General features: G+C 32.5%; 2 protein-coding genes across 3 annotated transcripts; both read left to right on the forward strand.

Moving 5' to 3' along the window:
* The first annotated feature begins 12,037 nt into the window (after positions 1–12,037).
* Positions 12,038–25,667, forward strand: LOC148275494 (uncharacterized). Of its 2 annotated transcripts, none has more exons than XM_088235622.1 (3): positions 12,038–12,467; positions 14,703–14,895; positions 24,056–25,667. In XM_088235622.1, exons 1-3 carry the CDS (start codon positions 12,285–12,287, stop codon positions 24,346–24,348), a joined length of 669 nt encoding a protein of 222 aa, XP_088091748.1. In that variant the 5' UTR covers positions 12,038–12,284; the 3' UTR covers positions 24,349–25,667. The 2 variants fall into 2 exon arrangements, with proteins under 2 accessions (XP_088091748.1, XP_088091747.1); XM_088235621.1 differs by lacking the exon at positions 24,056–25,667 and adding an exon at positions 17,211–19,863.
* A 1,572-nt stretch (positions 25,668–27,239) lies between these two features.
* LOC148275495 (endoplasmic reticulum metallopeptidase 1-like) lies at positions 27,240–43,806 on the forward strand. Its single transcript, XM_088235623.1, has 15 exons — positions 27,240–27,465; positions 28,614–29,157; positions 29,848–30,004; positions 31,085–31,187; positions 32,222–32,342; positions 32,856–32,975; positions 33,065–33,247; positions 34,044–34,270; positions 35,927–36,110; positions 37,288–37,418; positions 39,218–39,310; positions 40,228–40,453; positions 41,085–41,303; positions 42,510–42,691; positions 43,331–43,806. Exons 1-15 carry the CDS (start codon positions 27,448–27,450, stop codon positions 43,496–43,498), a joined length of 2,676 nt encoding a protein of 891 aa, XP_088091749.1. The 5' UTR covers positions 27,240–27,447; the 3' UTR covers positions 43,499–43,806.
* Positions 43,807–72,089: the final 28,283 nt, after the last annotated feature.

The following is a 72,089-nucleotide window of genomic DNA, read 5'->3' on the forward strand; positions in this document are numbered from 1 at the left end:
ATCCAGTATAGTACCTAGGTATTATGATATTATGGTAACATAGGTAGATATTTTCCGGGGTAGCAAGTAGGGTAATATTCTCGGATGAAGTAAAATATTATCAAATAATGTATCTGTACCTTAAAGGTCCACGGGAGTCACAGAGAACGAAATGTTCAGCAGCTCAATCACAAATAAATATCGACGTGCTAATAAGCGACGTGATAACAATTTCTCACCATGGTTGTTATCATATTCGCAATGACAATGAAATATCCGTGAACACTTAATATTCAATGTCAAAATATTTACGTTTCGCGACGTATAACCCTACTACGCAACCACATATTTGAATTTCACCGGTGTAAATATGGAAAATATTCAAAAACTGCTATATTTATTTATTATTTTATTATTTATTATAGAAAATAATAGACATAGAAAAGTCAGTAAGTGGTTGTTGAGTCAAAATGAGATAATTTCAATCTATATAGAACTGTTTTTTTAAAAAGTAATAGTACATATTAAAATAGCAATAAAATAGCTTATTGCAATAAATTCTGCATTTCGGGAAAAGGTGGACTCCTCTGGCGTCTAAGGTACATATATTATTCTGTGTACATTTATATAATTAGGTATGTAATCCAAAGGCAAGTCATTGTCTAATTATTATTTTATTTCGTTATTTTAGACATCTAACGTAAGTTTGTAAATATGGTACTTTTTGGTCAAAATAACGTCTATAACAGAAGAAAATTTCCATTGTTTTAAATTAAGAGGCAGATGTTTTGATGCTGAAAAATTTAACTGTTTTATATAGCTTCTTAGGTAAATCAAATAACATTATATGTAATATAATATTTATAGTTCATTAGCAAATTGTAATCATTTATTTTATTTAATTAAACGAGTAATCTCTTATAAGTGAATAATTAAAAAATACATAATTTAAAGATCGTTTCTGTTTAATTAGTAATATTTCTATAAATTTGACTTCCCAATAAATAAAATGACTTTCAAAAAAACATAAATAAAACAAAACCTTACAATAACGACAAATTTTGAAAATTTTAAAGAATAAACGCCGGGGGAGTTATAACGAAGTTAAAATATTTGTAAATATAAAAAGCAATGTTCACATGTGTGTCCTCGATGTACTAAATAACTGCTAGACCGATTTACTCGTGGTTTTTTGCGAGCATTGTTCTGGGTATTTTTATAGCTCTTTTTTAAGAGATTTTTCTTTAACCTGTTCAATAAAAAAAAGTTAAACATTACAACTACACAAACAGAAAATAATAACAACATGAGCACAAACAATAGACAGCAAAAATATACACCGCAAGACAAAAAAAATTACGAGTTTACCTGCTACCGCGCCCCTTGACTTTACTGAACCCTTTTTCTAAGAAATCCTTTATCGATACCTCTTTCTTTTGTTTAATAAATTAAGGACACTATGTGTCACCTTTCTACAATATTTACATTTTAAAATGTCTCAACAGTCTTGTTTTACCCGCGTTTGAGTGAACATAACACAACAATCATGGAAAGTGCAAAGCAAATGTCGATTGCGATAAAATCCAAAATAATCACATTGTCGCAAGAAAACATATCTAATTGTGAAATATCTCGTCGAGTTGGGTATTCAGAAGGTGCAGTGAGGTTTTTATTTAAAAAAATCCAAGAAACTGGATCCATAGAACGGAAAAAAGGAAGCGGACGGGGGCGCGTGACATCTGCCCGAGATGATCGCTTAATAAAAAAAATTGTTATGCGCGATCGATTTTTAACGGCACCTGAAATACACGCAGAGGTACAGTCTACCAGCACATCAACATTTTCAGTAAAAACAGTGTCCAGGCGGCTGTTGGAGCATGGTTTCCAAACACGGAGTCCCGCAAAGAAACCATTACTCACGGACAAAATGAAGAAGGCTAGACTGGATTGGGCGAAAGAGCACCAGAATTGGACCTTGGAGGATTGGCAAAATGTTGTTTTCTCTGATGAATCAAAATTCAACCTTTTTGGTCCAGACGGCAGAAAGATAGTTCGACGAAAACGTGGGGAAAGATATCATCCGTCGTGCGTCACTCGAACCGTTAAACATTCACCCTACGTGATGATTTGGGGGTGCATGACAGCATACGGTTTAGGACCTCTAAATTTTGTACAGGGTACGATGAATGCCATTCAGTACAAAAAAGTGTTAAAAAAACATATTATTCCAACAATCGAGGAAATGTCCTCGATTGTTGGAATAATATGCGTAATGACGCAGTATACCGCGGACCCAATTTTTCAGGACGATTCTGCGCCGTGCCATAGAGCCCGCACTGTGAGTACAAATATATATATTTTTAAATGCATTTTGTGACCACATGATAAATATTTTTTTGTTTTTTTATAGATCAATGAATTCAAGGAGAAAATTGGCTTAAAATCGTTGACGTGGCCCGGGAATAGCCCTGATTTGAACCCGATAGAAAATTTATGGGCGATTATGAAAAAAAAAGTCGGGAAAAAAAAATCAAAAAACATTGAGGAATTAAAAAAAAACTTAATTCAAGTTTGGGAAGAAGAAATAACATCAGAAATTTTAGATTTGCTTTACGCTTCTCTAAATAATAGAATTTTACATGTTATAAAAAATAAAGGTGAATTCACTAAGTACTAAATATTTTTAAATGTTATAAATATGTTTAAATGTAAAATACTTTAATTTAAAATAAAGCGATAAGAACCTACTTCTTAAATATGAATTAAAAAATAACATGTCTTTTATTATTCCATCACAAACACTCGACCATAAATGAACCGTTATGGGTCTCTAAGGTTCGGGTAATCTGATACCTGATATATAATGGCAATTTCTAAGTACAATTCATGAGTAAGATTTTTTATTTTAACCTTGAAATAACGAGTAGTCATCACATATGTCAAACAATATAAAAAAAACTAATTAAATATCAAGAATAATTCATTATATGTCAATTTGAGTTTTTTTTGAGAACTCGTAAATTTATTTGTCTTGCGGTGTACGTACAAGAATAACATAAAATGATATTATTTTATATTTTTTTTCAAGTATTTTTTCTTAATAAATTCAAGTAATTTTTTTTTGCACCAAAACAGGCCAGGAGGCCCAATTACAGTGGTGGTTTACATCACAGAACACCCAGGCTTGAGAAAAATCACATTTAAATTTTGTGTTCTCACCGGGAATCGAACCCGGAACCTTTTGTGTGTGAGTCAAGCATCTTGACCACTACACCACGGAGGCCGCCAATTAATAAACATCTAACTAAACTAACAGAATTCCAACTTAAATAATTTATCGAAATACAACAATTATTATTGAAATAGGCATTAACAGATAAAACCCACTAAAAGCCTGATAGCGCCTCCCATTTAACAGAAAAGAGAAACTTAAAATACATATAGGCAGAAAAAACCCAATGACTCAAAGAGATACGTAAAATACATATAGGCAGATATAACTTAATAAAAAAAAATAACAACAAACTTTATTGTAAAAAAATCAAGAAATAATTTAAACATATTTTATTGATATATGTATTCATTTTTTTCCATTATAAACAAATATTATTAGGTAATAAAACAATGTGACCTCACTGGGGTTACCCATGCCGATTTATATGTGAGAATAAACAAAGAAGACTTAATATACAGAGATAATTAACAAAATATTCAGACAGTTTTAAACACTACGTATATAAGTTTATATTTCATTTATATACCCCTACATATATTACTTATATTATAAAACATACAATAAAAGAACAAAAACGTAACATAAACCATACATTTGTGGAGCAGTTTATTCAATATTCGTTTGGGCAAATGAGACAATCCATTTTACGTCTACCCAGCTCCACTATCCATTTTGTATAGCCTTTTTAAACATTTTCTCATTTCTAATTCTTTTAATAGACAGTGGAAGTAGTTAAATATTTTAATTGCATAATACTCAAAATCCCTTTGCCCGAAAGTCGTAAAAGTTTGTATTTGTTTAAATTGTCTTTGTGTTTTTTTTTTTTTTTTTTTTTTAAATTTATTTGGAAGTTCAACAAGAATACATACAATACATACATTTTTCAAGTGAGCATAACTAACGTTCTTTACATATATTCTCAATTACAGAACTTCAACATCTTTCATAAATTATATAAAATAAGAGTGTAAATTCAATTTAAGTAATGGTAAAGATTAAGTTTAGTGAAATGTAAAAATAAAGAAAGTTTTTTTTTTTTTTTTTAAAGAAAAGAAAAGAGAAATTAAAAACATATAAGATATAATAAAAAAAGACTAAAATTAATTTACATACACAAAACTAAGGATTAGGCATTTGATCTAAGATACATAGTAATGTTTTTTTTATAACTATTTGCTCTATCATGATAAATGTCAATGTTAACTTTTTTTTCCATTTTGTTATAGAGTCTTAACATACTTGCAAGAGGGTTAAAATGTGCCATATTGTTTGTAAAAATTGGAAGGTAAAATGTATTAGGTGATCTAAGGCGCCTACGGGGAACGTACAATGACACACTTTGAACACAAAACATTGAATCAACATTATTGTGAATTATATTATACAAGTACATCATATCTATAATTTGTCTCCTAGTTTCTAACTTTTCAATTTTAAAATACTCCAAGCGCTCTTCATAACATTGAAGTATTCTGCCCATGTTACACTTAAACGACAAAGAACGAAGAAATTTTTTCTGTACAGTTTCAATTATATTTTTATAAATCACATAATGAGGTGACCAAACAATACTTCCAAATTCCAACTTACTACGTACAAGAGAATTATACAAACAAATTATTGATGCTGCATTTCTAAATGGCTTGGATATTCTGTGTATGAAGCCCAGCATTTGTAAAGATTTCTCTTTAACAATATTGAAATGATTGGAAAAAGTTAAACGTGAGTCAAATGTGATTCCAAGATCTCGGATTGTGCTTACTGAGTTGAGGTCAATATTATTAATGCTATAAGTAAAACAGTTTTGAGTTCTTTTTCTTGTAAACGTTATTTGATAGCATTTTTTAACATTAAGGTGCATATCATTCAGTTTACACCATTCACTTAAGGAATCAAGATCTTTTTGAAGCATTGCGTGATCATCTGTTGATTCAATTTTACGAAATATTTTCAAGTCATCAGCATAGAAAAGATAATTACACTCTAAGAGGGAGCCAAGATCGTTTATAAAAATTAAAAATAATAATGGTCCAAGATTAGAGCCCTGCGGCACACCAGATGTTACAGTTAAAGGTGATGATTCAAATTTATTTATGCATACAATTTGGGTTCTGTTTTTCAAATAAGATATCATCATGTTGAGGATCTGATGATTATATTATTTGTATGTTGAGGTTATGTTTTTCATGTGAGTTCGAATAGTTTTTGAATCTGTAAAGCTCGGGTTTCCTAGGGCAGCGGTGCCCGTATTTTAACGGCCGTAGTGAACATTGATGCGGTTGACAGCCGTCGTGACGGTGACTAGAGAGTGGTTTCCTATAAAAATGGTGTTGATAACACCGTTAAAAAATAAAACCACTCTCTAGTCACCACTACGACGGCTGTCCACCGCATCACCGTTCACTACGGCCGTTAAGATACGGCCACCGCTGTCCTAGGAAACCCTAGCTTAAGCGAGTATTGTTTTAGCTTATAATTGATCTGGGCTGGTATTCCAAACGAAATTATAGCGCGGTATAGCGCGTTTTTACGTACTAAATACGCATTATAGCGCGCTGTAAACGCGTTTGGAATACCAGCCCTGGTGTCATGAGTTGTGATTTGTGGAATATTTCTTCAGGAGATGTCTGTATCGGGACTCTTAGTACTATTTCAATTGAAATTTTAATTAAAGTGCAACAAATACACTTGGTATTTAAAACTGTATCACTCGCACCACCCCATCCGATTATACCATACTCCAAAATCGATTGACAATTTCAATGGAACAAATATTATATCATAATAAGGAACAGTTTGAACACAAAAAATTATAAACGCCAATCAGCAATATCAATAAGCAATGTGTACAAGAAATAATTTGAGATACATGAATTGGAAAGGTTATAAAAAACATAAGTAAAATATCAAATAATTTGTTCCTCCCAGTCAAATAAAGACATGGAACAAAAAAAATTGATCTCCAATGCCTCTACATTCGCAGGCATTGAAGTCAAAATTTTTAATTTGTAACAAAAGGGAGTCAAGGGGTATTGTTTTGTATCTTTAACCCCTAGAGAGTGATTACTTTGATTTTTTTTTATTTACTTCATATAATGGTCACACTGACGATTGAACGTCAAACAAATACGAACACGTGTAACTAAATATGAAATATTTTCATTTAGACCATCGTTGCGACCTTAAGCATTACCCAAAACACTTAATTAATCTGAATTGACCAAACCGTATTCGTTTTTTTCTGTTTTTAAGGCAGTTTTATACACCATTTGACGTAAAAGAATAAAACATTATATGAATGCACTGTACCCACGTTGCGTTGTTTGCATATAGTATAATTATGCATTTTTTTTATACAAACACCATAGAATAAGGAATAGTCCAGAAATCGCATACGCGCATCAATGATAGGGCGACTAAACTACTCTTAAAATAGTAGTTTTACATTTTGACCCATTGGTTTCTTTGTAGACGTCGTTCTCCCGATTTGAATTCAACTATGCGTGTTGTATCGTTTTAAAGTGTAGAAATACTGCTGAGATCTTTAAGAAACAGAATAGGATCACATTTCAAATGTAATTAGTAAATGCATGAGTAAGTAGCAAATGCATTACTTAAAAATTGAATTATTTTTCCATCTGTCAGATTGTCAAAGATAACAAAACGGACATTTTGTTAGTGTTGCCAGGATAGTATTTCTTTACCCTACTTTGCTCATCTAACAGGCGCGAACCGTGTATAGAAGCGATTATGCACAGCTTACCATTATATTTGACTAACCATAATAATGTTTCATTGTAACTTTATTTACAGAAAAACAAATAAATAATTACCATTTGTTTTAAATCATTTCCACCGTTTGTATTTTTATCCTAATATAAATATAAATTTTAATAAAGCGCGCCAGCGCCAGCAGTGAGCCAAGAAACTAGCCGATTATTCCAGCTTATTTTTTCATACAAATAAGAATACTGTATTTTGAATGTATTACCAGTGCGGGTTTTTCCTCCTAGATTAAACTCGCAGATTACACAATTTAAAAAAAACTTGATTTGAAAAACAGTATTTCAAACATTGTTTCTTAAGGACTATTTTTCTTTGAGATGGTACTTTTGACATAAGACCATAATTACTTTCATGTGTCATATTGTAGGACATATAGCGCTCCACGCGGCCGTTTTTAGCACTATTATTAACTAGAACAATGCGGCCAGTTGACATTTCAATTGAATACCTAATATCGACTGAATTCATAGTGGTATTTTTAATTTATTTTTAATGAATTGTGTATTAAAAAATGGATAATATATATTTATAATATAATATATCACGAAGTTACATCGTTTGAGTTGATTTCATGGATGATAGTTGTTGTATCACACAGAACCACAGAATAATATCAATTTATAGTATATATTACTTACATTATATTATGTACCTTCTATGTAGGTACAAATATATGATATGTTTTTATAGCTTACCTGAAAATAAAATCACCATTCGCCACTGTCATCTAATGAGAAAACTAATGAAAATTGGACATCGGATTAAACAACGCCGTGGTGAAAATTTGACCGAAATTATCTTTAAAACATAAAACATCATTTAACATTATTTAAACATATCCGTTTTATGTAAAATAAAATTTATTTTATATTTTAAGTTCAAAGTTCATTAATTAAATTGACCATTTACTTATCTACAATGTGTGTCAATCAATATTTCCGCGTGCAGAATAAAATTTGAGAGAAATTAATAGATTGCTTTTTTTAAAATTACATTTGTGTTATGATTATATGTTTCCCATCTGGCAACATTACGCGGCGACTTCACGAATGCGCGCGGTGAAAGTGGGGGGATTTTTGGACACATTCCGATGTATTGAAATATGATTCTACGCTCCTTCTGGACTATTCTTAATTCTATGATAGAAACATGTCAATTCAACTTACAAACCTATTCATACCACGGACAAAAACTTGAAGCCTAAAATTAGCTTTTATTTTTAAAATTTAGGACCCAAAACGAGATGTCATAATAACAAATAAAAAAGGACGCTGCGCAGGCATATTTCTTTAAACATGTTTATGACTATTTTTTTTAATTGATAACGTCTGTCACTTTTATTATATCTTTAGTTATGCGAATTTGAATTTAGATATATTTTATCGATTTCTATCACAGTTTTCCGGATTAACTGGGAAATTAACCGGATTTACCGTGATGTCGTCATTCGTTATCTATTCTAGTAAATTCTTAGCTGTGACAGAGGAAATCGAGGTTTGTGGATTTTAGTGTTGCCCTAAACGGATTTTTCCGTTTTTCATTTTTTCTTACTTGAAATAAATTGAATAACACGAATAATTTGTTTCTACAGTGATTTTTTAACACTGCACTATTCCATTGTCCCTGGACTAAACCCAAAGCGTAAGACACACTACCTTACTTTTCTGTACCACATGATCGAGGTACGCTGCGTTTACTTTACCAATACAGTGGCCTAGCACTTTCCCACAGCAGTATACCGTAAGACATTACGCTGTAAAAGTAACTGAAATAGAACAACCTAGCTGTTTCTACATCAGTCATCATCATCATTCCCCTTTACGCATCTAATGGTGCATCGGGCACTGCTCTGGTACACCAATCGCGGTGTTTGATTATTTTTGTTACATGAAAGTAATATGATCAGTATTACGTCCAGGGGTTATGTAATATTATAGTGCAAAAACACCTTAGCTGATAACTATAGTCCTTAAAATGTAACATGATTAGAATGACAGTTGTCAGAAAAAGTGACGACATAACTTTGTAGTAACGTCAAAGGAGTTATTTATATTGACACACGAAAAATCATTTATTCCAATGCTTGAAACATAAATCAACATTAATATATAAAATCAGCTTTAAAACTAAAATAAACCTAATTATTAACGACGCTCTTACAAGGTTACATCATTTTGCAAAAACGTTAGAGATGGGACAAATTGATCGAATGAAAAAAATATTCGTTTGATGTTATTCATGAAAAAAGTATAAATTTTCATTTTTGGTGAACAATTAATAATGTTAAACACACAAGTTTTTTTTCCTAAAAAAAAATATGATCTCAAAATGGAGTAAATCTTTAATTTTTCAGACAAGCATCCCTTCCGACAACCTCTACCCCTCCCCGACAAGAAAAATGCGATACAAACGTTTTTTACCAACGAAGCGATACGCACCAGACGTGGACAAGGGAAGCGGCTGGGTCGGAGAGGGGTAGGGGTTTGTGGAGGGACTGCTTATCCGAGAAATTAAGGATTTACTACATTTGAAGATTACAATTTTTTTCTTTTTTAAAAGACTTTTTGGAAAAAAATTATTAGGATTTTTTTTTAAAGCTTACTATGAGGAATTTTCTTCTAAAGTTTCACGGTCTGGCCCTGAAAAACCGTGTACACGTAATTTTTCCTGTAACTCTTCTAAAAAAATAAATAATTCAACAATGTGGTCTAAATTTAACAGAGAGGGAAAACCATTTTGAGAAGGGAATATGGGTCTTGGCATCTTCAGGGCTTATGACCTGTGATTGTCTGGTTTAAGTCCCCACTTTACACACGGTGAAACATTCACCATTCTGCCGCAAAAAACATTCGCATTTCCCCAACTCTTCAACCTGTTGACTTTTATGAAGAAAAATTTCATAAATTAAAAAATGTATTTGATTTTTATTTGAAAAAAAAACTTAAATCTTAATGGATGTGTGTGAGATTCATATATAGCTCAATTATTTCGCATATTAAGCAACGCCTGAAAACAATTTTCTATTTTAATACTTCTTTTTGTACCAGATAGTTTGATCTACAATGTTTTGAGTACTTCGAAATGTTTGTAAATAAGCTGGATGTTATTAAAATCTAAATTTATTACAACAAAGAGGGTATAGGACGGATGCGCGTGAGTTGAATTGAGGTTAAATGAGAAAGATGGATAACAATTGAAGTTATTTATTAAGCAGTTACACACGAGTTTCATTCTATTATTTAGTACAGAAGGAATTTACAATAGCGAACACTTGGCGAGGAGCTAGTGCACGGGCGACACGAAATGCCAAGATGAAATGTGTATATTCTTCCGATGCACGGCGTTTAATAACTTGTTGGAGCTGACGTTGTATCGGATCACGCGTTGCGGGCCTAAGCGGTGTTCGACTCTGCCAACCTCACGGCTGTTGGTGTTACCCTCCGCAAGGGAAAGCATTTTTGAGCGGAGAATATAGAAATCTAAGGCTTATGACCTGTCGTTCCTTCTCTGTTGCATCAAATTTTATCTTCCTAGAACAGTGAGTTTTTCACAACTCTTTAAAGATGGCCACAAAAAGTATTTTTGTAAATCATAAAAAAATATAAAAATACGACCTCTGTTGGATACTGTTAGTCCCATTCTTCTCTTAATATTTGCAAGTTACCTACGCATTACGCATTACTTGCGCATTACGTGTCATAGATTAAAGATATATTTTGTGTATCGGCGAATAGATACGACGGGTACTGGTTGTTTAACTAAAGCTGGCGGGTTCGCAAAACTCACACAAACGCATTTAAAATCTACAGGGTGTTGATTTTAACCAAATGTGCTATTTTTATTATTTGTCAATAAGTGTGTATACATATTTTCTCCAATATAATTTGTATTGTGCATTTTAATTACACTGTATAAATTATTATTGTTCCGGACGCGCAGGCTGAAGAACAAGACCGCCGAGAATTATAATATTATGTGTTTAATAAAGACATTAATTAGTATATGGCCTCGATATATGTAATAAAGTCAAGTGCTGAATCTCAAGTTGTTTCAAAAGAGAATTTAATTTATAAAATGTTGGATATTAATTTTGTATTATATGTTTATTTATATGCATTCTTTGTTGCGCGCCACGTGGCAAAGTGTTGACTAAACCCGCGCGCGGGCAGACGACGCTATTTACGTGACCGGCCGTCGGACAGAGTGAGAGTGGGGGAGACCGAGCGAATGGTCGCCCGTACCCCCACTCCCCGGCGGCGGCTCGCGTACACGGCGGTGGCCGCGCGTTCGGGCTTCGGACAGTGCACTGCGGGTGCTTTTTATTTATTTATTTATTTATTTATTCACACTCTTTATCAAAATACAATTCCATATTCACTTTTTTTAATGGGTACATTTCAAATAAACGATCAGTTCGCTCAAGACACTTAACTCGTGTGTTTCATTCTACGCCTCCGCGCCCTCCGCTTCCCGCTGGACTTCGTGCTTCGCTGCTGGCTTCCGCCTTGACTGCGCTCGCCTTTTTGCACCAACAGGACCCGTTGGAAAGCTCTTTCCCGGGCTACTGAGGTTGACTTAGCGGTCAGTGCGCCGGGCTCCCAGGACTCGTCCCAGTCCTCGACATTTAATATAATATCTAGATTTTTTGAATTAATATTCTGAACATTAAAAATGTTTTTGTGTAAGTTTTGCGAAAGCGCCAGTACTAGATAATCGACCTCATAATTTGAGTAGGTAAATGAAAACACATATTTATAAACCAGTGTTTTTAATCCATAACTTAATACATACTATTATATTTTTACTTTTAAGAATCGCATCGAAATTCAGACGAACGGAGAAGCATCCAGTGTATATTTTATTGCCATATCATTAGCAACTAACAAAGAAATATCTGTCTATGTCACGCTCATAAGCGCGTGTGAGCGCGAGAAAGACAGATTATTTTCATAGTGCGTATGCCGTGCGATGTCATACCATGAGCTTATTCACAGATACTACACAATGCGTTTGTGTAAGTATTGTGAACGCGCCAGCTTTAAAAAATCCACCAGTACGGCATGGGCGAATGAAATGTTTTATCTTTCAAATCACACTTAGCTGCTTTGTCAACAGGAAAATGGGCGATGTTCTGCGATTAGGAACGCTGGTATTGCAAAAAATACGTATTCCAGTTACGTTTGAATTTTTGAACGGGAAAGAAGCGTAAATCGGCGACTAAATTTTGTTTCTGTTGCATCGGACTTTTTTTTAGTTTCTGCTTCCTACTAAATTTCTCCCCAAAATGGAGGATAGACATGCTGTGATTAACGAAAATGATTGGGGCGTATTAGCTCTTAGAAAAGCTGCGAACTCAATTGCCCACATGATCGTTGGCTTAGTAGTATTTTTTATAGTTCGGTTTGCAGCCGCATCATTTTTACAAATCGGTGATTTTCAGCTTCACATAATGTTCTCCGTCTGTGGTGTAAGTAAGCAAATGTGATTATTTATTTCTGTGCTGGTATTTTGAATCTTCTCTATCCCCTAGAGAGTGGTTAATTTGGGGATTTTTGTTTTTTTACATGCATTTGAACTTTGCTTCATTTATGGCCACACTGATGATTAAACGTCAAACCAATAGCTCAATCATAAATAACTATCGACGTGCTAATAAGCGACGTAATAACAATTCCTCACCATGGTTGTTTATCGTATTCGAGATCACAATGGAACATCCGTGAACACCCAGTATTAAATTTCAAAATATTTCCGTTTCGCGACGTATAATCCTGCTGCACAATCACACATTTGAATTTCATCGGTATAAATAAGGGAAATATTCCAAAACTGCTATTTTTATTTATTTATTTATTATTAATCATGCTATTCATTGTATTCAGCCGGCGGTTGGCAAGCCAAATGTCAAGAAAAGCAATCGCCATAGTAATTGTAATTTAATTTTTACTTTTTTGTATTAGATACTCCTTACTATTTTGCAAATGCAATTATATTGTATTCTTTTTCATAGTAAACGCCGATTTTTCGCCAATGAACTGTATTTATCTTCGAGGAAAACAAAAAACAAACCGACACGAGCGTTGACTAAGGAGATTACACACGCGTTGACTTTTATGATCGCGATAAGCTTAAGCATGTTCATTATTGTTCATTGTGATCGCTCAAATGCTTGGCATGTTTTTAAGCACGTCCATAGTTATTTGTGATTGAGCTACAGTACGAACACGTAAAACTAAATATGAACATTTTAATTTAGACCATTATTGCTACCTTAAGCATTACCCAAAACACTGATCATTTGAATTTATCAAACCGAATTCTTTTTTTTTGCGTTTTTTAAACAGTTTTATATACCACTTGACGTTTAATCATCAGTGTGGCCTTTTTATAAAGTAAAGTGTCGTCGCATTCAAAACATTAAAATCCCCAAATTAACCGCTCTCTAGGGGGTAGAGAAGATTCAGAATACCACCCCTGGTATTTTATATTAAATAAAAATTAAACACAAGTTTCAAGTCTACTGTCGTAGGGAAAAGCAACATTAAAAACAGAATAAATCTAAATAATAAATAGGTAAGTACTCTAAATTTGTTGCAACAGAGAAGGAAAACATTTTGAGCCGAATGTGGAAGTCTAGGCATTTACAAAGCTTATTACCTACATATATACATATACGACAATCTTTTGTATGGTAATCAAAAACACTCTATGGATATAAACATAAATTATAAACAGCAAACATGCGTAATATGTTCCCAAATATACATAACATGATTTCAGAAGATTTCAATTGTATATATATACGTACCAACTTGTAAAAACAATTATACCACGAATTCATTCATTAGACGTACCCGTAGGAATTATAATGAAGTCAGTATCGATGTAGACATTTTTAACTGCGCGTTGCATTTGTACAGAAAATTTCTTCATGGAGTTTATTATTTGAGATAGTTGCTGAATGTACATCTTGAGTGGTTTGTGCTATGTATATGTGCCGCATGTAATGTATATGTTTGTGTATGTTTATAAGTGCGTTCATGTGTGTGTGCGTGGATGGCTCGGGGTGTGCATTCGGTATTTTTATTTATTACCAATGATAACCTTCATGGAGAACGCAAATGTTAACAACTATTCTTTTTCTCATTGGAGTTTCTTATTTATTTATTTTTTTTGTCACATTTAGTGTTTAAATCTTTTGCATAATTTATGAAAACTTTGTTGGTCTTTTTGTGTTAGAAAATCGTTGTTTTTAATTATTTTCATGTGTGACTATATGTTTTCTGAATAAAATAAAATAAAGAGTGTTAGTTTTCGGTCCATATTGAATTTTATTTTATTAGTACCTACCTGTAGTGTATGAATTTTTTTTTTTTTATTTAAGAAAAATAATCGGCACATTATTTTTAAAATGCATTTAATGTCACCTCTTGGTAAAGTGGTTAGTGCATTTGGCTACCGTGCATGAGTTTATTATGAAACTTTTTTATGTATGATTGTATGTTTTCTGAATACATTTTTAAAAAATATTTTTTTTATTATTTGATATATAATATACTATAATAGTAATAATTTTATTACAATTAATATGACTTTTTTTCCCTAAGCTATTCCATATTCGGTACATCTTTATTACTTTCCTACAAACATTTGGGCATGTCTGCTAAAAATATTGTTAATCGTGTTACCTTTTTTTTTTTAGTACCAACTACTCATGGTGGAGGCGATTCTATCCTTTAATAGGGATGGTCCATTGGGTGTAAGAATTAGCCGAAATAATACGAGGTTAATACATCTCGTTTTAGCTACATTAGGGGTCATTTCATCCCTTACGGGAGCCATCTTGGGTCTCAGGGCTCATGGGGCCAAGTTTGATACTGCGCATGGAATTTGTGGTAAGAAAAATCATTACAAATCTGTCAAATAGGTGAAAGTCCTGAAAAAGGAAATCGAATGAAGAGGACTTGAAGTCTCGGGTTCAATTCCCGGGGATGTCGATAAGGAGTATTTTATTTAAACCTTTAAGTGCCATTTTTTTCTACCTATACAGGGTGTTCTTTTTAATCCCTGTCACATCCGAAAACCACGATGATCGATATGGGCAAGAAGACATATTAGCATATTTAAAAAAAAATTTAGAACAAACAAAAATGTAAAAATAAAATATTTAAAAAAAACAAATGGTTGCTTACTTCTGCAAGGGAGAAGTGAGGGTAGCGCGGCGCAGTAATCGGACTCCCCTCTTCCCCATTCTCGTTTCACCCCTGCAGAAGTAATCAACCATTTGCTTTTTTAAATATTTTATTTTTTAAATTTTATTGGTTCTAAAAAAAAAAATTAATTTGCCAATATGTCTTCTTGCTCATACTGATTATCGTGGTTTCGGATGTGACATGGTTTAAAGAACACCCTGTTTATTATTTAAAATGCCTTGTTTTTATTGTCATTCACCCTTATCTCGAAAAATGCATCTCTTCCAAAATCACCAAATTTTAAAAATTCTTTGGGTGTTTTCTTAAAAAAACTTGTACATGAATAATAAAATAAAAAGAAAATTATGGAAATATATATTGTAAATATTGTGCATTTTGTTTATTGCATTGCGTATCCGGTGGTAAGTATGTGAATTAGGTCAAGGTTATATCGTCATTTTCTCAGTCCGGTACTTGTTTCATTATTCATTAAATTATTAAAAAATCATTAAAAAATTGCATTACGCGGTGTGAGCGCACCGCAATGTCACTCCCACTTACACATTCTTCACAACTATTTACGTATTCCGACATTTTGGGTTAAATTGTAATTTTCTGTATCTTTTTATATATTATTTAGTAATAATATAAAATTTGAACCTTATGTAATACGTAGAAAGTAAAAAAATAACGAAGCGTTCAAGCGACCTTCCTCGCCGCGCGCTAAACAGCAACTGATTTCGCGTCGGCACTATAACGGTTAAATATAGCAATATAATGGGCCTGCCTCACACTCGACGAGTGGCATGGGAAGTAGCGAGGAAAGGAGGCAGAGACGTAGTGTGGCAACATTACTCGTCATGCCGCACGTCATGCTCCTCATCGTGCCCACTGCTCCCTATTTTGTCGGTTTTTGAGCGCGAGTCAAAGGACCGGCAATATTAGTGCGATTCGGTAGCCACATAATCGCGGGGTCGCAGTACGCATCGAGCGCTCATACAAGATGCACGCGTCATTTTCGAATGATGTATATTTCTTTGTGTGCCATTTTTTTAATTTTTGTTTATTTTTTTACAATATACATGAGAGGTAAAACAAAGTATTAAAAAAAATTAAGGATAATTACATAGCAATAAAATACATATTAACAGTAAAAATAGTAAACAAAAATCCCACAAAGGCATGGCATGTTCGTGAGTATACAAGAAATGATTATGAATTTTTGCTACCGTAATAAATAGACAGGTACAGTATTTTTGTGTTATATAAGAAAGAGAAAAGAAAATATTCTGTAAAATATTTTAAGGTACTTGATTATTTTATAGTAATTAAAAGAGGAAATAAAAAACATTAAAATATTCAATTATTCCATATTAATATACATTGATATAATTAGGTGTACTAAAAATGTATAGCGCGCACGCTGCCACAGTTTCATCGTCCATTATCTAGCAAAGACAAATGACAAGTGCGATTAATTGCGCGAGTAGAGCAGTGTGTGGGCGGAGAGGGCAGCATCGGGCGAGAGGGCGAGAGGGCGGCAGCGCGAGGAGCATGAGCAGCGCAAGGAGCATAGTGTGGCGGGGCTATAACGCTGAAGCGAAGAAATGTTGTAAGGGCCTCAAGCTTAAGAGCAAACGCGGTCTGACTTTTCTTCATATAAAAGGAATTCTCGTATTTTCTCCCTGGATGATGGCACTAGAGCAGTGATTTTTTTACGTAGTATAGATAATTATTATTGGCGTGTTTCTGCTGTTTTCCTTTTTCGACGAATTGTTTCTTATGGGAGCTAGGATCAACCAAAAACCCAAAAAAGCGCCCAGTTTTATCTGCCGTCTTTTGACGTACGGTATGCAAATATGTTAAATAATTTTGAATAACTTAAAAGGTACCAACAAAGAAAACATTATTCCGGTACATTCTTCCAGGGTTCCGGTTCTATTTCGCACACAGAACTGTATTCTTCTTTCGCTGGACACGGAAATTTTCACTATAAGTGGTGTTTTATCTATTTTCAGGCCTCGTTGCTCTGATTTGCTCTCTCATCACCAGCGTAGGCGGCATACTGACATTCTTCAGCTCCCAGCTACGCGACAAAATAAACCCATCCGTAATCAAAACCCTCCACATCGCCTGCGGGTCCGTCGCCGTCACAATGGGCCTAGTTACCCTGTGTTTGGGTATAAACAAGCCCTTCCTTGTTGTGATACTGTTTGGACAAGAAACTGCAACATGCCTCATTATATTTATAGTATTGGCTCTCCTGTACACTTTAATAATGCCTATGATTAGTCTTAAGCGGCAGGTTAATAATATGAGAGCAACTATCCTTTAGAATATAAACATAAATATAAGATAAATTATATAACTACCAGCTGGTAACCAATTAATCGCCCCGCCCTTTCAGGCCTCACAATGTATATATTATTGTTCGGAGCGATCGAAATGTAATAAAGAAAAATCTGACTATCGAAATAATGCTGCTTAAACCAGACAAAATATTCAGATATATCAAATATCGACATAAAAGGTTAGATTAATGAGCAACCCCTAGAATAATAATTCTCTAGAGAAGCCCTTAAGCTCTTTTGCAGAACAAAGGCGTTTCAAATTTTTGGTTTGATTTTTCTTTGGTTTAACAACAAACGTGTAACGGAAGGTTTCGATTAGCGCTTGCAATCTCAACTCAAGTACCTACGGCATGTTGTATTGCTGTAATACTATAATCTGTAGCTAACGTTATGCTCAATGATTGTAGAATTGTTTTTCTCAGTATGGGCGGTAGAACGTTATTACTCTGAGGATTACTATTAGGTTATTACTATTAGGTGTACCCACGGTGTACCCATAAGTAATCAATTATTTTTAGTGTAGAATGTTTTCTTCAGTCTAGCTCAGAGCGTGAACATGTAAAGATGTGTTGTATACGCAATATTGGAATCCGTGGTCTTGTGACTCGTGACAAGTATTTTTTTTTTAATTTTCTTTTTTTTTTAAAAAAAGGAGTAATATTGTAACATGATAATGCCCGGCCGCATGCAACAAGATGAATCCAAGAAAAAATAAGGCAGCTAAACTGGGAGGTTTTACCGCATCCCCCATATCCTAGACATAGCACCATCCGATTTTTAATTATTCCGGTCCATGGAACATTACCTGAAGAATAAAAAAAAATTAAATCTCCATGATGTTCGAACTCACCTAGAAGCATATTTTTCTTCAAAGGATATTTAGTTTTATAAAAATGAAATTAAAAGTCTACCAACAAGATGGCAAAAGGTCCCAGATAACAATGGAGAGTATATATTCGATTAAAAATAAAATTAAATGTATTTAAATTATTTTTTTGTTGCCACTTAAATAATTTATTACTTATGGGTACACCTAATATTAGGAGGAAACTAATCGTAATAAAGAAGAATCCGTCATTCAAAATAAAGTTACTTCTTCTTTCTCTTCCTCAGCCTATTTCTTCCACCCCTGGGGCGGTAGAGAGCAATTAATTTGCAGATTTTATTTTTTTTATTTGCTTCGTATAATGGCCACACTGATTATTAAACGTCAAACAAATACGAACACGTGCAACTAAATATTTTTCTTCTCTTCTTCTTCTTTAACTTCTCTAATCACGCTGAAAGTATGCAGTACTATGGAATAAACTCACTTAAATATCGAAAAATAATGCAAGACCAGTTACTTTTATTCAAATTAATAAATAATAAAACTGATTCTCCTAGCCTACTTGAAAGACTTCCATTCCGTGTGCCATCTAGACCGACAAGACAAAATCTTCTGTTTTACACGGAAAACGCGTCAACAAACTATTTTCAATAATCTACAATACCTAGAATATGCGACCTATTTAACAATATATTTAACGAGACTGATATTTTTTGTGACAATGCATGTAAATTTAAGTAAAAAATTATAGAAATTTTGAGAGAAACCGATTTTTAACTTTATTATTATATACATCTTTTTTCGTTTCGTTTCTTCTACATTTATAATATTGAACATAATTTAAATTATTGTATTAAGTGTAAACAATTTTTTTGGTGTGTGCATGAGTGTCTTACACTAATATACAAAGAAATTGGCAATATTTGTGTACATGCTGTTTGTTTACCTAAAAAAATAAATAAATAAATATGAAAATATTCATTTAGACCACATTATAGCATTACCCAAAACACTTAATTAGGTTGAATTGACCAAATCGTATAAATTTTTTTCGGCTTTTGAAGTAGTTTTATAAACCATTTGTCGTGTAATCAATGTAAAGTGTGGCCATTATATAAAGCTAATTTGTGGGTATTTATTATATATTTTAAATCTGGAAATAGGCACACATAAACATATTCTTATGTGTGCTCTAGTAATAATACTGAATATACGTGTATCTCATTTGTGAATAATTTAATATGTATTATGTCTGAATTTTAAGTTTGAAAAACTATCAAAGTGGATAAAAATGATTTATTTAAGTAAATGATATTTATGACAAAAATAACTTTAAAAAATACATAATTTACTGCCTTAGAACGGGGAAGCTATCCCTAGTTAGGCAGTTAAGATTCATCAGAAGTAACAAGATATGTATTAATACTTTCACTACTGAATTAACCTATTGTATAAATAATTTAATGTAAACTGCTGTAATAACTATGTAAATCTGTAACAATTAAATAATTTAAAAAAAGAAAATCTTAAAATGAATCACTCTCTAGGGGGTAGAGAAGATCCAGAATACCACCCCTGAACAAAGGCTTCCTCCATGTCGCCTTGTCCGGAACATACTCAGCATTGCCAACCCTACCGATTTCGGGCGAAATCTACCGATCTATCCAATTTGATAGAAATTCCACCGATTTTTAAACATTTCCGTTTTTCCAAAGATTTTTTTTCACCATTTATTTGATTTCAGTATAGATAATCCATTTATAAATAAATAAACCCAAAACACGCTTTTTCGTTTTTGTTGAAAAAGCTACTTTTTCTGTCATCTGTTTATTATTATGAATGCTACTTATCCTTCGGTCGAATATAATACATACGTTGGTCGGTCAGTATTGGCAAATAGTGATTACCGGTTATTTTTAAAGTTGATTAATTAAAATTATGCTATTTCTCTTCATAATTTCATAGTTTCTTTTTTATTAAATGGAATGTCAGCAGATCACTTACTAACAATGAAACGTTTTTGTCACCTGTAACTATTTTCCGCTTAATAACCCCTTTCAGCGATAAGTAGTTATTATTTCATCATTAAACTCAAAATACAATAAACGTAAATTATTTTGTTATCTCACTATAAATCGAATCCGGAACTCTCCGTGTAACAGGCAAGCGTCATCCATTAGTCCGTGGGTCGCCGTTTGCTTTGATTTAAAAAAATCCACTTGCGTGTTTACCAAATTTTTTAATGAAAAAAGGTAGGGAAATTTTAATACATCTCCCCCTTCCCCCCACCATCTCCGCCCCCAGGGCAATTAAACTATCGAATTTATTTTTCTGTGTACCGATTTTCGCGTGATGGAGGTTGGCAACGCAATACTACGCAATACTAAACCCAGGTCACACCTAGGTCACACCCAGGCCACACCCAGGTCATACCCAGGTCACACCCAGATCACACCCACGTCACACCCACGTAACACCCAGGTCACGCCGACATGCTGGTCTAGGTCACCTCTGTTGTGCCCGCCCTGCATTTGTTGTTCGAGGTGTCCAAGTCACCAGGCTTTTTGTCATGAATCTTGATGTCACAACTATCAATGCCAAAAATGACGCGTTTTTCTAATGACTTTTTTTTTTATATTTTCTTTTTTTAAGTTATAGTTAATATGAAAACATTCCTCCACAATATCCATATTGATTTGAAAATACAGTTAATTATTGTAAATCCGTTTCATATAATATTTTTTATCGGTATTCGTAGTACCGAAGTGATATTTCCCTATTGGAATAACTAACGACCGATTTCATTACTTAATTTTAAAATCAAATATATTTGAAATAAGGATTAAGAATTCAAAATCATATTTGATATATGGTTATTTAAGGTATCTTAATTCTTGAAGATTTCGGAATAATAAATTAGTATTATTTATCGAATGTAATACTACAGAATGCAGAACGAACCGTGAGCATTTTGCTGTGTTTAAAATAAATTTATGGAAATCTGAATTCATTTGCATTTAATAAAATACCTTGTTGAGGTCTCATCCTCGATAACAATATGAATTATTTTAATGTTTATCGCGTTGGATTATTTACTAATGTGATAAAGTGATAAGCAGATAAAAAAATATTTCACCAGATTTTACCAGTCAAAATAATGTATGTGTATGAGGATATAATAAGAAAACTTCTAAATCTCCACCAAAAACGGAAAAAGAGTTATGGATGCCAAAATAAACTGGACATAAAAATCTACCTACCTTCAAAACTGTCTCTCTAAATCTTACAAAAACCGATTTCAATTACACTTGACACTCTTGAAAACGCAAACTTAGCATTCTCCATTGAGTTGGTGAAGCGTAATAATTATAATTCTCCCAATCAGCCAATCACACACTAGTATTTCTTCGGAAGTGGGTTGTGATTTTTTGAGAGCGAAGTTTTAGTTGAAATATAATAAAATTAAGGTGTTACTAGTACAAAAAAGTTGCAGTCAATAAATAAAAATATCCATCCTACCACATTTATAAATTAAATGGCTAAAAATGTGCTTAGAAACTTGAAAAATAATAAAATAATTATTGCTATAATAAAGAGGTAAGAAACGGCAGTATTTTTTTTTTGTCAATGATATAATTAATACAGTTTGTCTTTTTTTTTCAAATAGAAATCAAAGCAAATCCCAAGTGTGGACATAATATGAATGCATATGAAGAACTTGTAGAACATTTGAATGTTCCACAAGTTCTTCGTGTTGAAAACAAAATATTGAAATTAGGCAACTCGGAAATCTACAAAATTAAAAAACCAATGTTTCCTTTAGTCCGCCCCTGTCTAGTTTTAAAGATCGTATCCATCTCACGTCACATCTCCCTATCTTTACAAAAACTACATGACAAAAGGACTTGGCTTATAAGCTCCATGTGTTTTGATTGAATATTTAGTAAACACTGTTAAAACAAAATAGGATAAGATTCATTGGTTACTTATACCTTGATAAAGAAGCTTGTTTAGCTTTGTAATTGGTCAGTATAAAAATAAGTGATTAAAAACAAAGTTGTTTTATAATTATTTTATTACTTTAACTTTACTTAAGAAAGTATATTTTTATTGTTTGTTTTATTTAAACAGTCCGTTTATACGATATTTTTTTTACTATTTTTAATTCTACTCCTTACTTTTTTATACCTTTTTATTTTTTTATTAATTGATTGCATTGTTAAATACATATTTTAAAAACCTGTCCTGATAAATGGTGTCTAACATTTTATTTTTAAATAAACTTATTCTTCCATAAATAACCTTTTTTGCTATCCATCCTTATATAAACAAACCCTTACGTATTTTCAGAAGATTATTGAACAAAATATTTTTTTATTACACTAGGAATTACCTATTACCCACTCAATAGTAGGTATTTAAAAGTAGGTATGCCGATGCATGCAGCTTTGTTAGTTATGATTATATTATTATTATTATAAGTAGTTGGATAATTTAAATAGCACTATTTTTGTGAAAATCACCTTAAGGGCGCTAAATACGAGTATGTCTTTGAGTTCCCGATACGAAATAAAAATGGCGTTTGTTTAAAGTATAAAGCAAATTTAGATATATCCATCTAGTACTAAGCAAAATTAGAAATGCTCTTTCTCTTGATTATGCAAAATTTTATTTCTACTCATTTTTGAAGCATAACTAGCAATATCCGTTTATAAGCCGTTCATTAAAAGAAAAATTCAATTATTTTATATCTTTTTCCTATTGCACTTCTTTTTAAGTCTTTTTTATTATAAATCCATGTTTTCCAAAACATTTTCTCTTGCGTTTTAAAATAATGAATATTGCGCGTAGCATATTAAGTTAAAATATCAAGTTAATTCACAATAGGTATTTGAACATTAATTTTTACTAAATGGAAGTTCGAGTATAGTTATGTAAAAAAAAACATTCTTTTAGCGGCCCTTTTTGGGCCTACAACATAGGTAAACCATTATTAGTCTATTACTTTAAATATAGTTTCTATGCAGGTGCGCTTTATTTTATGTCAGTATGTGAATATTGAATAACTTTTTAAAAATAATAAATTTCTTTATATGAGGTATTTTTATTTAATTAGGCCCTTTGCAATTTATTTGAACTAGTTTTTTAATAGGTACAACGTCAATCAAGTGGCCGCCTTTATTGGCCAAAGCAAAATGTGATCTTTTTGCTGCGTTTTCCGTGACTTTTTGAAGTATCTCGGGCGGTATAACGATGATTTCGGCACAAATGTTTATGTTTACCTTGAACTCTCAATTGTCCGAGGCTTGCTGGCGTACACGTTGTTTTCCAAGTCCTCACAAAAAGAAGAAGGGGTCAAATCTGGAGATCTGGGTGGCCAGTCAACGTCGCCTTTTTTTGACATCACACGTCCAGGAAATTTCCGATGCAGAAACTGCATTGTTCCAGAAGCCACTACCAGAAATTTAACCCAAGAAACTAGGACCTCAAGAATAGTAGCGTCAACTACTACACAACGAGGGGGACTTATCTCCACTCCTTATTCAGGACTTTTACCTGAGAGCAGCCATCGAGTCGAAAACACTCTTCCAGGGTTCTGGGTCTATTTCACAAACATAGCTGTATTAATCATCCGCCTGGACACAAAACAACACTGATAAGTAATATTTTTATCTATTTTCAGGTCTCATCGCTCTGATTTGGTCACTCATCGCCAGCTTAGGCGGCATACTGACATTCTTCAGCTCCCAGCTACGCGACAAAATAAACCCATACGTTACCAAAACTTTTCACATCATCTGTGGATCCTTCGCCGTCGCAACGGGCCTGCTCACCCTGTGTTTGGGTATAAACAAGCCCTACCTTGTTGTGATCCTGTTTGGACAAGAAACAGCCACGTGCCTGATTATATTTATTGCACTGGTTCTCCTGTACACTTTGATTATGCCTATGATTAGTCTGAAGCGACGGTTATAACATGAGAGCAACTGTTCATTAGAAAATATTTACCAATCAAAATATAATTATATACTAGCGGGTAACATTCGAAATACTAGAAAATTCAGCCCTACGGGCCCACAGTTTATTTTTAGTAAAAATGAATCTGTCATTCAAAATATTGCTACTTCTTCCTCCACAACCTGTTTTCGTCCACTCCTGGACAAAGGCCTCCTCGATTCGCCTCCATGTCGCCCTGTCCTGTAGAGACTGCATTCAGGTCACACCGTTAAAATAAACATACAATTATTATTTCTGTTAAAACATTTTTGAATTTTTTTGACGCTGTCTCCACAAAATTTTAAAAGTTCTGTTGTACATAACACTGTAATTTTCGCAAAAAATAATCACGAAATTCAGGAAAATTAAAAAATTACGTTGTATGACTAACAGGGATCATGTGGGTCGAATAGATTGAAGTTTGGGTAGATAAACCATGAGGTTGTTTATATCATTTCGTTTTCAATGATAATCGGGAAATATGTACCTTGATAATATTTGAGTTGGTTTTTATGGTTTAATTTTTTTTTGCTTTGGAGGGCATTTCGAACATTGGTTTGTATGTTCATGTTCCTGTACCTGAGACAGCGTCGGGATGTATTAATTCATATTCCAATATACAAGACGAACCCTGGAATCAAGTTGTGGTCCCGTAGCTAGTGTCTCGGACTCCCAGATGAAAGGTTCGTGGTTCGAACCCCAGTCTACCCCAACTCGATTCCCGTTTTCTAATAGTGAGTTTTCTAGAACTTGTCGAAAATGGCCCTCAAAATGAAATATTGGTGTAAATGATAAAAACGCTGATATTTTTTATTTTTTTAAAAAACCTGCCGGAGGTTATACCTGCTGGAAGGGTTACCGCTATACTGAACAACATCGCTCAGGGGTGCTATTCTGAACCACTCTCGCGGCACGAGAAAGTATTTTTTTAAATTTACATACATAATACACGAGATAATAAATATTTTTTTGGTGTGTGCCAGAGTGTCTTACACGAATATGCAAAGAAATTGTCAATATTTGTGTACATACTGTTTGTTTACCCAATAATAAAAAATAAAAAACATTAATACGGCCGCGAGAGCGTTTGGAATACTACCCCTGGATGTTGATTTGTTCCATGTATCCGAAGGGGTTTTCCGGAGCGGGATTCTCTACTATTTTGACAAGAGTCGATTCTTGATTTTTTAAAAATAATATGTATGTCTTTAATTTATGTTTGTAATGTATATTTTAATTGAAATAAATCAATTGAATTGAAATTTGAAAAAAAAAACTGCTAGTCAGAAATGACAAAACTGTGTGTTTTAAAATGAGAATCAAGTTGTGGTACGCAATTCCATTAGGTACCTATTCTACCACGGGAAGCTAACCCGGTTTTAGTTTTTCTTATATACTTAGATAAATATATCTAAGTATATAAGTTTTTAAATTATGTCGGAGTTTATTTTCAATCTTTATAAACGTGTAATTGCCACCATCATCACCATTCCTTTATCAGCACCGAATGCTGTATAGGGCAATGAACTAAAACTCTAATCGCAGAGTATCTCAATAATTTGCAACATGAAGACATTATAACCTGTCTTACGCTTCTATATCAAGTACCTACCAATCCAGGGACTGTGAAATATTGCAGTGTAAAAACAATAGGTATTTCAGTTTTAGGCTATCATTAACGGAAGAAAATAAAACCTCGTACTCGGTAAAAACTAAAATTATCACGAGTTGAACGAAAATATTATTTACTAAAGCTACTCGTATGTAGGTGATTAATGTTATGAATTTAAAACTTTTACTATACCTGACCATTGGTATATTGATATATAATTTTCATACTCTAGTACTATTGTATTTAGTTGTTAGTATTTTACTTTAAATGCGCTAGAACAAAGTAAAACATTTCAAAGGGGTGAAAAAAATATCAAACAAAGAAAATACTAACTTCATAAGTTGATTTTCCGTTTGCTCTTGATTCGGGCTAACATTTTTCCTTATTAGTAAACCGAAACAATAACACGGAAGCCAATAATAAATTACCCACTTGGAGGAAGAGAACGTCTAGGTACAATGAGAACCACTACTACCTGGAGAGTGGCTAGCCAAGACATCGGTTGACAGGGGAACTACGGGACCCAAACCTAACTTGGGAGATCGAACAGGAGTTGACCGCTGACAGATTCCAAAGAGTTTGTGGATATCATATGTACCACTTATGGAGCGGCCATTGAATATGTAAATAATATGTAGGTAGAAACATATACATTTTTTAATATTTAAAATACATCCACGTACCTATTTGTACCTTTACATAATTAAAAATAGTTATATGTATATTAAATACATTTTTTTCTGTGGAAATGGATTTCAAAATGAAAAATCTTGAAGGGTTCTTATGATAAACAAAATTTTGAACTTCCGCAAAATCTTTGTGATTAGCCGATTACATACGTGCTATTTTTTAAAAATAGATGCTAACATTGCTAACTAATATATATTATTATACCACGATGGTAATGTACAAACTAAACTTATGCTCAATAAGATAAGTATTTAATTTTATCTTCATTCAATGTCATTTCAATGAAATGTTTTCGCTTGGTTTGTCATTTCGACGTGACAAATAGGTAGTGGTTTTTAATTACAAGTGCTGTACTCGATAATTGATTTTACCTTTTAAATTATGCATTGGATTTTTAAACACAAAGGCTATAATGATTTATAATGTAATTTGTTAACAAAATAAACGCAGTCCGTAAGAACAACGAGGATGATCAACACACGATCGTCGAATCGGTCCATAAGATCGTCCTGGGTAGTCGAACGTTACCCGGAAAACTGTGAATGTCATTTTTCAATCTGTGATCTTTGAAAGAAATTGTCAAATAGAAATCGGGAAATGTCATTTGGTTCGGTAGCCGACGTTTATCTCTAAAAATATATTTGTAACCAGTAGTTTCTATCATAAAAATTGCGTGATTGCGGGGCTCATACCTCTTTAGACGGCTTGATAACATTAGCGTTACACCGGTATAAAATTGAATATATGTGCCTTTATCATTCAATATTAATTTTATAATGTCTGAGTGGTCTCAGGTAATCTTTTGAAATATTAATTGATTCATCAATGAATTATGCTTCTAAAAATCAAATTTGACCGTTTGATTGTCTATGTTATGCACTGAAATCAACGCGATGGCGTAATCATTGATTTTGGTCAACTGCATTATTTATTTTATCAATAATTTCTCCATGCTTTCATTTTACGATACCATACTTTATTTTGAATATTGTTGCCAATGGATTTACATCTAATAGTAAATGCTAAATGCTTTTGTCCCAATAAGTTTACCATGATCATTTTACGATTTTTGTATTAATTTATAAGTAGTTTTTTTTCATTAAAATATATCACAGAAAATGAATTATCTTACAATTCTTCATGACAATTGTCTTATGATTCTTGATGACACATATCTTATAATTATTGATGACAATTATCTTATAATTCTTGTTAACAGATTACAACAGAGATGAAGAACATTTTAGAGAATGTAATATAGAAGTCTAGGCATCTACAGGGCTTATGACCTGTCATTGACTGATTTAAGTGGCCGCTTTACACACTGTGTAACATTCACTATGCTGCCTATATTTTAACATCTATATCCCTTCAATTCAATTTTTAATAAATCCACCTAGTCCATGAAGAAGTAGGTACTTTTCAGGCATTGTCTAGTATGTAGGTGAAATAATTCAATTACACGAATCTCACCTGCATAAATAAATGTTTCAGCTCTTTAACTTCACAAACATCAACAGATGAAATAATTGAAGGGATAAAGATATTCAAATATGGGCAGAATGGTGAATGTTACACAGTGTGTAAAGTGGCCACTTAAACCATCCAATGACAGGTCATAGCTCCTTAAATACCTAGACTTCCATATTCCCTTCTTTAAAATACTCTCCATCTCTGTTGTAATATGTTAATAAAATACCTTTTTTGTTATATTGTTGCCATTGGATTTACATCTTATAATACATGCTGTTATCTCAATAAGTGTATCATGATCATTTTACGATGTTTTTATTGATTTATAAGTAGTTTTCTTTCATTAAAATATATCACAGATAATTAATTATCTAATAATTCTTTATGGCAATTGTCTTATGATTCTTGATGACACATATCTTATAATTCTAAATGACAATTACCTTATAATTCTTGATGACTTTTTCAGGTTCGTCAAAGAGGTATTCAACATGATAATATTCCGAGACATTCGTCCTCCAATGAAACATCAAGCGCCCGACATTCCAAGACCACCAAGCCCCCAATAAGCTTCTTCAATCTAATCGGAGTGTTCACGTTTGCGATATGCCTGATGGTCAGCGTTGTAGTAATAGAAAAGATCCTACCTGTGGATCTGAAGAGGTCTGACGAAGCAAGTAATCCGGGGAGATTCATCGCACAGCGGGCCATGGAAGATCTGGTGGACTTGACCAGCCTCGGTCCTCGGGTCAGCGGAAGTCACGAGTGTGAAGTGGAAGCCGTGAACTTACTGACAAGCAAAATCCACAAGATAATGAATGAGTCCAGAGATATTCATGTTATTCAGCTGGACGTGCAGAAAGCGAGTGGATCTTTTCCTCTGGAATTCCTCGATGGGCTGACGAGTGTATATAGGAACGTGCAAAATGTAGTAGTGCGGATAGGGTCGCGTATAAACTCTCCTCACTCTTTGCTTCTCAACTGCCATTTCGATTCTGTCAGCGACAGCCCAGGTTTGTTAATTTATTTAATAATATATCCTTAGAGATTCAACAATATATCTTGCATCTAAGTTTATCGCAACAGAGTCCGAAAACATTTTTTAGAAGGAAATACGGAAGTCTAGGCATTTACACGGCTTATGACCTGTCATTGTCTGATTTTTGTGGCCACTTTACACAATGCAACATTCACCATTCTGCCTATGTTTAAACGTCCACATTTTCTTTTGGAAACTTTTTCCTTTCCAGCGTAGATTGTAGCAAAGTTCGTACCCCGCGTAAGGTGTAAGAATGATCTTCCGATAGTTGACATTGCGCAGGGCTGTGCAAGCGAGATAAGTAGTGCCCTTTTTATGGATGGGTAAAACAATTATTGGGTTCCTAGTGCGGCTAGTTCTATCCCTTTCATTTCGGCATTTGGCACATTTTATCCTTTTCATTGGTTGTACAGAAGCTCAGCTTCACCAGCCCAATACTGTTATAATCTATTGATATTGTTTACCTATAACTATACGAGCCAGGGAGCAATTGCCAATCCTGCCCCACTGTGGCTACGCCTATGCTTCTTCATGAAATTGTTCATCAAAAACTGGATTTTTAAAATCTCGCATTGGTGGCAAAAGGTTAAAAAAGGATGACTAGATCAAAAAACATGTTATTTGGTTGACACTGAAGTATTGATTGAATTAATACATTTTATAGGGGCCAGTGACGATGGCGCTGGATGTGCAGTGATGTTGGAAATATTAAGAGTTATGTCTAAATCGGATAAAATTCTCAGGCACAACATTATTTTCTTATTCAATGGTGCTGAAGAAAATCTCATGCAGGCCTCGCACGGCTTTATCACACAACACAAGTAAGTTTTCCTTTGTTATCAAAATTAGGACATTGAATATCAGACATAGTCACTTCTAGGTAAGGTTCTGTTGATTCCTTGTCAAAAACGATATTCCAAGATATCAGCTGAACCGGATTTAAATGCGAAACTTATGATAAAGACTCTTGATCTAAATATATTTTATTCCGAATTTCTATTAAAAAACATAATGACTTTTTGTTATCACCCATTCTAAATTAATACTTTATCCGCATCATGGCCTATTGTTCAATGTTTAGGTTTACCGTGCAAGAGGTCGTCCTCGTGATAAAGTGGTCAGTGCGTTTGCCTACCACACAAGAGGTCTCGGATTCGTTTCCTGCATGGTTGACATGAAATATTTTTTTAAAAAGGAGTCATCGAGCGGAATAAGTGGTCATCGGAAGGAACAATGTCCGGTGAATACAGCGGGTGAAATAGGACTTCATATTTGAATGTTTCCAAGTATGTTTTGACTGGCCTTGCAACATATGACATTGCAAGGCCAGTCAAAATTGACGCCAATTGCCATGACGAGCATTGTGATGCTGCAAAATGACTTAGTCATGTCTCTCCTTGTATTGTGGCAGTTTTTCCTTCAAAGCTCGACTCAAACGCATCAATTTTAGTTGATTGCGATCTCCCATGATGGTTTTGTTGGATTTGAGGAGCTCATAATACACCTTGGGGAGATCGGTGTATTATACACAGCATGAGTTTTTGGCTTTATTTTTTCATCTTATTTGCTTAAGAAATTATTCAATGTTTATTTTCATAAACAAAGGATCTCAAACTGATCATAAACTGACAAAATTCATTTAAAATGTGTTATTATCTCACAATATATGTTTATTCAATCTAATTAATTTAATTTTACTGAAATATGTTCAAATATATGTTTATTCAATCTAATTAATTTAATTTTACTGAAATATGTTCAAAACCTTACATTTAATTTACAAGGACAGCAGGAATTCGCTCCTCAGCAAACAAATTTTTCAAATAATAATAAGTTTTTGCCATTTAAATTATGAATTGTTTGTAATAATTATTCTATATAATGAATTTCTGTTATTAAAGATGGGCACCCGAAGTGCGAGCATTCATTAATTTGGAAGCTTGTGGGGCCGGGGGGAGAGAGGTTCTATTTCAAGCCGGGCCCAACAATCCTTGGATAATGGAGGTAAAATTAATTTTCTTGACAAATTGCATTTTTATAAAAATAGTGACCCTATAGATAACTTGTTGGTTTCGAGCTGTGTCACTTGTGTTCTTTTTTAGGAGTATTTTTTTATTCTGAGCTAAAGATTCATTATTTAAAATAAACATACTATTTTAGGAAAACAAAAAGTTATTTTCACAAATCGGGAATAATGTTGAAATTATATTTATTATTGTATAATGTCCTTAACCTCTGATTGTAATCGTGGCCCAGGTGATCTTACTCCCATGGTAGACAACAATGATTCATTCATTCAAAAAATATTTTTATTCACAACGACCACATTTAAAATGCTTCACAATTCATTATTCGCTCCACATGTCAATTTGAGTTTTTTAAAACTAATTTAAAGCCAGTATCGAGATACATCTATAACCTGAAAATAATCTCACCGAAACACTTGCTTAGAAAAACCTGCTTAGAAAAATATCAAATTGTCATGTTTTTTTTTCAAAACACGATATTTTATTGTGTTAATGATCCCTAATTTCAATAATTTATATTGGGTGCCAATGAAATATAAAAGAAAATTATAAACTCACAATTAGATAACCTTCAAGTTCAGTTGTAAGGTGTAATTTTTAAAACAAAGATTGTTCACGCGATTTGACACGACTCACAAAAAACCTTCTCTTGAAAAAATTTTGTTTCAAGTTAATGTCGAGTTTTGAAAAAACGGTCCTCAATTGGCATCACTTCACTTTGACATCACACATCATTCCTGCCCAGTGTGCTTTTAACAAACATTGCGTACAAGTATGGTGCGGTAACGTCGTTTGTGCCATTTGCCCGTGGAGCGCAAAACGTGTCATTTTCAGGTGAATCAAAATATGCATATTTTAAACCCTTGTGGAAAATTTATCCGATGTAGAAAACATAATAATAGCGTTACTATCCATACTTTGAACTTTATTTAACTTAGCTTTTTTAGTACAACTAGGCCTGAATCTGATTTATTTTTCTAGTATTTAAGTACCTTTCTTTTTCTTCTACAGATATATTCCCAAACTGTCCCATATCCGTACGCCTCTTCTCTCGCACAAGAAATTTTTGAAAGTGGACTCATTCCCGGAGACACTGATTTCAGAATATTTAGGGACTTTGGCCACATATCAGGTAATGTAAATTATTCAAATTTACACTTTATAAACCGACATTTTAAAATGAGTATTTCAATAGTGGATTTTTTTAATCCAGGCGCCATAGCGCAGTTGGTTAAACGGCCAACTGTGAAACTGGCATCGCGCGTTCGATTCCCGCCAGATGCATGAAAAAAATCCAACAAAGATTTTTATCTCAATCGGTCTGGGTCTTGTGGTGTACTATTCATAATTTTCTTCCATATCCCCTCTTTCCCACATGCTGACAAGCCTCTAGAATAGAGGCTTAGCGGATTATTTCTTAAATAAAAAAAAACTGATAATTCAAAACAAATTAAAACATTTCAAATGACGTTTATCAAAAAGTTACCATTAGTTGTTAAAAATAATATCCATTTTTTCATGTGTTGTAAAAATGCTGAGCGCTGTCGAGCCACTCAAAGTAACTTAATCTATTTTTTTTGTTGTCGATATTTTTATGTAAAAGATTTCTGCATTAAAAATACCAAATTATATATTTTTTTTACAGGTTTAGATTTTGCTTGGAGTTCAAATGGATATGTTTACCACACCAAATTTGATCATGTGAATCAAATCCCCCTCGGAACGCTGCAGAGAACCGGAGATAACATACTTGCTCTAGCTTTGGGTAAATTTCTATTCTTGAAACCATCAAGATTATTTGTGCGCATTTCCTCTTCAAGTTAACACCACTTTAACATAGTTTATTTCTTCTAGGAATATCCAACGGCTACCAACTATCTTTATCTCCCTCCAACGAGGGCCAGCCAGTATTTTTTGACATTCTGGGAGCGTTTGTTGTACGCCTTCCCGTGGGAATAGCCGGGTTCATCGGCCTCTTGGCAATATCCATAATGATTGCCAACATGTACCTTAACGTGGCAGCTGCTAAGAAAAATAGTAAGTTATCATAATGTGATTTGTAGAGTTCCAAAAGCCGCTCTGGAAGCTTTTTCTGCTTTTGAGTAAATTACAAAAACATTTGTATTATAATACTGCCGTGGCCACCCGGTGCATATATACAGGGTGTTCTTTAAACCCTGTCACATCCTAAACCAGGATGATCAGTATGGGCAAGAAGACATATTAGCATATTTAAAAAAATATTCAGAACGAAGAAAATTAAAATAAAAAAAATATTCAAAAAAAACAAATGGTTGCTAACTTCTGGAGGGGAGAAGCGAGGGGGGCGCGGTTGATGGTGCATAAGACTCCCCCTCCCCCCTCCTCGTTTCTCCCCTGCAGAAGTAAGCAACAATCTGTTTTTTTAAAATATTTTATTTTTTAAGATTTTAGTCGTTCTAAAAATTTATTTTAATGTGCCAATATGCCTGAAGCGTAAGACTGATCACCTAACCTTCCTGTAACAGATTATCGAAATATGCTGTCTACCTAGTGGTCTAATGGTCAGCGCGTTTGCCTACCATGCAAGAGGTCTCGGGTTTGATTCCCGACATGGTTGACATGAAGTATTTATTTTAAATGGTGTTTTACACTATAATAATTCATATTCCCTGAACTGGCACCTGAAGCATAAGACTGATCATCTTACCTTCATACCTTAAAAATAATTATCTAGATACACTGCCATTGATACCTGTACCAATGCAGTGTCCCATGCACCACTCGTTGTGGAAAGGGAAATCATTATAATATATATATATTTTTTTGTATTATATTTTTACTTGTATTATAGCTGGAGTGATCCTGTATGCCGGAAGTTTACGCAAGGCTTGCATAGTTCTCGTGTCGTCCTGGCTGGCCACAATACTGTGCTGTGTCGGGCTGGCCGCGCTCTTGACCACCCTGGGCCGCGCCATGGCCTGGTTCGCACGACCCTTCTGGCTGTACACGCTCTACGTCACGCAGACGGTGTGCGTGCCCGCCATCTGTCTGCTGGCTGCCACAACTAAAGAGAGAGCGGTAAACTAACCATTTTGTATGTCGAACAGAAAATAAATCTAATTCCTATTTATTTGTATTTAACTCTCAAAATACGTGCTTGAAAATCCCAGAAACGGTGCTGTAATAGTTTGGAAAAAATGTGCACAACTTATAAAAAAAAAGCTTTTGACACGGTTCATGTTGAGACCATGATAAACAAATTAAACGACATAGGAGTAAAATTTCAAGTATGTAAACTATTAAAATCATGCTTAGGAAATCGGAAGCAGTATACATATGTAAATGAAAAAAAAAGCCTTTTGCAAACAGTAAATTTTGGAGTACCCTAAGGATCTATTTTGGGTCCAATATTATATATTTTATACATTAATGATTTGTCACTGTACAATTTCAAGGGAAAAATTATTATGTATGCCGATGACATTGGACTGTTCTATAAAAATCAAACAGACGTATTAACAAACAATTACATAAATAAAGACCTAACTATGTTGACTAAATGGACAAACACAAACTTACTTACACTTAATTAAAACAAATGCAATATTATCCATTTTGAATCTAGAAAAAAAAAGTCATAAAGTAGATGCTTACATAAATAATGAAAGACTTACAGAAATTGAACATGTTAAATACTTAGGACTAACAATAGACAGACAATTGACAGGACATTTAATTAGCAAAGTGGCGACATTAACGAGTCTTTTTTTAAAAATCAAAAACTTTGTTCCAAAAACGGAAAAAATTATAATGTATGAAGCCTATGTAAAAACTAAAATATGTTATACGCAACTACTATGGGGAGCAAGATATCAAAATGACATAAACAGACTACAAGGACAACAAAATAAAACATCATATTTATGGCGAACTTTTAATAATTTTAATGTAATAAATAAATCATTTAACATAGATTTATTTGTAAATAATCTTAATAACATACGGCGTTTGCTTTCGAAATAACTCGTAGTATTTTTTTCTTTTCTTTTAAATTTACATTTAATTACTATTCATTTTATGTTCGAGAATCTTTTTTAACTTACTGTGATGCTACTTGTGAAAACCTGTAATTGACTTATTAGTTATTTGTTTTGTTATATAAATATGAGATAATTATAGCTGTTGGTTATCCAAATAAATAAAATAAATTAATTAAAGTTAGTATATGACCTTCCCTATCTAACTGCAACTAGATAACTTTTTAAATAAACTAAGCAATTAAATATAACTGAACTCTTTCAACTAGAATCATTAAAATTTATCCATAATTAGCCACTAATGTAATTGTAGACGAAGAACTAAAACTTGTAAAAAATTTTAGTCAACATGGACATAATACGAGAATATCAGACAAATACCATATACAACTTTCTAAAACAAGACAAGGACAATCAAGACTAATGAACCAGGGACTGAAATTATACAATAAACTACCAGACAAAACTAAACAAAAGACTCAGACAAACTTTTCGAAAGATGTAAAAAATATTATTTTGAACAACAGAGTATGAATGAAAAATGTTTATATTATTTTTTTTGTAAAATGAATGTAATAATCCGTAAGGGTTCATAAATAAATTTTTAAATAATAAAAAAAAAATGTTAACTCCTTATATTTCAAACCTTAAAATTATTATTTTAATTTTTTACCTCCCTTTTTTTTTCTTTTTAAAGAATCCTCGATTGTGGGGCTGGACCCTAGTGCAGATATATGCCGACGCCCTGTCTCTACTGTGGGGCTCCATACTAATCCTCTGTCTCATCATGAGGATTAGATCGGGGTTTGTGGCTCTGCTTTGGGTGCTCTGCCCCTCTCTCACAGGACTGATTCGACACTACTTCGGAGCGCGTTGGAATGGTAAAGGAAATTGTAACAAATAGATATCTATGCATTTTTTCAATCATTTGTACATACATATTTGTTTGTTGGTGAGCTTATCGCTAAATGCCATATTCTTCCAACGAACTGATAAAATAAAAGATGTTTTTTTTAATCTAATTTGAGTTTCACAATGTATGGGATTTTTTAAAAATAAAACAAAATACATATATCGTCGCCAAACAATTAAATCAGCCAATAAACAGAGCGGCTGGCTGCTCATTAAATGCCGGCATTCACCTGAATGGCTAAGCCGTTATTTTAATGAATTAAGATAACTCATCGTTCATCGTTCAACATGTTCGCTGGTTGAAAGCTCGCTTTTTGGAAACGGCCGAACCAAAAGCCACCGGGTTAGGTTAGGATAGATTGGGTTAAGTTATTAAAACATTTTTATTATTAAACTTAACCCAACCTATCCTAACATAACCTAACTTCACATCACAAAATAAATTTAAAAATAAAACAATTATTATTGTTGTATTCAAATTAAAGAGGCCAAGCGACATTCAGCCCTTTCGTTAAACGTTTATTCAACAAACGGCCTAGCCAGTCAGTTGAATGCCGGCATTTCATGAACAGCGACATTTACAATAATAGAACTAGCAATATTTGTATGCGAATGAATTGATACTTGTCTTCAAAGGGAAAAGGAAATAAAAAATGGCAAAGAAGAGCGATTAAGAGAAAGGAGATGTTTCTTCAAACACGTTTTAAACAGAACTACTGTAGAAACATTTTTGATAGTTTTAAGATAAAAATAATTAATTGAAAATACTTCAACAATGTTTGAGTATGTCCAAATGCTTGCAGACTGGCTGGATTTCCTCCCTAGGAAGTTATTCATATTTAAATTTATGCAACAGAGAGGGAAACATTTTTGAGAAGGGAATATGGAAGTCTAGACATTTACAGGGCTTATGACCTGTCATTGGCTGGTTTAAGTGGCTACTTTACACACTCTGTAACATTCACTATTCTGCCCATGTTTAAACATCCATAGAGGAAATGTTTCATTTCTGTTGCAATAAATTAAAATACTTAATTATGTCATCATTCAAAATCCTTAATTTTTGTTTAAGACATTCTGTAAGATTTTATTATGCAACGTCAGAAGCGTGTGGTTAAATCTTTGTTATTACAACTTTTATTTCAGATTGGCGCAGACTATTCATGTACCTGATAGGAATGATGCTTCCCTTCATCCAAACATTTTACCTGATTCTTGGTGCTATATACATGGCCATCCCTATCATGGGAAGGTCTGGGACAAGTTTCTACCCAGAGGTAATAAAATACAATGTTATTATGTACTACAATTTTTTTTTCTAATATTCTTCTTGGCTACTTTACAGTCTTGCCCGTGCGTAACTTGGGCCAAAAGTTCTTGCTGTGCTGACTAAGTCTTGTATAGACTTGTTGGAAGTATTTTTCCCAAGCGTAGTTTGGACGGATTTTTTTTTTCAAGGGAAAATATTTTAGAGAAAACAAGTTAAACAAGACCACATTTTTATAAAATCCAACTGTTGTGTAGCTTTGAGCACTTAAAATTTTAATGAGAACATATTCTACTAAAATTCCAAATATGGTTGTCACTCAATAGGTGCATAGGTTTTCACGGTCGCTGTTATTAATATGTATCTTTTCTGGGAGATCCCATTTGTTCCGACGTTTTGGCTACCATTGCAGGAGCCATCTTCAGGGTGAGTTTTGAAAAAAAAGTATGTTTTTATTTTATTATTAAATTCAAAATCTGCAATAGCGAAACACTTAATAAACGCAGGACATATTTTCGCCTTCAATCCAAAGATTTTGCATAAACCTAGAAATTACAGTGCACGACAAATAAAAATAGACATTCTGGATATTGGCACTCTCAGAAGTGTGTACTTTGCTCTGCTTCAATCCACTGTGACTTATGGATTAGCTGGCTGGGGAGGTTTTGCAGCATCCATTTTAAAGCCTCTAATAATTTCGCAGAAATTATTGCTTAGAATTATATTCCAGCTTTATTCAACACATCCATCAGAGCCGTTGTTCCAGTGCATGAGAGTACTGGATGTGAGGCAATTTTATTTAAAAGGGGCACTGATACACTTCTGGTTGAACAATAAGGAGAGTCTTAGCAAAACATTTGTACGAGGTTTTCCCAGGGAATGAATTATGTCAAACCTAAAACCCGGACGACTTTTGCTCAGAGACACCTCTCCTTTATCGCATCGAGAGTGTTTAATGTTTTGGAAGAGCGTGTAAAGCTCTCAAGGACAAAATATATTTTCAAAAAAGAGTTTCAGGACTGGATCTTCATTAGGGGGAGGGATTTGAGTGAGAAAGTCCTAGACGGCTTTTCAAATATTTGAGTTTGGTTTTATTGCAATTTTATTCTTTATTCTTTCATATATTTTTACTGTTTTTTTATTGCATGTTTCTTTTTATATTTGATTTGCCATGTATTTTTTGATGATGTTTTTGTCATACAAGTATGCAGTAAATATGGTAATATTGACTGTAAAAGTTTCATACATATGTATATTCGTCCCAACTCAACACAGGTCTTTGGTTCCATGGAGTTTGGGACTTGTATCTCAATAAATGTTCAAATTAATATATTGTAAATAAATAAAAGAGGCAATTGAAATACACAAACGCCCAAATAACATAAACAAAGATGACAGGCTGAAATTAAACTCAACATGGTTCTCGGCACTACACGCTACAAATATGACATGGAATGTGCCTGCTGCCGACTACGACACGGTACAAATTACTAGTACATAAACACATATTTTTTTCTACAAAACACACTCTTTACCCTGAAGATAGCTTCTGCAATGGTAGCCGAAATGTTGGAATGAATTTTATTAATTAGAAAAAATCATCGTTAATTTGGAACTAAGATTTATTTTGTCATCCTGCTCTCTAGCAATAGTATGCAAAAGTCTCAATTCCCGCAAACAATGTTTTAATAATGCCACAATCTAATTAATACATTCAATAATCTACAACTCCGCCTCTGATAATTTGATATATATTTTAATTAATATGTGTTTTAACTCATTATCTCTAAAAGTGTTCTTGTGTTCTAGCCTGTTGTTGGAGCACTTGTGGGTACACTATTCCTCTTTGTTCTGGGTTGGGTAGGACCCTTAGTTCTGGGTGCTGAGTCACCGTGGAAACTGGTAATGATAACTCTTATATTGTCATATAATGTATCGTCATAATTCAATATATACATATATAGTCATAACTCAATTATATATTTTTATAATATTTAATCTTTAAATACAGAAGAGACAAAAATTATCCCATTTTTTTTAACAAAACTAATTTAGATTCAGTAATAAAAATAATTATTCACCAAAGCAATTGCAACAAAACTAACTGCAATCTAACATGTTCAGTACTAGATACAACAGATAAAATTTAATATCTTGGTGTACATAGACCAAAATTTAATGGAACGACCATATTAGTGAACTAGTTAAACGTATTAGAAAATGTATATACATATTTATTAGATTAAAGAATATTTTAAGAATCAATAACTATAAAATAGCTTATTACTCAATTGTACAATCTTTATTACAATATGGTGTTGGATGGGGTGGTGCATATGCCAATATATTAAACCCTCTAAAAATAGTACAAAGAATAATTACCAAAGTAATTTTAAAGAAACCTTCAACATTCAACACAGAAAATATATATAAATTATTTTAAGTTCATACAGTACTATTTACAAAATTAATTCTATTATACAAATTTACAAAGAAGAAAAAATAAACAAATTTGAGATGGCTAAATAATAATAATATTTTTTCTCCAAGTTTTACTGCGCATGAGAAAACATGTTTTAAATCCTAGTTTAAATCAAATGATAGAGGAAAAAACTGCATTTATCTATAAAAAAAAACATATGTATTTTATATGAAATGTGAGTGTCCAAATCGCATGTTGAGATTTTTAAATGTCAATGAAATAATGCTCACGATCAAAGATAAATCTAATCCTTCCAATTTTCCTTCTAGACCACAATCTGAAATGACTTCCGCCCTTACTCCATTCTTCTGCAGCAGAATGCTTTTTTCATTCACAGGTGAACTGGCTTCTCGGTGTTATTCTAGTCAGTGTAGGACTCATAATTCTCACTCCCTGGGGCTTCCCGTACTCTGGCGATGTGTCCCGGCCGGCCCCGCAGAGGTTCATGGTCACCCACACCCAGAGGACCTTCCTGGACATAACTGGGAACATCACAGCGGAAAGTTCCGGGTTCTGGATCATAGATCTGGACACCAATAGTCCGCACTCTGTGGATGGATATGGTAAAGAAAATCTCGGTTCGACTTATAGTATCCTATGCTGTTTTTGTTTTCTGTAGTCCAATAAAAAGTATGAGAATCATACGATTTTTCCATTTTAATACACCGTTTTTTCAAAATCTCGCCATTAAAATAATAAAGTAAATAAATATTAGATAAAAACAATTATTTCAAAGGTATTCCTGATAAAAAATATACTTAAAAATTTTATATTAAATTAAAATGTATTTATTTTTTAACTGGCAGATTATGCCTCTTGAAATTTAGGCTAAACATAGATTGGTACCCATATAAAGACAAAGTATTAAAATAAAATGTGTTCTGTAGATTTAAAGGTAATGAGTTGATCAGGAAAGTTATTAAAGAAAACTCTTTAGTGTTAGTTTTAAAAAAAATTGTTTTGAATCACACATGTGTTGTTATATTTTTCATAAATACTGGGTTAAATTATGCCTTCTCTAATTGTTTCTAAACATTGAAATTGGGAGAATAAAGCTTCCAGTTATGATTTCGTAAATCAGTGTTGGAATGCAGTTATTGGAGGGCAGTTAAAGTAATACTTTTTCCTACACTAATGTGCCATGTTGCCATGTGCCACAAAATAAATCAATTATTATTTATTATATGTTGTCAGTTCCCTCAATGCGTGGTGCGATCCCAATGGGCGAGCGCGAGTGCCAGTCGCTGTTGTTCTGCGGGCTGCCTTATCCGCTCCCCGTGCGGAGGCTCATCCCCTTCACTCACTGGCTGCCGGGGCCCGCCCTTAACCTGCCCCCGCCCTCTGCAGCCATCCGCCTCACTGCGAGGGAGACCCTCAGCCCCACCATGCTGCGTTTTCACTTTAACTTGACAGGTAGGGATAGTGGTATTAATTGCACCTATGTTTAGTATTGTGTGTTCAAGATAAAGTGTGTTGGTATACCGATGCAGCGCCCTAAGCATTATTAGGTGCAGGAAGGGAGTGATTATAATATTGATGCTGGAAAAGCATGTCACTTAGAGTACAGTTGTTATTAATTTAATCAAATTTATAAAATAAACTCAAGTCTTGACGTGCTTTTAATCCAGAGCCCATATTCATACTGCACTGTATGTAGGTACATAATACGAGTATACTGTATCGCCAGTTATACTCTTTAATATATATTATAATGTGTAACTGTGCGACCTACATTGGTGTTCTGTATTCAAGTGTATATTTATTTTCATATTTATAATAATGGAAGTTATATTTACATATTTATACAAGTTGTGTACCATTACTCATTTTACATTATGTATAATATTTATGTGACATAACCAATTACGAGGAAACCTCTGATTGGACTTTATGAAATTTATTTCATGATTTTATAAGACAATTGAGGGTATAAGAAGCAAATTTAGAAATCTCTGTTGAAGGAGTTACTGAGATATTTGCGAAAAACTTTTTTAAAAGTATTGTGAGATTTCTAATTATGCTTCACCAACTCAGTGGAGAATGCTAAGTTTGCGGTGTCAAGTACTTCAATACTTCTGCTCCCAAAGAAAAAAACAAATTACGGACAAAGGCATTATACTTTTCTGGCCCCTGAGCTATACAACTTTTTAAGCAAGGACATATTGGTGCACAAAATGAAAAACAATATTTTCAAAGCTCGAGTCCATAAATGGATTGCTAAAAAGACTAGACAGGAAGCTGAGGAATATGTTTCATATATAAGAATATAATTTTTGTTTCTTAAAAATCCTTTTTCATTTTATTGATGTAGGTATGTTTGAATTTCATTTTTTTTTATTTCTTTTGAATTTCTACACACAATTGATGTGAAAGAATGTACAATTATGTATAAAATAAATAATACCCTGACACTCCGGAACATGCCTGTGGGCCAGTGGAGTGACTACATCCATTTTTAAAAATAAGATTGTATTGAATGTACCTAGTGTATAAACATTTTTGTAAACTATGTATTTGTATTTTGTATTGGATTAAAAAGTATTTTTTCTAATACCCTTAATTATTGGCTGTTGGCTTTCCGATAAAAAATAAAAACTGAAAATAAAAATTCTTGAATAGGTCCGGATCACATAGGGGTTATGATATCTCCGGTGTTGGGAGCATCCCTCAAGAGCTGGAGCCTCCTAGCAGGCAGCAAGCCGCTGGCTAACCCGCCATGGAACGGCAGAGAGAATTACTTCATATACTTTGCTGCCGGCTCCCAGCACGAGATCCCTTGGCACTTTCATCTGGATATTGTGGTAAGAACCAATAATTAGTACTAAAAGATTATAAGCAAACAGTGCAGTGTGACTATATCAAATAAACATTACACTGCGAAACACAAATTATGTTGACTTAGATCCTGACACTTATTTATTATTATTTTTTGGCATTTGAATCCAAAAATGACCCCAGTTTTTGTCTATCACTTAAACTTTTTAAGTTACGGAATACCTATTTGTTCCAAAAGTCATATAAAATGTGCATACAAAAGAAAAAAATGACAAATATGTATACGAGGTGTGTTCAGAAAATAACAGAATTTTTTTAATTTTGCGGGTTTGGAGAGTTCGATTGTCAATTTTTTTATTATGTTGGTATACATGCCCCTAAAGTATGCTAAAATGTTCAGCTGTATTAATTGTTTACTTCGTCTGTGGCAGCCGCATAAATTAGTTCCAGAAATGTTTCGAGGATTGGAAAAAAACTCTGGAAGTGTATTATATTCTATGGTGATTTCCTTTAAGGGTACAATATTACTATTGAGGAATAGATAAAGATTTTAAAAAATTTACTTTCATGAAACCTTATATTGTCACTTCAACCGTTTTGTAGAAAATACATAATTCTGAAATTTAAACATTAAAAAAAAAAAACTAATTTGTGTAATTTTTCAGCATTCCTTCGATCGTCTTCCAGAGCAGTTGCTGGATATAAATGTAGTAGGACAGTACCTACACGGGCCGCACAAGGCCAATTCCATTCTCAAATCATTTGTCTCCAACTTCCCATCGTGGACAGCCGTCAACGCTTGGAGCGCCTCCTTCACCAGCTATTTATTCTAAAATATAGACCTATCCCAACACTACTTGTCTCATCTTCTCTACTTTACCAACCAATCCGGACCATCCATGAAAAAGAAAACAAAAGATCTCATAGCCGTATTAAATGGATCAGGAAACTTAAATTGAATTTCGCACGTTTATTTGTATCGCCCATATACTTGGTACAATTATTTTCTGATTTGAACTTAGTTTGTGAGTGCGCAATATATTATTTATTTTATTGTGCGCACACTTTTGGGTATACTACTGTACTAGCTACATCTAATAGCAAATATTGCATTTCCCCTTATAATTTGGAAAAAAAGAAATAGCAAATCGCCACACATAGCAATCATTCATGTAAGAAAGAGACATATATATTTGTTTAGTTCATATCTGTACCTCAGAGGAAAAAATACGGAAGTCCACTTTTTACCGTTTTAAGTTAAAATTGCAGAAATTATTGCAATAAGTTATTTTTTACGTAAATAAAACACCGAAGTCTACTTTCGTCATCATTTTTTTTTTTTTAAAGTTGAAATTAAAACCTGAAGTTCACTTTGTTTTAATGCAAAAATATTAGTAGTCGTAGATACGCTTTTTTAATTTGATCTATTCTTATTAAAATAATAATTATTTTACATTGAAAAATATAAGTCTTTATGCAGTCCGTATCTATGTATCTATCTGTTTATTTTTTTTTTAAAGAATGCCAGTTTGCTTATTTTTTATATATTTATGTATGTGTAAAAAAATCACAAATTTCTAGTCTTATTTTCAATCATATTTTTTAAATTAATAATGTTTTTTGTTAAGTGAAAAAATGCATTAGTTTTTCTTTATACAAATTTTTATTTTTAGTCATGATAGATTCTGTGAGAGAACTCACTCGGAACAGTTAGAAAAATCCAAATGTGTGTTATTAGTAAAGTAAATACCCAATTGAAAATTAATATGTCTATACAACATATTATACTACTATACAAGCAGCAGAAATAAAAATATCTCTTAATTCGCTGTTGTCATGAGGCTAATGCTACCTACAAATAATTAATTTTAATCAAATGAACATTTATAATTGTAAGATACAGCTTTATTTATATTATTTGTTTATAAACATTTTCCAATTTTGGACCAATCTGAAAACAATAAACTACTTAATGATACCACAATTTTTTGCTAAAATCAATCTTTAGCAATATTCGACATTGTAAAGCGATTTTGACAATAAAACGGAATGAAATTATATAAAACATGCCAACTTTGACAATTTAAATATTGCTGAAATTCCATCAAAATTTTGCTAAAAAATGTTATTTTTTCCAATAAGGAATAAATTCATATCTATTTAAATATTGTATTAATGGTATTTTCTAAAATGGCCACATTGTACCCATAGCCAAATTAAAGAAAATAATAATTTTCATTTTCGGAAATGCTCAGTAGATTTTCTTACATATTTTTTTCATAGACTATAAGTATTGTACAATATAAACATCATTTAAGAATATAGACAATTTATACCAATTTTGACGGATAACAAAAGTTGGAGCTGAATAGTTAGAAATAAGATATCATTAGCACCTATTTTAATACTACCATGCATAATAAACTGTAGTTGAATCTGCCATGCACTTTAAAAATATATTGTACTTCTCGTAGTTTTCACATTCGCCGTGTAAATAGTTTTAATCTATCACATATTATTTCGTAGAAATAAACACCAAGAACAAAGGTCTAATTAAATGTAGGTAAATATAGTTAAAATAAACATGCTCAAATTTCTTTTTTGTGTATGTATCTTTTAAGTGTTTTTTCTTTACAATTGGACGTATATATGCAGAAAAGATCCAACTCACTTTGGATCTTTTTTAAATTTATTGTAAAAATCGATAGAGAATATTTCATTTGTATTCAAACAAAAAAGATCCATCCTGTTAGACAAACACTTACGTAGTAATTCAATTTTAAAACACGGTCCATAATGCAGTACTAGAATTTTACATTTTGCAAAAAGAGTCCAATGATATTTGGTCTTAAAAAATATTTTTGTATAAGCAATAGCACGAATGCAAATATTCCGTCTACTTCATATAATTACGATTCTACGGCACAACAAAGTCTGTCTTCTGACATACGTGAGAATGTATCTGGGGAAAACGTCATTAAATTTTTTGATTTTTATCTACCTAAAACCCAGTAGCCAAATTTTACAAAATATACTTTGAACTTTTTTTGCATTTAAAAATCTTAAAATATGTTTGAGCAAAAATGATCCAGCTCCATAAATAGGCATATAACTCTTAAATTAAATGTTAATTTTGATCAAATGAAACACCATTGGTAAGAGAAATACTATTTCCATCATTAACAATAATTTTTCAAATCATGTGGTTATCTGTAATTTTATATTAGAGTAATCTTATAAATCTTCAAATATCTCAAAACTGTAATTTGACAGTTAGATCTTTTCTGCATATATACGTCCAATTTAAAAAATCATCAAGCCAAAATTATTCCAAATTTATTAAAATATTATGTATGAGTAAGCAAGGTAGTATTTTGGATTCCAGTGTATCTTATCACCGCGCTGACATTTGGGTGAAATTATTATTTAAGTAACTTTAAAACTTATGTAGTTTTTTTCTTGACTAGTAATATAATGTAACTTAAATATTTGATTGATTATAATCAAATATTTATTTAAATAGAGTTGTAGATGTCAAATTCTAACCATTAACTGGATGTATTCTGACTTGACTCCAGCCAATTGTTATATTTGAAAACTGGTATGAATATAGTTGGATTTTTTGTTAGAAAGATTTTGACATGTGGGTATTAAAACTGCTCAAGATTTTAGTCATCATTCGCTTTATTGTAGTTAGTTATAAGAAAAACATTGTTATTAATTTTTTAACTGGTTTAATGATAGGTAGGTTAGTTTGATATAAAATTATATATTTAGTTAAAATGTGGTGGCTATGCAATACAAACAATATATCGCTCATGATAAACAATGCCTCGTATCACACTCATTTGTAAACCTTCCACATGCCAAGATTTCAACTTGGAACCTCAAGCATGGTAGGTAAACACACCAAGCACTACACTACGAGGTGGACTTCTTCACGTAATTTCCTTTTTCAAGAAATCTTGTAGAAAAAATAACCAATGCTTCTAAATAAAAAAACAATGTTTATGTTTTCTTTAAATGCAAATAATAGTAAACACAAAACCATAGAATTAAGAATAGTCCAGAAGGAGCCTAGAATTATATTAGAATACATCGGACTGTGTCCAAAGATCCCCCCACTTTTGCCGCACGCATGCTTGAAGTCGCCGCGTAATGTTGCCAGATCGCGAAAAATATAACCATAACACAAATGTAAGTTAATTTTGTTTAAAAAAAGCAATTAGTTAATTTCTCTAAAATTTTATTGTACACGCGGAAACATTGACATAACAGAGTAGATAAGTAAATGAATTCTAAACTTAAGGGATATTTTTATGTCATGTAAAATAATGTCAATAAAATAATAATAAAAGAACGGCTAAGAATATTTACAATGCGAATGTTGATGGATGCAGAAATAGAGGCTGACCGAGAAAGACATGGCATGACCAAATCCAACAAATACTTAAAGATGGAATGTCGAAAGTCGGAATAATCGGCGCGCGTGCATGAGAAGATGTATGAATGTAGAGGAAGCGAGATCTGTATGCAAAGATAGAGTGTTGTGGCGTTCTATCGTCTCTGCCTACCCTTACGAGGAAACAGCGTGATGGTTTGTTTGTTTGTAAAAATAATGTCGTTAAAATGTTCACCTCGGCGTTGTTTAATCCAAGAGGTCCGGTTTCCGTTAGTCCTCTCATTAGATGAGCAAAAAATAAGCTAAAATTCCACTAAATCAATTAAAACCAATGTTCTTATTAATAAAAAGTAGTGTAAAAAAATTTACTACCCTGGCAACACTAACTAAATGTCCATTTTGTTTTTTATGACAATCTGACAGGTGGAAAAATAATAAAATTTTTGAGTAATGCATTTGCTACTTATACATAACATGTGATCCCATCCTGTTTCTTGTTGATCCCAGCAGCATTTCTACACTTTAAAACGACACAACATGGCGTAGTTGAATTCAAATCGGGAGTTGTATACTGAGCAACGCCTACAAAGAAACTAATGGGTCAAAATGTAAAATTACTCGTTTAAGAGTAGTTTAGTCGCCTTCTGTTTGATGCGCGTATGCGGCTTCTGGACTATTCTTAATTCTGTGCACAAAACATACTATCCCCAAATTGGTATTTTTTAGCCAAATTAATTACTTTTATTGATACACTTAAATCACTGACATAATAAATGCATGTTATTTATTAGCTGCGTCTTAGACATAGCAAATATTGCATTGTTTTGAACAATTTGAAGGAGATAGCAAATCACGATACACATGCAAATATTTGTGTGAGAAAGAGATATACATATTTCCTCAGTTTATAATATTTATGTTTAACTCGTTACCAGCTGTCAGCTGTCGGTTTCATTATTTATCTACTTTGAAACTGTGAAAAATGTGTTATGTGTTAAGTTGTGCCCGTTTTTTTCCAAATTTAAAAATGAACACCAAAAGTAAAACAAAATGGTAAAGGTTATACGTCATTCGAAAGAAAAAAATCTGCTCTACAAGATATTGTGTTTGCTTTTACGTTAAATGTAGTCGGGTTTCTGGTACAAGTTGATAACTTCATTTTACTAGTTGTGAGATATTGCACTTTTAATGTTAAAAGCTCATTCCAAATCAACTATTCAAATAAAATAGTTATTCCTACGTATCTGATATATTTAGTGTATGGTATTGTTCCTATAGAACAAACCTTTTGAACTTTTTCAAAGATGGTGAATGGTAATTATATTTATTTATTCATGCATTTCATAATATACACAGTTTTTTGTTCACTTTGCCCAGCTGTATGAAACAGCACTTATGATTTTCTTGTTGTATTACTGTAGAATGTTTTATTATTTAAACTTTCTACTGAATACGCTGTATAATTTTTAGGTTAATTTTTTAAATATAAATCTTGTAAAATTTTTAGGTTAAATTTTTTTTTATAAATCTTGGGTATAAGGAAATTTATGTTTTTAAAAAAAATATATATATATCAAGCCAAATATGTTAGTATTATAAATGTTTGTAAAAGGCAGATTTGCCATTTATGTTAGTAAAATAAATAAATAAAAACTGCAAGTTAGATATTATAAAATATTTTTGTATTTATAGAAGATATTTTTATTTACTTTTTAAACAAAGGTCATTTGATGTCATTTGTAAAATTTATAAATTTTACATCTCATTTTTCGAAAAATTTTAGTTACCAACTTGTGTCAGAAACCCGACGATGTATTATTTTATTACAATCTTTCAAAATGGAATTTCAAGTAGACAAAGGTGAGCATTTTCGACACCTCCTTTTTTTCGCGTCCAATCGAAGGAATAAAGCTTTCAAAGTTGCTCGTGATATTTGAACAGTGTACGGTGAAGATGCTATGAATTATTGACTAATTTGCTGTAAAATAATGAAGGAGAATACATTATTGACTAATTTGTTGTAATTTTTTTTGTTGTGACCTCTTGTCTTCATTTGGAAAAAAAACAGACATAACGATAATACCCAATACTTTAAAAAGAACAAATTAACTACTTATTATGATGAAAAAATATTTTTTGTATAATTAAAGCATTTTTATAACACACTCGTCTCCATTACGGCGAAAGTTTGTTAGGGAACTATTCCATTTACAACGCACTTGAAACATGTGTATTTAGTTATACGCCGTTCACTATAATCCTATTCAGTAGGCTCTTTCTGAAGAAAACATAACACTTTTACATTTCCTCTTATCTCTATATATTGTTTTTCTCCTTTAGTATAATGTTCTCAGAGTAATCATTCTCTAGAGAAGCCCTTAAGCTCTATTGCATAGAACAAAAGCGTTGCCAGGAATCAAACCCAGCACCTCAAGAATGGTAGGTGAACGCTTCGACCACTACACAACGAGGCGGACTTATTTCCACTCGGTTTTATTTTTCAGGATTTTTACCTGAGAGCACCCATCCAATGCTCGTCCTGGGTTGTGGTTAATTTTCCACCAAGAATTATAACTCTTATAAATATGTTTTTACCTAATCACAATAAAATTTCATTAAGAATTATCAATAAATAACATCTGTTTTTAAGACAAAGACTTCAATCCTGATCTCAAGTCTTATTTTATACACATTCTGACAAAAGGATTTATGGCAATGTGTGTCTGCCACTAAAATCATTTTACCCAAATGTACACGAAGGCCCGCATTATGAAACAGCAAACTTAGTTGATAATACAGGCCTAAGTAGTAATAAATAGCATAACATCGTTGCACTAGTAATACCCATTTTTTTAAATTTATTATTTTTAATTCCTTTTTAAAATTACACAATTGAAGACGTGAGTGGGTGAAAGTGTTATGTTACAAATGTTAAAAAATGTTCCTTTTTTTACATAATGAAAATTTTATGTACATAAAGCCAACTTCACCATTGAAATGTAGCAGAAAACCAATTTTGAGAGTGAATTTTATTTTATCAGTAATTGATTGTACTGGTGTTGAAGCTTTTTGTTTTTGTCATATGTCTTCAATTTTTTAATTTTAATAATTAATCTCCTTAGCAATTTTTTAAACATTACTCGAGAGATATTGCCGGCGCAATGACAATAATATAATTATTTTTTTCTATTATATGTATAAGAAATCAATAATGCCTTTGTATTGAAGTAATGCCAAAGTACACAAAACACCAATGTTAGTGATTTTTAAACCAATTTTTGTAAAGCTGAAGCCTTTTTCTAATTCTATTAAGAACCTCAGTTTGAAGTGAGTTTAAGAAAATACACACGCACAATGTATTAATTCTCTTAATGTTTTATAATTTCCAAGTGTTGTGAGATCCATTTGTTAAGTGTAAGAATCTTTGTTGCTGTTATGTTTGCATATTAGGTACTCTATTCTACTAATCAAATGAATTTTTACTCTTATTGTGGGGTAGATATACATATATGTAAGTCGTCTGTTTACAACTAAGTAATTATTAACAAATGGAAAATGTTTTTATGAATTTATATTTGAAGCTCTTGGAGATTTTACACACACAAAACATAAATTTATTTTAAGTATGAGGAACTTTAAGTGGAATTGTCATGTCGTGAGCACCGATTTTTAAAAAGGAAATCTTTAGTCAGCATTAAAATAATAAAATACTAGAAAAAATAACAACAAAATTAGTGAAATAATAAGTGTATGTATAAAACAAGTTGATAATTATAAAGACTTAACTTCCGTATTGTATCTTAATCAAAAATTAACTATTGGTAAGGTAGCCAAAATAAAATTAATTTTTTATTTTTATGTATACAAGAGTGAACAATATGTGATGCGTTTCATTTTGTTAGGACATGATCAAACTCTGATAATGCCACAACAAGACGAAACGCGTCAGATTGTACACTCTTGCATATATAAAAAAAAATTCAAGTAGAATTTAATCCAATAATATTGCAGGACAGTCCCGCTAATCTGAACACGTGTAGTCCGAACGTCCGGTTAATCCGAATATGCCCCAGCACAAAATAATTCGTTTTTTCGCATGTGTCAAAAATACGCATTTCTTAAGGAATTAATGTTTAAAAGGGTGAAAATAAGTGCATGTTGTCAAATCAATTTAAAAAAAATGAAATATATCTTAAATACATTACACTTTTTTTATTTAATACTTAGGTTTAACAGCACATTACCTACAGTACAATGTAACTAGGCTAGCAAAACAATGTAAAAACTTAGACTAAAACGTAAGTTAAAAAACTGTATTTCTGTACTACATACATACTACTTGTTTACAAGACATAAACTCGGTTATTGTCTTTTGATGCAGTGAAGAGAGTCTATTGGACGATGCAAAGTTTCGCCACCGTCTCATAAATATTATATCGGCAGGTGTAGCAGTGGCCTGTTGCTCTAGGTATTGTAGTGCAAGGTCGAGAGCTACTGCTCCATCTGCATTTGACACTACATCTCCTTTATCATTTTCGGGCTCATGATCACTTCCTCCCTCCTCACACACCTCTGATTCTTGAGTGCCAGCTGCAATTATGTCGTCATCAGAGCTTGTTATTGTATTATTACATCGATAAAGAAGAGTAGTCTGTTCCGAAAACGTATATCTACATACTGTACGCCACTATTATAACACAAGAGACTCGTTCTTTCGCTTCCAACCACATTATCACGGTTATTTAGGCTAATCGGAACAATCAGCTGATCCGAACAAGGTCCGGTCCCAATTAGTTTGGATTATCGAGACTGTACCGTATTTTATTTTACCTTACCTTATATATATATATACCTTAAAAAAAAAAGGAATTGTACGAATTAACTGCATTCCCAATAAATAAAAAAATAACTGTTACGGATTGTCTATGATTATAATATTATATTATGTATATAATGCCCTTAATTACAATGAGAAGTTATCAGACTACAATTAAAATCAAGTAAAATTGAATTCTCGCTGTGAGAAATATTATTTTACACATCAAATTACAGATTGTCAATGAATTACTTCAAATATTCACATAAATATACACATTTTCACACCAAAAAATAAATTACTGTATAAACGATCGAGGACAACTTTACTAACTTCCTATTGTAATATGGGCCATGGGGGTTAATGCTAGAAGTGCTTACGTAAAAAAAGATGGTTCTTCAGGAAAGAGAATTGTACGTGCCTGAAGCGATTTATCGTATAAAATTACCCTAATCAACATAGGAATTTATTTCACTAATAAAAATGACAAACATGAAAAATCTCCATACCTTATTTGACCAAAATCTAATATAGGCACTTCTAGCCCCAGATACGTATTATTTATTTTCGGTGACTGTAAATCTTAACTTGTACATGGCGATGAACCCGCAAAATACTTTGTTCAGAGAATGATTGAAAGGTTTTTAAATGTTACAAATACTTAGCTGTAAACAGGCAATATTTAACTATTTATTAGGTATCACAGCCTTTCTTTAGCCAACACCAAATATTCCTAATTCGAACATAATAGTTTATGAAAGTTAAAAATGATACTGCAATGTTTATATCAAAATGTCCATTGCAGTTAATGTCACCAGAAAAAATGCCAACTATCTTTGTATATTCAAAGTACATTTTTCAATTACTACATTATTAATATTAGCAAATCTTATCCTGCCAATTTCTTCTTAATAGCAGCTATAAAATTTATTGTCATCTTTTACCACTGTTTTTTTTTACTCTTTTACGTTTTTAATAAATAAAGTTATAAAAAAACCTATTCAGTGTTTCACTTTGTTGGATTCCTTCTTCATCATTACAATATCCCTATCCGCACCCAGTGATGTATAGGGCACTGCATTGGAATTCCAATGAGGAAGTACAGTGGTTTTTTTTTGTACTTCTTATTTGTTAATAGACTATTAAACTAAGCTAAAAATTTATTTTTTTAAATTTTAATGTATCGTATTATCAGCGCTATGATTTTTTAAAGTTTTGTGTTTCTGAAATTAATCCGCCCGAGACGTCTTAAGTTCTCTTCCGCTTCTTCTCGGTCAGTTCTGCGGGGTAGTCCGTTGATGGTCAGCAAACCGGAAATCTTCCACAACTCTCTTATCATTGGTCGATTCATATGAACTAGTGATGTGCGTATAGAAAGTATGGTAAAGAAAAGGGCAAATATTTTTATTTAACTACCTACTGACTTTTCTATGTCTACCGGTTTCGAGACGTACCCGTCTCTTCGTCAGGACAGTAATTCAACCGACGTGCAAACCCCACTATACAACTTGATTTTGTTGAGGAAATAGTTTGAAAAGGGGGAGAGGAGGAATGGAAGCGAATTAATTTACTAAGTACAGGGTGACCATTACAATCGAACATCATAAAAGGTTATTATGTCATTATTGATTTAACCTAGCCAGAACGAAGCGGGGGACTCGAATCCCCCTGAAATCACATTTAATTAGATAACTTGAGTATTAGTGGAGAGATTTATTTCATATTTTCTGTAACCTTCAGAAAAATATTTTAAATCTTTTTCGTTATTTTAATTTTTCAATAACTTAATTGAATAAAATAATATAAAATAAAATAGATAAATTAGACAGCTAAAATTCATCTTGCTACCGGTAAACTCCTGAAAATGTAAAAGCTACCACACGACACGTTATGAAATAGACCATGTACAAGTACGTACATTTTGAGGAGTGTTCCGACTACCAAATAAATTTGTTACAAAAGTAAGTTTTTCGCGATATTTGCACTGATTTTCGTTTCACTCTAACATATGCAGTGTAGCTATTAGCAAAGTAGCGACAGAGCAAGACAGACATATTGCACCGAATGTATTATCTGTTTGGCTAACTCTGACCGGACATCTGTCTCAGCTTTCAGTCATTCGTCATTTGCCACTTGCACATTATCAGCAACCTGCATTGATCTTATGGTAGTGTTTCTAAAACGGTTCTAAAAAATCTACCTATTATTTTACTCATAAAACCATTTGTTACAGTTTTTTTTATTTGTAGTAATAAAATGGCCGGATAATAATTTATATTCTGCCTTTTTATTTCAAGATACGAAAAATAACGTATAAAACCAATAATTGCAATTTTATTTATTTATGCTCATTGAATGGCCGTACAGTAATTTATATTGTGTTCTTTATTTAAAAAATAACTTTCATTGGCTCTTCTGTTACGTTGGTACATGTTGCATAGTATTTTTTTACTTTCCACCCTCGATATATTATAAACAAATATAATGTAATGTAATACAAAACAATATAAATAATATGTGAAAACCCTTCCTTCACTATTTATGTGTGCAGTTATTTTTAATTTAAATTTTATTTTACATTTCTTTATTTCAGACCCATTACAAAATATTGTTTATTTACCGCAACGTGATGTATAATGTAAAATCTGTAATATTTTACCTAAAAAAATAAAATACATAAAATATTTAAGAGCGTAAGATATTTAGTTATTCCGGTAAAATAGAGGGTTTGGAAAATATTGAACTGGCACCTAAATCGTAAAACTGATCACCTTACCTTTCACATGACAAAAATATACATACACGCTTCAATTCGTGCCAAAACAATGCCCTATGCACAAATGGGTGCAGATTGAGAAAATATAAATCATAATGTTAGGTATTTAAAAAAAAAACCATTAATAATGAATTTTGTGCTAACATTAAAACATAAAAGTAAAACAAAAAAAATAATTTAAAATATTTTTTGCACCTATATTTGAGAAACCTTGACTGCAGACCAGATGGGACTGCGACGAGATGAAATGCGTAATGTTTTGTTCTATATGAATAGGTACATTAGGGTAATTTCAGACCCCTTCGGAACCGGCGTAATTTTTGGAGTTTCAGTACGGTAAAGGTTAAGGGACATTGATTTTCAAAGCCTCGACATTATGAAGGCTTTGAATAATAATGTCCCTTTATCAATAATTAAAAAATCTTTCAATATAGCTCATTATAATATGTTCCTACTATGTTCCATTGTGATGGTCACCCTATAAGTAGGTACCTAGTAAATTCATGCTCCTCTCCTCCCCCTTTTTTCAAATATTTATCCAACAATATCTAACATTTATTTCAAATTATAATCAGTGCACATTAGTATTGGCAACTAATAGCATGTGAACTATCAGCAGGTTGGTTTTATATTTTTGGGAACTGCTATTATATGGTGAAGGGGTAAAGTAGGATTTGTATGTTGTTGTAATTAAAGTCCTTAAAATATAGCTTGATTAGAATTACAGCTGTCAAACTAATTTAATTAGTGATGGGAAGTTACTGATCACTGATCAAATCGATTTTATCAGTTATTTCATGCAATCATGAAACTCTGTTTCCGAAAATTGAAATAAAAAACGCAAAAACAAGCCTGTTATAGTGTGTTTAACACAATTATTCAACAAAAAATGAGACATTTATACTTTTTTCAAATGAATTATTTTTTTATTCGATCAATTTATATTGATCAATTTGTCCCATCTCTAGCTTTTTTCAAAATGACGTAGCCTTGTAAGAACGTCGTTAATAATTAGGTTTATTTTAGTTTTCTTTTAGTTTTAACGCTGATTTTACATATTAATGTCGATTTATTTATTTAAAAAAAAAATTCTTACACTTTCAAGAAATTTTGCCGTAGGGGAGAGCAGGTAGGATTCGTACAGAGAGAGCATTCGTACAATCGTCAAATTTACACTATCCGATACGTTGGCGTTGTCTTATTTGTGTGCATGACTTCTACCCATACGCATGGGCCAACCGCGGAGAGGGACGAAAGTGCGACCGCTAGCTTCGTTGTGACATGTTGATAATTTTTTTCGCTCATAAGTATTTTTTTACTCACCTTAGAGCGTGTTTAGCACTAATAAGTTTTGCTTAAATTTATTTTTATTTAGAATTAATTTGTTGATTGTTTGGGTTAAGGGTACCTTCGCACGGTTATGAGTGGGGTAGATTCGTACTGTACAAACGTACCTCGCGCGAGTTTAGAAAGTTTATTCATCAAGAATATTTTATTACAGAACCATGCCTCGAATATACGTAAAAAAGGGGACTAGAACGGTAAAGGTAGATAAAGATGCAATGAAGTCTACGATGAAGACATTTGTTTTTCCGAATACCAAAGATGAAGGAAATGTTTATATATCAGACGTAGTCTGTATACTGCCACAATCCAAACTTGCTTTCACAGCAAAAACAACTAAAAATTTTACCTTCGGGAAGGATCTGTCTGTGTACAATATGCAATAATAGATTCATTAAAAAAGATAACGGCCTGCTTATCTTATGGTTTATTATAATGTTGATTGATTCAATTTTTTTTGTGTTAAACTTTTGTAAGTTGTAACCACGTTGTAACAATACTGTTAATTATATGATACATGATCAATATAGTGCAGGCAACTGGTAAAATAAACCAAAGTAGGGAACAAAATGCCGAACATTCTTCTAGTGGAAGCCCTGTTGACAACTGTCAACAGGCCGGCTTCTCCTGAAGAGTTTTAATTTGTTTCGTCTCCACATGAGCAAATGCTAAGAAGTACCTGATTGGCCCACATTAGAATATCCTTCTTGATCCCAACAGTTTAGCTAAAATAAAGAAATATAATAGCAGAAAAATCCTTTTTTAAAAATATAAACCTTGTATATTATAATCAGGGTAAAAAATAATGCAACTCCCATACAAAAAATAAGGTTAATTATTACTGCATTAAATGTAGATTCTGTGTTAATTTTTTTCACAATAAAGTTTGTATTTTGTACAAACGGCATTTTTATCATCATCATCATCACCTTATGGTGCATAGGTTACTGAATTGGTAAACCAATCGCAGCGTATCTTGATCATTTTTTTGTTACATGAAGGTAAGATGATCAGTCTTATGCTTCAGGTGCCAGTCCACGGACCATGAAATATTCTAGCGTAAAAACGTATTTAAAAAAAAAAAAATTAATGTCGGGAATCGAACCCGAGACCTCTTGCGTGGCAGGCAAATGCGCTGACCACTACACCACGAGGCCGACCAATTGTTTATCACTGTGTCTATATATGTTTCGCACTCTATGTACGAAGTTACCCCGCGTGTGGTGTGCATTCGTACGTTTTTAATTTTTCCGAAAAACCACCACAATCAATCAATCAATCAATCTTGTTTTCTATCAACACCAAACTGCACTATTATTTATGCCTGATATATAGGTAACTAGCGGACCGACAGACTTTGTCCTGCCCGAACGTTGGCAAAATACTTTTCATTGATAAGTAGCTAGGTACTTATTTGTGATTGAATTCCAAAACTAAAAATTGTTTATATTGAATTCAAGTAGGTACCTAGGTACTTGTTTATGGTTGAATTCCAAAACATAAAATAAATATTTTTTCAAATATAGAATTCTTTTTGCAAACGTCAAACTCCGGTCGTCTCACCAACAAAGGGGTGTACTTATTGTAGGAATACGACTTTTAAAAATGTATTGAATTTAATATTATTTTAATGTTACCAAAAATCCAATAAAAAGAAATAAATGGGTACAAATTATAACGAATTTAAGGAAAAAATCTGATTGAGATTCACAAAAAACAAATGCTGTTTGTAAACATACAAAAATAAACTTTTTTTATACACAAAAAAGCAAGATCTTTCCATTTTTTTGCAAATACATTCTCCTCGAATGCAACCCTGGTAGATCGATGAATAAAACATTTATGCTTCAAACTTTTTTTTTACATATTCGCTTGAAGATTTTAATATCTACAAACACGCACATTTCTCTGAAAACCGCACGTAAATCGGTTAAGCCGTTTAGGAGGAGTACGGTGACATCACACGTACAGAGGAATTATATATATATATATAAAGATAAAGGATCATTAAAATTATTGTGAAACAGCTATTCATTTCTCTTCTATAAGGCTTAGAGTAAAAAGTGTACGAATCCTACCTGCTCTCTCCTATGATTTAATTCTCTAATTTTTACCGCGCGTAAGAAAATATTTTTGTATCCAATTTCCCGTGGGGCGGAAGTTCCTTATTACATATATAATATCAGATCAAGAGTTCTTAATCGTTCTACCAAATCAGGAGAGAAAATTGAACAATGTGTCTGGCTGATTTTATAATTGAATATGTTATTGCCAATGTGATTCTGATTAGATTCCGACCGCCATTATCGTATGTAAAATTGCGAACCTTCTCTGAGTTGTTTTCTTTTCCTTCTGAATACGGTAACGTAAGCCCCGATCGGTTTTCAAGTCGCCACTCACCACCAGCACATCGAATCCATCGATTATCACGAATACAGAATACGTGACTTAACTATCTGATGGCGGCGGAAACGTATTTACGAAATTGAGAATGGAGTTCGCTTTCTAATAAGGTGCTAATTTGTCAAGAAAACAGAACTACCTTTTAGCGAGAAGCTAAATAGTTTCAAGACAGGCGCAACTTTAGTCGTTGAAATACACACGTCTGGTCAAAATACCGGAATAAAAGGTATTATGCGCTTACTTAGATAACACTTATAAATTATTTAAATTTGTTGCAACAGAGAGGGAAAACACTTTTGAAAAGAGAATATAGAAGTCTAGGCATTTAAATGCCTTATGACCTGTCATTGGCTGGTTTAAGCAGCCACTTTACACACTGCGTGTAACATTCACCGTTTTGCCCATGGCGAACATCCACATTTCCTCAACTCTTCCATCTGTTGACTTTTGTAAAGTAAACGAGACATACTAATTTCTAAATTTGTTGCAACATAGAGGGAAAACACTTTTGAAAAGGGAATATGGAAGTCTAGGCCTTTACAGGGCTTATGACCTGTCATTGGCTGGTTTAAGCGGCCACTTAATGTCTAGACGTCCATATTCCCTTTTCAAAGGTGTTTTCCCTCTCTGTTGCAACAAATTTAGAAATTAGTATGTTTGGACATTCGGTTCACCAACAGGCACGCACACATTTACCTATATTACATAGGCATATTTATATTTCTTTAAAATATAAATAAAACAATTAATTTTATTGTTTTAAAATGGGGAAACATCACGTACTACGAATGCCGATAAAAATACATTAAATGAATTTAGGAAAATTAATTGAATTTAAAAATCAATATTTTGGAGAAATGTTTTCATACATAACTTTAAAAAATATTTTTTTTAAATACGTCCCTAGTAAAACGCGACATGGCATTGATAACTGTGACTTCAAGATTCGTGACGATGTTCTATAAAAAATTAAACGGATTCAAACAAAGTTCAAAACAAACATGATTCGTGACGTATTAGGGGCGTGGGCGGTGCAATGACCGTTTTCCCGAGATTTCAAAATTATAATTGGTTTTTTTTATGCAACTAATAAGGGTTTTTTTTTTTTTAACTCTACAGTATTTCATAGACCCTTATTTTATTGCATAAAAATTATAAAAGAAAGTAAAATTTCACAATAGTTTTCACATTTTTAAGAGTAATACCTTAATACTTATAATATTAGAAATCAAGTCTTGTTAAGGCATTTTCACTATGAATACGAATGTCAATAATACCTTTATTACCGTCTATAAATACAGTCCAAAACTTTGCTAATTATTAATAGTTGGCATAAAAAATATTTTTTAATTTGTAATTTTGAATTCCACAAAAAACAGTTATTCCACTGCCCCCGTCCCTTATACGTCATGATTCAGGTTTATTTGTTCCTCCCCATTCAGTTTGAACAAGTTTTGTTTAGAACATTGTCACGAATCTTGACGTCACAACTATCAAGGCCAAACATGTTGCGTTTTTCTAGCAACGCATTTTTATTAAATTTATTTTATACATTTACTTATGAAAACATTTCTCCACTATACCTATATTGATTTCGGAAATATAATTAATTATTCTAAATCCTTTTCATAGATTTTTACCGGTATTCGTAGTATGTGATATTTCTCTATTGTCTCTTTTATATATTTTAAATGCAAACTAAAGGCGACTAAACTACTATTAAATGAGTAGTTTTACGTTTTGACCATTAGTTTTAAATGTGTGCCACTGTGGTGTATATATATATATATATAGTCCGATGCATTCAAATATGATTCTTCGCTCCTTCTGGACTATTCTTAATTCTATGGCAAGCACAATAAAATGTGGGTCCGTAAAAAAGGGAAATAAAGAAAAGGTATTGCCTACAGACTGTTTTGTCATATTATTATGAAGTTGATACAGACGCGAAGGCACTTTGGAAAATAATAGTTAAAATATGACACGTCACACAATATACAAACACAGGTACGCGTACGGTCCGAAAACAACGCGTGACTGGTGGTTCTGTGCCCATTTTTGATTAGCAATTTGTATTCCAAGCAGCCGGCATCACCACCAACTGAGTAAGTCAGTCTTAGGAAGAAATCGCCGCAGCAATCTCCCTGGCACCTTGCGATGGATGTTTCGTCTCGATTTAATGAAAAAATAATATAATCGAATATGTACAAACCACACAAATAAAAAATATCGTCGCTTTAGTTCGTTTTTGTCCAACAGATCATTTCTAACGAAGTTGAGTTAAGTATTCAGGAGTTCTGAGAAAGCCTTTATTCATCAAATTCAAATAAACAACATTATTCTAATGAAATAAATAAAAACTACTTTGTTTTTAACGACAATTTTTCTTATTTTTTGAAAACGATACCTTTATAATGGCCGAAACTACTAAAACATGTACCAATATGTACCCACAGTGATTAAAGTCCTTAAAATATAGCTTGATTAGAATGACAGCTGCCAAACTAATGTCAATAGTGATGGGAAATTACAGATAACTGGTCATGTACCGATCAAATCGATTTTATCAGTTTTTTCATGCAAACATTTATTTATTTATACTTTTACATTGTTTGTTTTCTTTTTTTATGCAGAATAATGTTCCCCCACTGGGGTGTCCCGTGCCGAGGGAAACATTTTACAAAATGTGAAACATGCCTAAGATTAACTATTGAACAAAGTTAACATAATAATAACAATAAAAAAAACGTAATTAATCCAATCAACCTAATTATCATTAACATAATAAACAGTAAAAAACGAAAATAATCACAAAAAACATAACCAATGTATATAGACCAATAGCACAAATTTCATAAACAGTACACACATTTTACCTATTTGGCTTGATCCACTCATCGATCCGTGTGCAACCCACCTCCACTATCCATTTCTTAATAGCAATTTTATATTGTGAGAACTTACTCATTGTCCTTATGGATAATGGAAGTATATTGTACAATTTAACCGAGTAGTAGGCCAATCTTCTTTGACCAAAGGTTGTATTTTTATTTTTTTTTGCAGCATCAGGGTGGAGTATCTACATGAAACTCTGTTTCCGAAAATTGATATAAAAACGCACAAACAAGCGAATTATAGTGTGTTAAAAGACATTTATACTTTTTTCAGAGCAACATTCAATGAATTATTTTTTTTATTGGATCAATTTGTCCCATTTCTAACGTTTTAGCAAAATGGCGTAACCTTGTAAGAACGTCGTGAATAATAAGTTTTTTTTTTTTTTTTTAGTTTTAAAGTTGATTTTAAACCTTTATGTTGATTAATATATCAAGCATTGTATTAAAAAAATAATTAACATACCAGATACGAATAATTTTTCGTGTGTCAATATAAATCACTCCTTAGACGTTTTATTTATATATACGCCCAATGGGCATTTTTATGGACACATTTATACTTAGACAATTATTATAACAAAATTAGAAAGACTGGTTTATAGTAGACTTTGTGGGAGTGGAAGCGGGAGAGAGGTGTTTATAATTGAATTTGATTCAGTATGAAAGAGTAAGTTTTGTCTGAGGTTTCTAGTTGGGATATTTAATTTTATTGAGCTCAGTAGTTCAGGCGCATCAAAGAGTGAGTTGGGAATTTTAAATGGGACTATAAGGTCGGATTTATTTCGACAGTCTTGAAGAGAAGATATATTAAAGGTAGTTTCTAACTCATTATACGTATATAGGTCTCTGGATAAGCCCAACCTCCAGCCTTTATTTCTTAAAAATCGGTGTTGAACTGAATTAATATTCTTGATGTGAACATCATAATATGGAGACCAGATAACAGAGGAATATTCTAGGTGCGGGCGAACTAGGGAACAGAAGAGAGTTTTAAGAGTATTGATATTTTTAAAGTCAGCTGTGCTTCTGTTAATAAATCCAAGAAGTTTTAAGGATTTATTTATAACATGTTCAATATGAATTGTAAAATAAAGTTTAGGGTCAAATATAATACCTAAATCTCGTATACTAGACACATATGATAATATTTCATCGTTCAGTGAGTAGTCGTATATGATTGGATTTTTCAGACGAAAAAATCTCATAACCTTGCACTTACTTAAGTTGAGATCTAGATTATTGGATGAGCACCAGGTGCTAAAAGATAATAAGTCAGATTGTAATAGTGAACAATCAAAACTTATTACTACAAAGTTACGTCGTCACTTTTGCTGACAACTGTCATTCTAATTAAGCTAAATTTTATGGACTATAGTTACATCAAATGCATTAATATATGAGTGATTGGGTTATTTTATGCCTGTAAAAATATGTGCACTCAGGAAGAAAGGGGTTAACCTATGATTTCAAATTCCTATCACGCCACCAGAACTTCCTTTTGAGTGGCTGTGACAGTAGACTTTAATAGTGTAATAAACATTATTTTATTCTGTAAGGGACCCACGATCCCGTAATAATCCAAACATTATTTGGATGTAGAAACATAGGCAGAATTGTACATGCTACAGTGAGTAAAGTGTTCACATAAACGATACCCCTGTCTGAGACGGGTTTGGTTTGGTAGGTATACCTAAATTCCCTTTTTAAAGAATTTTTCCGTCTTTTTTCCGATAACCCAACATCCAACATTGTTTACGAATGTTTAGTTTCAAAACTTTTTAATGTTTCGATCTGACTTAATTTAACATAAAATAATAATAACAACCTTAGAGTATATATATATATATATATACTCTATATGTATATACTCTAAGATAACAACAATGTTTTGAGTATGTCCAAATGCTTTCAGACTGGTTAGATTTCCTCCCTAGGGATTTGTCCTCATTTGTCGTTCTTATTTAAATTAGTTACAACAGAAAAGAAGAAAACATTTTTAAGAAGGGTATATGACCTGTTATTGGCTGGTTTTAGTAAAATCCAGCCAGTCTACAAGCATTTGAACATACTCAAAACACAGTTGAATTAACTACCTGGTAAAAGAAAAAGTATGAAAATTGGACGGCGTTGCCTAGTAGGTGAATTGGCTCAGCCGGATTAATCTCACCCAGATGATAAAGGTTTCAGCTATTTTACTTCCCAAAAGTCAACAAATGGAAGAGTTGAGGAAATGCGGATGTTTAAACATAGGCAGAATGTCAAATGTATACAGTGTGTAAAGTGGCCCATTTAACCAGCCAACGACAGGCCGTAAGCCTTGTAAATGCCTGGACTTCCATAATCCCTTCTCAAAAATGTTTTCCCTCTCTGTTGCAACAAATTAAAATATTTAATAATATTAATTTTATACATTTAAACTTGAAAGCTGAATATTAATATTATAAATTCGATGTACTGTATGTTTGTTAGTTTGTATGTGTTTCTTTCACGTCGAAAAGGAGTAACCGATCGACGTGATTTTTTGCATAGGGATAACCGGAGAGTTGGAGAGCATGTGGATTTTTTTCATCCCGAAAAAACATCTCAATCCCTCTGGAAAATTCTTAGTGGAAAATTAATTAATTTTAAAACAGAATAACGACGCTACGGCGTCACGAAGGTTAGTCAACGGATCGTCGGCGGATATAGGATGCGTCTATGTATTAATATGTCAATGTTTGTCGTATAATTTAATGCTCTAATTTTATTTATTTTTATTTTATTTATATAATTTTACGTTTTTGCAGTTTTAACATTTCAATTTTCTTATTTTTACTCAAACTGAAATCCCACCAAGCCACTTTCTGTAGCTAGTTGGTGGAGATTATATTTATACTAACATACATAATATTATCTGCATTTATAAAAATAATGAATTAACAGATATTATTAACAGCCGGAAAGTTTAGAATATACATGTTTATACAAATGATACTAATAATTTATTTTTTCAATGCAAGAAATTACTTATATGAAAAATTAAAATATTTATACATAAGCTACTATTCATATATAAACTTTTGACCGAATAGCCACTCTCTTATTTTGCTCTTGTTACATTTGGTGTTCAATTTAAGTTCTTTCGGCAATAAATTAAAAATGCTAGGTACTAATTATTTGAGAATTCTATTACCATACTTATTACATACTTTTAGTACTACCAAACCTTCATTATACGTGAAGCGTGTATTATGATTATGTTTGAGAGGAATTTTGGAGGTATTTTTTTTTTGTTAATAGAAAAAGAAATATTTTAGTTCTTATGATTTACTGAAACATTTAATTTTGAGGGCCATTTTCAAACGAGTTGTAAATAACTCACTATTAGGAAATGGAAATCAAGTTGGGGAAGAGTGGGATTCGAACTGCGGACCTTTGATCCGGGAGTCCGAGACACTAGCCCCAGAACCACAACCCGATTCGACTAGCCAGAACCAGAACCACAACCACAACCTGATTACTATTAAATTGTTCTAAAATGATGCAAAGCTACAGTAATCTTCGAACAAGCAGAGTTTTAAGTGTTGAGTTAAATCTCCGCTGGTACAATGAGGAACTTCAGCCCTACGGAAAATTGGATACAAAAAATGTTTTCTTACGCGGGGTAAAAATAAGAGCATTAAATTGTACTGCAAAGTTTCTTGAAAATGAACAAAAAATCATAATAAATATTTTGATAAAACCGCACTACTTTGAATGACGTCACTGATTCATGAGAATCAACCTATAATCTGAGAGCTATGGAAGATTTCCGGTCTGCTTGTCACTTCTGGACCAATGGGAAGAACTGAATGAGAATAAGCGGAAATGAACCTCTGACGTTACACGCGGAGTTATTTCAGAAATATAAAACTTTTAAAATTCGTAGCGCTGATAATATTTTTAAAAAAATTAACAGTATATGAACAAATAAAAAAAATTAAAAAAAACACTGAACTTCCTCATTCTCTTAACTATAGACTACTGTAGACCCTGGATCATTTCAATATGAGTTTTAGCCGAATGTCTCCACGACTTAATACCATATTTTATTACTGATTCTACTAAAGAAAAATAAATAATTTTTACAGTGATTTTAGGCAAAATAAAAGATAACTTATTAAAAATAAATAAATATGAAAATGCTGAATCAGACTGGCGGATTTTAAGAGTAACGGATGTCAAAAAGTTCATGTTGCCTGTTTGCTGAGGTCAAATAATATTATTATAGTGAAAAACTAATAAACAGTACCTACCGAGTAGGTACTTAATTTGAATATTAGTTACAAGTTATAACAGCCATGTGTCTCGGCGTATCTGGGTAAATATTTTGATTCGCGCGTGACTGTTTTACGAATTAACCATTCACAAGCTGGCGGAAATTATTACTTTGTTGAGCGTCTAAGAACAAAAATAAACTTTTGAAATTGGCGGGAAATCGTACACTAACAAATTATCACACATTTTTAAAACCAATAAGTTTACTTACGTTCGTATTTTCATCATTGTTGAAAGACATGACAAAATGGTTTTACTTGCGTCGTAAATATTTCGATTTATAATTGTTTTTCAATACAGTAGAACTCCCTTTATCCGAACTCGAGCCATCCTTATTGCCAAATATCCGGATTGATATCAGAAAATAAAAAATAAAGGAGATGTTAAAATAACAAATCATATAAATTAACTTCGCTGGACATGTTTAAGTAAAAAATTTTATGTGATTCCAATTCGTTGTATTATTTCAAAAGCAACCCAAAAGTAATCTTACAGTAAATTTTGACTTTTCTTTCAAAACATAACCTAAATTTCACGATCAATCCAACTATCTGTGTTTCTGCATATCCGGATAACGTATGGATAGTTGGAGTACAGTATTATTATTCCATACGAGTATAATGTTAATTTTTATTTTACTAATTACAATTTTAATCAATTATTCTAAAACATTTAAGTTTGTAAGGAAAAATACTTGATGGAAGTTCATTATAATTTATTATAGAAATAAAAGACGAGTGATACTTCAATCCACAAATTTGGAATATCCAGAGACCGGTTTCATCGCTTTCGCGACATCTTCGAGACTGGTACTCGTATCTTTATTAAGGAAATCAATGTATTTATACAAAACAGAGGTAAGGATAGATAATTCAAAATTATATGAAAGTAAATTAAATAAAATAATTGTTATCTTAAGGATCATTAACAATTTTTTTTCGGGTTAACTAATGAGTTGAAATAATGCTATTTTAATGAGTTTAAGTATATAATTTTTATTTTTAGTGTTCCATTCTTCGTGAGTGTGATTTTTGTCAATTACGATTAATTGGTCAATTATGGCAGAAAACAAAAAGTGAACATGTTAAAAGTTGCAATTTAGGAATTGCTGGAGCAACTTTTAACATGATACGTGTTGTCTGGAACTCTAGTCTATACTCGGTCAAAACTAAATGCCGATTATTCAAATCTCGTATAATGCCAGTACTCCTATATGGGTGTGAATCTTGGCACCTTACCAAAGCCCAGAACACCAAACTTCTTCGTTTTCAGAGTAAGTGCTTGAGGAGAATATTAGGTATAATGTGCTTCGATTTTATAGCAAACATCGAAGTCCGTGAACGGACGCAACAACCTCCAATAACGAGCGTCTTGAGAATGCGGCCGCGGACCTAGTTTGGACACGTGCTGCGCATGCCTCGGGAGAACCTAAACCCAAGTTGCCTCTTCTTTAAACCTGCGGGCTCTCGCTGTCCTGGAAGGCCGTCGATGACGATCTTTCGACCTTATTCGGCGGAACCAAGGGGCGCTGAATTAACGTGGGAGGAGGCGAAAGTACTGGCTGGCGATAAGGTCTCCTGGAGGCAACTGGTGATGTCCACACGCTCCGAAGAGCTGATGTGGAAAAGAAGAAGAAGAAATATTCTAAACCCAATTTCACAGCGGTCGTTCATATCCAAAAAGGGTGTATTTTAACGAATTAACTAATTAAAATCATTTTTAAATTATTTAGTGGCTATTCTCAGACAAAAATCTTGCAAAAGAAAATCGAGTGGAGATTAGTCAACCCTGTGGTTTACTTGTGTGTAGTGCGTATGTCTGCCATTACATAAATAAAAAAATAACAATACATTTGAGCCAACACACAATCCACCATTTGTAATTTTATCATTGCAAGTGGATTTTTGCGATTTGCGATCGGCAGAAAACTGCTGTGTTTTCATTTGTATATTATTTTTTATTTACATTCGTCAATTCCTCGTGAAAGCTTGATATTTTGTTTTAGATTTTGAAATTAATATTATTATTTAATTCGCGTTCGTTACAACAGGCCAAGAGGCCCAAAACCGTGGTATAAGGAAGTTCAGTGGTTTTTAAAAAAAACTTGTTAATAGACTATTGAAATAAGCCAAAAAATTTTTTTTTCAATTTTTATATATCGAGTTATCGGCGCGACGATTTTTTTAAATATCAATATTTCTGAAATAACTCTAAGACTGAGAAAGACACGTCATGACCAAATCCAACACTTAAAGATAGACATGTCAAGAGTCAGAATTATCGGCTTGCGTGCATGAGGAGGTCTTCAAGCGAAGACAGAGTAGTCTGGCGTTCTATTCTCTCTCCCTATCGTCTATGTTCGATGTCAATCTTTAAACGAGGCGATAAACACACATAATAAATATTATATCTTCCTTCTTGGTCGAAAGAACAATATAAGGAAGACATTATTTCTCAGAATTAAAGGTTCGAAAGTGCAACGTCCATTTTAAAAACTGAATAATAATTTAATCAAAACACGTTCTTTTGAAAAGGATATGATTCATATCCGGTAGGGGATTTTAGAACCATAAGCTTTCAAATTTCAGTCCATCGGAAGCGATCAAACCACGTGATGATAATAATAAATTGAAAATATATTTTAGTATTATACGATGCATATTTTCCTTTTTATATATTATAGGTATACGAATAACCTCAGGGTTTATGTGCATATAGTTGTATGTCATCACGTGTACCTACCTACACATTTTTTAAACCGTAAGAATTGGTATCTTTTTATTACCTAATACCAAATAGATAGATATTTTTCTAAAATACAGATAAATAAACATTAAATTGATACGAAAAATAGATAAACAGCAAGAAAAACGCATAAAAATATAAATATTAAAAACGAATTTATGATTTTTAAAGTATCTTCATCAGTATGCTATAGCACATTTATTAATAAAAAATCAAGAAATGTATTTTTTATTTATGCAGAAAATTGGAATTGTAATCGCGGGGCCCTTACAAAAATATTGTCAACGTATTTAGTTTTATTTATATTTGAAGATTACCGACTGGCTTTTCTTATTTTGTTGATTAACATAAATTATTTTTATTATTTATTTTTACGATGAGTTCATATCGAGGCTATACTGATAAAATGCATTAAATCAACAGTCTTTAAATAATTTGGAAATGTATCCAAAATAAAACAAGTTTATTGGATTATAATTCTACTTTATTTTTTATAAAATATACATGAGTTAGTTTGTTTGAAAATATCCTAACAAGACAAAACGCGTCACAATATACCCTTTGTATATTTTATAAAAAATAAAGTAGAATTATAATCCAATAAACTTGTTTTATTTTGGATACATTACCAAATTAAATATGGAATTCTACCAATTGTCTGCATACATAATAAATAAGTCTTTATATATTTAAAATATTTTTAATATAGGTGCAAGATGCTAAATAAAGATTACTCTTTCAAAGCTATAAAAAAAATGTTGGAGAAATAATATGTTAAAAGAATAAAAATTATTTAAATTTGACTATCTCGAAACTTGCTCAAATGACTGTCGGTAAAGCCTCCATATTATCAACAATGATTTGACAGGCTGGATTTTCTCCCTAGGAAGTTATTTATTGCAACAGAGAGGGAAAACAGTTTTGAGAAGGCAAAATGAAAGTCTAGGCATTGGGGCTTATGACCTGTCATTGGCTGGTTTAATTGGCCACTTTACACACTATGTAACATTCACCATTCTGCCTTTGTTTAAACATCTACATTTCCTCAACCCTTCCATCTGTTGACTTTTGTGAAGTAAAATAACTGAAACCTTTATCAAGTGAGTGAGGTTCATTCGATTGAACCAATTCACCTACTAGGCAACGCCTGAAAACAATTTTTCAAATTTTATATCTCTTCTTTATACCCAGTTAGTTAATTCAATAATGTTTTAAGTCTGTCCAAATGTTTGCAGACAGGCTGGATTTCCTCCATAAAGAGTTATTTAATAATAATAATAATAATAATAATAATGATAATAATCATGGTTTATTAACAAAAAATACAATTTTTTTATCTACTACATACATACTTAGGTAATAGATTTTTCTGGATTATGTCTAGTCTGCCTAACTAGGTACAACCTGTTTTAAGGCAGACATGTTCATGCAAAAAAAAAACAATAACATTACTACCTACAAGTTAATTTATTTTAGAGTTTAACATTATTTACATTTTTTTTTTCATTTAAAATTACACTCGTTTAAATATTAATTAACTTATCACGGCTTTTTAGGCTGTGCCTGTGTCAAGCCATAATAAGTAACAATAAAAAATACACAGTAAAATTAATTAGATTAAATTATAATGACATGTGATGCAATGGAATAACAACCCAGAAAACAAGGTATAAGTAATAAATAATAACATTCCAAAGAATGCAATGTAAAAAAGATAATCAGATATATTGTTTTTTTAATATTAAAATATACAATTTATTATTTTAGAATGTTTTTGGGTAAGTTTTCCGATGTTCTAATTCCAGTAACCATTTTATTAGATTCGGATCATGGTTTTGTAATGTTCGGGTAACATATTGTATATTTTGGGGCCCAGAAACCTGAAATTTATTTGCTCGAATTCAGAGTGTGTGGTAGACTCCATGACCCATCCTTTAGTTTGACTTCTGGTAGTTTGGGGAATTTGGTAGAATAATTTGCTTTCACAAACATAATTATTCTAGATATATATATAATTGCCTTATTTCTAATATATCGAATTCCTCGAACAACTTGACGGCTGGGGTACTTGAAGGGCTTTTGAGAGGTTTTACTATTGATTTATTAGTGCCTCCCCATCCTATTATGCTTAAAGTTATAACTGAGTTACATAAAATATAATATAGTTGTTTGATCTAAATTGTAGCTATATTCCTTCTCAAAATGTGTTTCCTCTCTGTTGCAACAAATTTGGTTCATATTATGTTTATTGGTTGATATTTTTGGTATATTTATAATCATATTTATAAGTTACCTGCGTATCGGGGTTTTTGACTTCGGCTGGTCCACTTTTGACTATGTCATCGCGTCATTTCTTATTTACTCTAATATTCTGAAACGAATACCTAAACACATAATTATTTTATACTTTATATAGGTAGTTACATACACATGTATAGTAAGGTGTTAAACCAACATGTCAAAAGTCCAGTGACGTATGATGGCGGGCCAAAAACTGTATGACTTTCTTTACTGTAGATTTATTCAAAAATATATTAACATCAAAAATCGTTTATCTCGTCGAGAAAAACAGTACTTACGAGTATTTCGATTTTGGCCAGAAAAAAATATTGCAGTATGGGCGAAGCTAATAGGAATACTTTATCTTTAAAACAATGCGAGCGCTTTCACTGTTGTCTCGTTTACGAGAACTCCTAAGCGTTATTTTTATTTATTTAATTATTAAGCCTAACACCCACTAGTAAACAACAATGATGACAAAGATGCGTTTGTACATATGTCATCATAAATATATTTGGACTGCGTCCTCTGGCAGCCATTTTTTTCTAACTGTCAAGACCTGTATTGGCGTTGTTTTAATACTTTTCTGTAAGTAGGTACGCAAAAATATTTTAAACAATGGGCAATTATCGTGGATTTCTTTATTAGCTGATAAATTTATTTGAAAAATCACAAGTCAATCGGTACTTTTCTTCTTAAAAACTATTTGAAAATAAGGGAAAAATAAAGGATCAAAGTTTAGTTATTTGGATAAAAATAGAAACGAGCATTTCATGACATCACCAAGTATGACGTCATTGGATACGGAGATAGTTTTTACATAAAAAAGTATGATTCGAGTAGAGTAAGTGGAATGGGGTGATTTTGATTAGTTTCGAACTTCAAACCGGAAAATTAAAATTCTTATTTTTTAAATGAGAATATATTATGTTGTGTGACGTGTGACCGAGAAAATAATAAAAACTTGGTGATCAAAGTCAACCCTTCGGAGTGGGGTCGCTCTATTACATTACATTTCAGGTAGGTACAAAAACCAATCGGAAATTCATCTGGGGTGATATTTCAAACGCTCTCGCAGCCATAGAAAAAGCATTTATATCGCGTATTTTGTATGTAACGTGGCGTGTTCATTTATTCACGTCCAGCGGTGCTATTCTGAACCACTCTTGTGGCCGTAGAAAACACATTTTATCTCGCGTATTTTGAATGTAAAACGCTTTTTTTATGGTCGCGAAAGCGTTTGGAACATTACCCCAGTTTATCAGTTGCCCTGGGCTGGTATTCTGAGCGGATTTACGCGCGAAGGAGTCACTCTGTTAGTGTGTATTTAGTACGAAAAAACGTGTTAAAAATGCGTTTTCTACGAGTGATTTCCGTTCAGAATACCACCCCGGTAGCTCAATGATAAATAACTATCGACGTGCTAATAAGCGAGGTGATAACAATTTCTCACCATGGTTGTTTA

Source organism: Micrasema longulum, unplaced genomic scaffold (genome assembly GCF_059751315.1).
Source record: "Micrasema longulum isolate JH-2025_06_02 unplaced genomic scaffold, ASM5975131v1 h1tg001412l, whole genome shotgun sequence".
NCBI lineage: Eukaryota > Metazoa > Arthropoda > Insecta > Trichoptera > Brachycentridae > Micrasema > Micrasema longulum.

Bases quoted from the DNA above. Each gene is read 5' to 3' on its own strand.
- LOC148275494 (XM_088235621.1), top strand. From the start codon at position 12,285: ATGGAGGATAGACATGCTGTGATTAACGAAAATGATTGGGGCGTATTA. The intron at 12,468-14,702 runs GTAAGTAAGCAA...TTTTTTTTTTAG, and splicing joins TAATGTTCTCCGTCTGTGGT to TACCAACTACTCATGGTGGA. The intron at 14,896-17,210 runs GTAAGAAAAATC...ATCTATTTTCAG, and splicing joins TACTGCGCATGGAATTTGTG to GCCTCGTTGCTCTGATTTGC.
- LOC148275495 (XM_088235623.1), top strand. The intron at 39,311-40,227 runs GTAATGATAACT...TTTCATTCACAG, and splicing joins CTGAGTCACCGTGGAAACTG to GTGAACTGGCTTCTCGGTGT. The intron at 41,304-42,509 runs GTAGGGATAGTG...ATTCTTGAATAG, and splicing joins TTTTCACTTTAACTTGACAG to GTCCGGATCACATAGGGGTT.